The sequence below is a fragment of the Fringilla coelebs genome, assembly GCF_963513975.1.
Source record: "Fringilla coelebs genome assembly, chromosome: 1".
Classification (NCBI taxonomy): domain Eukaryota; kingdom Metazoa; phylum Chordata; class Aves; order Passeriformes; family Fringillidae; genus Fringilla; species Fringilla coelebs.
The window spans coordinates 127971273-128043361 of NC_140028.1; the positions used below are offsets into that span (position 1 = coordinate 127971273).

At 40.5% G+C, this 72089-nt stretch overlaps 1 protein-coding gene across 1 annotated transcript; it reads right to left on the reverse strand.

The window, feature by feature from the left end:
* Positions 1 to 13632: 13632 nt before the first annotated feature.
* SDHAF3 (succinate dehydrogenase complex assembly factor 3) lies at positions 13633 to 42312 on the reverse strand. The gene is made up of 2 exons (XM_084209332.1): positions 42133 to 42312; positions 13633 to 14402 (listed from the first exon to the last, which is right to left on the reverse strand). The coding sequence occupies exons 1-2, from the start codon at positions 42292 to 42294 to the stop codon at positions 14199 to 14201; spliced, it is 366 nt and encodes a 121-aa protein (XP_084065458.1). The 5' UTR covers positions 42295 to 42312; the 3' UTR covers positions 13633 to 14198.
* Positions 42313 to 72089: the final 29777 nt, after the last annotated feature.

Below are 72089 nucleotides of genomic sequence, written 5' to 3' on the forward strand. Positions count from 1 at the left end.
CTGCACCAAAGCACGGCTCTTGCAAAGAGCTTGCTGTGCTCAGCAGCTTCAGCCACCCCTGAATTTCAACAGCCCAGATCCTTCACATCCTTATGTAAATCTCTGCTCAGTCTAGACTGACTTACGCAAAAGCCTGCACTGATTTCTACAAATCCAGCATTTAGTGGCTTGACACACTGATGAAATATCACATTTTTCATTCCAACCTTATAATCAGAAAGTCAGAATTACAGTAAATGGAATCTTTTCTATCCTCTGTTTTAAAAGGTCTAATTATTTTATTATTCAGTGTATGTACACGCAGATAAGTAATAATTATTCAGAGTATTATCCTGCATAATAGAGCCAGTTAATGCTCAGAGATAATAGCACAGAGACAGCTCATTATACCAATTTGTACAAAAATAACATAATTATTTTCTTCTTCTGAACAAACTTGTTCTGGTGTGATAAGAGCAAGTTTCAATCACTTCTTTATTTGCTGAAAGATTAAACGCTATGCAGCCAGTAAAGCGATTATTATTTTCATGATGAATCATCATGTGCAACAAGGAATTAGCCATCCAAAGGATTTGAAGACAAATTTATATAAGGCTACACTAAAATAAGGATGCTCCTGAAATTATTGCACATCCGTTTCTGAACAGCCTTCTTACCGGAAATATCACTTAGGGGTTTGTCCTGCTAACAGCTGAGAAAACCCAGAAGTGTATGGAGAGGCAGAAATGGTGATGTTTCCCAGGCTGCAAGTTTGAAATGCAGAAAACCAGTTCAGCCATTGAGTGTTTGGTTTCACCAAGGCTGAGCTTACACCCCAAAGCAGGACAAGGGAAACACAGAAGGAGGCTTTCCTGCAAAAAGACAGCTTTTTTTCCTGATAACCCAGTGGCCTGGAGTATTGTGGTCTCTGCTGGATCTAGCAGCCTGCTCTCCTCAAAGTGGGTGTGGAAGTTCTGTGACAAAGTACGTGTTTTATTTTTCCAGCCCTTTTTTCTGCATCGCCACTGATGCAAGCCCTCTTCATTCAGTACTTCTTTATCTAATCCCTTACTCCACTTTTACCCTGAAATAAAAAAAAAATCTGGGTAAAAAGGGAGAAAATATAAAACAATGCTTGCCACTCTTGGCTCCTATCTCTCTTAGTCCAGTATCTCCCCCAAAGTCAGCTGTGCCCCAGAGCTGTGTCCTGGGAGCAGGGCATGGCAGGGCTGAGCAGCAGGAAGGGGACTGACCTGCCACCACCTCCTTTTCTTCTGGGATGGGGCTGCCAGGGCCTGAGACAACTTACTTTCAAGTAGGAAAATAAGGGAGGACAAAGGAAGGAGTAGAATAAAATCTCCATGGAAGAGGAAGACTTTATTTCAAGGTTTTCTGTCTTGCATACCTTGGAGTGTGTCCTGCAGTGGAAAAAGAAAATGACCACTATACTGAGCACAATTTCATAACTCACTTCTGCTTCTGATGAAAACTGATTCATGGTGGGTTTCATTCTGCACCAGCATTTATGCATGTGGTCAGGGAATGGGAAGGCTCCCCTTAACCAAATTAAATACTGTTCTTGCCTCTGGACAGACATTATGGATCATTGCAATTTCTATCTCCCAGCAGAGGACCTGAGACTGAATTTGTCTGCAGCTTTGGGTTTTTTCTATTCCAGCTGTGTGAGGGTGAGCAATGAGCAATGCTGCTCCTCAATCACAACCTGTGCTGCTCTGATTGGAAATCAGGCTGGTTCTCAGGCCAAGGTGCTGACAAATCTCCTTCTCTAACACAAGCAGCAGGAGCCTGGCTCCACGGACACAGGTGAACCTTGCCACCTTCTCCCCTGTATCTGGGGCTTACTGGAGGAATGGTGCTTGTCCTTGTTCTAGATTCCAGTTAGTCAGTGACACTGCCAGTTGGAAATCTTATTCCTACAGTGCTGATGGATTTATTTTCTGTGGATTAGAAAAGGGCATTTTTATCATCGCAATTGCATGAGCCAGTGATAAAATTCACTGGAATATAGTGTCTCTATAAATATTTCATAGAGATATGCCAAGTACTATAAATTGTTTCATAGCCTGCTCCCAAGCACCATGGAAGCACAGTGCACACCAAGGGCCAGGAAGGCCTGTGGTCTAAACCCTAGGAGGAACTGTTTATCCCACCTGTTGGGAAGAAAACACACCAAAAAATCTTGCTCAGACAAGGTGTTCTCCAGCACATCATCTCGTAATCTGGGCAGAATGTCAGAAAAAATAGGAAAAAACCCTTCATATTTATGGCAGAGACTGAGTCTAGCAGCCAGCCACACTGCTGGGGCTTGGGAAGCCTTCTTGTCCGTGCTGAATGAGGCTGACCAGGGTGGCACAGGGCAGGGCAGTGGTGCATGCAGCATGAGGCTCAGAGAGCAGCTGTACCAAGAGCTGCTTCACAGCCTCCACAGCCTCTTACATCTGCTCATCCCCACCCCTCACCACACCCTCCTAAAGTGACCTCTGCGGCTGCCCCCCCTCCCCCTGCTCACCAGATGTGCTTTTTATGCAGCAGATGTTGCTGCATACTTGGTACTTGGCACAGGAAGTTAGAATCATTTCTAAAAAAAAAATACAACGAGCAGCCTATTTTGGAGCTTATTGCCAACATTTATTTAAAAGTTCATTTTTTATTTAAAGACGTGGAATTTTAAGGCCATGCTCTCTAAAATGTTGGTGTTCCAGGTGCTATGCAGTGACCTGAGGCTAAAAAACACATCTAAGCAGCCTGTCCACACCAAAGCATCTGAGTGATTTCTAGAAAGGCCCACTTGCAGTCCACAACAGACAGTACAAAGGTTCCCTCCTAATCCCCTCTGTGGTATGTTGAAATTAATTCAGAAAATCCACACAGATCCCTTGGAGTGACAACAGAAGCCCCTGCACATTTGCACAGGGGAGAGTATTGCAGAGGCCAGTGCAGTGGGTCCTGAGCTCCCCAAAGCTTCTGATGTTTCAGTAAAATAGCATCCATTTCTATAATCTTAGCCAGGTTTGCAAACCTCGAGCAGATTTTCTTACCAGCAAAGAGGAAGAGATAAGAGGTCTTTTTCCCAAGCCAGGCTTTCCATTTTCTCAGCTGAAAAGCAAACAGTTCTGGTCAAGAAATGCCTCCTCAGGACTGGAAAAAACACAATCAGAACAAACACAGCTGGGACCAGATTTGGTTTGATGCAATTTTCAGTTTCTTCCATTTTGTTTCCCCCCAAGGGAAGGTAAAGGTTTGCTGTGGGCACACCACCTCAGTCCAGAGATGCTTTGTGTTACAGATTGCAAGGCAAGATGTATTCTATTACCATCTGTATGGCAGTTGTTGGATGTCAAGTGGGCAATTCTCCTTATCTCTCTCCCTGAATGATTGTAATCACTCCTCCCTTGGCAGGGGACATCGGCTGATAAGGGGCTACTGAATGTCACCACATGACTGATAAGAACTGTAACATCCCATTGGGAGATGCTCCGCCCAGAGGGAGGAGCCAAGCATTCCTACCCAGATATAATCTGGAGATTCTGACACACCAGCACAGCTCCTCTCCACTGGACTCCCCAGAGGAACAGCAGCTGCTTCTACTTCCACGGATCTGTGGAGGAAGAATACACCCCTTTCCTACAGGACCCCCTGCTCCAACAGAACCACGCCTGACACTCCAGGAGGACTGCAGCCCCTTTTCCAACTGGACTGCTACCAACACCCTGACCCACAGGGTGTCAGGTTGCGTTCTGACTCTGTCAGTGTTGTTCTAGTGTATTGCATTGTTTTATTTTGTCCTTTTATTTTTTTTTCCTTCCCTTAAAGAACTGTTATTTCCTGCTCCCATGTTTTTTGCCTGAGAGCCCCTTATTTAAAATTCATAGCAATTCGGAGGGGTGGGGAGGGTTTGCATTCTCCATTTCAGAGGAGGTTCCTGTCTCCTTTAGCAGGCACCTGTCTTTCCAAACCAAGAGACTTTGCTAGTGTGTTACACAGGTAAGTGTGGACTTTGCACTCCAAAACTCAGCCTGCTGGGGGCAATGGGCAGCATAATGTCAGGATTTCCCTCAGAGGTTTGCTGAGCTGTGTCAGAAGAGCCCATCCTCACCATGCAGAGTATGGAGGTAGCAGCTCTGTGTCCCCTGAAGCTGGTCACACTGCCTGGGGAGGAGGCAGGAGTGGGGACCATGGGGAATGGATCCCCCCTTTCCATTGGAGGACATTCCCTGGCTTCCACCAGCATGAATACTCCTCTGCACCCCAGAGGATGTGACACCCAGTGTTTACCTGATTTTGAGGGCAGCCAAATGAAAGACAGAGTGTGGTTTAACTCAACCATGGCTGTATATCATGCCTCACATTTCTGAAACATCCATGCTACACCAACAAGCTGTTAAGGATTGCAGCTATTGGAAAACAGCAATTTAATCCCACAGGTAGCATTGATATTTCATGTTTATTGCTTTTCCCCAGCTACCTTTGTGCAGGGAACAAACTTTTGCTCTTATAAATGACTATTCCATCACTAATTGCACAGTGATCAGTTAGCTGTAATAGAAGGGGTTTTGTGATAAAGATTAGACCCAGAAGTGATTATAAATCATACATAAGGTTTATGTAATACATCACAGGTATCTCATTACACATGTTTTTTCAGGAGTAATTAATAACATTATTAATTTTCTAAGCCTTTTTTGTTGTTTTGTGGAGTACAGCCCGGGCATTTTCAAATTTCTCAAGTCTTAGTTACTTATAGGAACTTTTTATACTGGTGTTAAGAACTCTTGCCATCAGTTTTTGTATTTATTCCCAAACTTGAAAAGAAATACCTCCAATTTTTAACTCATCAAGTAGTTCTTATGGTAATAAAGAAATGAATTAAACTGAGCAAAATAAAGAACAGAATCATAGAACCATTAAGGTTGGAAAAGACCTCCAAGATCATCAAGTCCAACCAGGAAAGAACTGTCTTCATCTAGAATCAGTTTCTTAACTTGCACTTAGCATTTGAAGACACTCTTGAATTAAAACAATCCCCCAGATCCTTTTTCCAGTTCTCTAGATGTTTTCTCAGGAGCAAATTTACTTTCCCTTTGAAGCTGATTTTTACATCAACTTTTAAGCTTATCCAGCTTTTGAGATGAGCAGAATCATATTTTGGCCTGTAAACTTGCTAAAAATTGGTTTCAAAATAACTATACATATTGTAGGATGTCAACAACTGGAATAGCTTTTAAAGGGTTGCTCTAGATCCAAGTACTCCTTGGAGTACTTAAGTTTTAGCTTTCATATTTTCCAGATTCTGTACTGCATTAGTATATAACTCTGAACCTCATATAATGTGTTAACAAGTTCTCTTCATAGTTTAGTTAGACAAAACAATCCTTTTCCAGCCCAAGAACCAAAGACACTATTGCAGCTTCAGGCCTAAAATGTATAAACAACAGCAAATTGAGGAGAGCAATCTGGGAGGATGGGACTTCATAACTTGAAGCTGTAATTGGACAATTAACCTCAATATGTGAACAGACTGAAACGTACAAAAGCGTGGAAATGTGATCCATTGTCCATCTTGGGTGTAGGCTTGGCCAGGCTCTTGTACTGCCCAAGGTGTATCCTTTGAAGGCCTTTTTAATAAATACCTACTTTATTCCTTTAACACTGTCTAGCCTCTGTTCTAGGTAGCCTCTCAAGACATCACCCCCTTGGCATTCAGGTCAATATTCCTTGCTTGTTTTTACTTACTATATAGATTTTGGTGAGCTTTTGGTTTGATGTCCCATGAAATTCCTACAACAGTTCAACATAAGGGATCAAACTAGTAAACTCCTACAACATGTCTCCTGCCATCTCATTTCTGGGGTGGTTTTTAAGCACTGAAAGCCATTATCCAGTCTTTTGATAACTGTCAGTCAGCACAGATGTCTGTACACCCTCTGCCTGGCTGCTCTTAATTAGAGGCAATACAGATGTTTAGGAAGAGCCAGGAGAACAGCCAGCTTGCTCTGGGAGCCAGCTGCAGCTTTGCAGAGCTGAACAGTGAAAAAGAAGGGAAAATGGAGAAGCTAAGTCCACCTGATTTACTTGTCCTGCAGCATTTCCACTTGTTAGGCTGCTGTTTCAGAGCTGACACATGCATCACTGTGGAAAAGCACATGGATTCAGTTATGTCCCCAGTCATGACAACCAGAAGAGGCTGATGCTGGATCTGAAAGGTCAGGGATGGGGCCATTTGGCCACTCCCTTTGCTCCTTCAGCACAGGATTTCAGCGCTCATAAACCAAAAGGGGTATTTCTCCACAATGCTCTGAAGCCTGTCTGATCACAGTGTCAGGGATGCATTTTTGTCTCCACTCCAGGGCTTAAATCCTACAACATAAAATACCTTTAGTCTGGCAGACTCCCACTTTTTTGTATGGATATGTTTGGGGTCTTTTAGGGGCAATCTATTATGCTTAGGATGTGTCATTTTTTGAAACTTGAGAGCTGCTTCCAAATACTGGAAATAATTTCCTGCAGCAATGTGATCAGACACACTTCATGCTTTGATCTGCAATAGAGCCTGGTACAGACTTCATGTGCTGTCATCACACCCTTACTGATCATGTGCTCAGAAGGAGCAGGTACATGTCTGCTCCTTACCACTCTGCCATACAGTTGCTACAGCAGATTTTCCTTCAGGTGATGGACTAGCAAGGGAAGACCACATCCACAGCCATTGAGGAGGAGGTAAAGTCCCAGATTCCATATGCCTGTTGTTGAAAGATGCATATTGCAGATAAAATATGGATATATCTTACTGTTGAAGGTGTTATGTTGCTCTCTTAGCATCTGACCATGACCAGGCTCCATGAACTGCAGGACTGGAGCAGTGGCTCTGGATAGGGAACATGGGATCCTCCAAAGAATCTGCAACCAGTGGCTGCTCTTATGTTCATTGTGGTCCTAGCTCCTTTTCTGCAGAAAGAGACTGTCTTGACACACAAAGACTTTTTTCTCCTTGTCCCTGTCATCTTTGTTTTTCTTTGCAATACTGCTGAGAGGTCATTCAAATTGTAATCTTATGTCCCAGAGGTTTTGTCCGTGATATTTTCATGTTCCTTTTCCCCCTTTTTTTTTTTTTTTGGCCTAAGATAAAAGAGAGAGAAAACAGAAAAAGTCACTGCTGCATAAACTCCAATCTCCATAGCAACAATGAAAAATGTTTCCCTTCCTCAGTTTTACAATTCCAATCCTATTGTCTCACCTGAGGCTTGAGACAGCAGCAAGAGATTAAAATATTTTCTAACTTACTCGTTCATTGCAATTTTGAAAGCAGGCTACTGGGGTGAGTAGTGTGGGCCAAATTAGACCCAAAAGCTTTCCTGAGATTTGGGGTGTGAGGCAGGGCTTGGGAAGGCCAAATAGGAAGTACTGGGTTTACCTCTGTAGGACTTGTATGCAGCAAAGCACACTGCTGTAACACAAACTGCCTATGACAAAGGAAGCAATGGAGAAGGGAAAATGTTAACACTAAGCAGTGCTGGTCTTCCTCTGACCATTCCACCACTGTGAGATCAGGAAGGCAACACTGAACTAAATCCCTAGAAAATATGGGGCTGCATTGCTGTATTTGCACCAAAATCAAAGTAATTGCCCCAGGTTACTGCCGTGAACCTGCCAGAGCCATGCAGAGTGCACGAGGCATGCAGGCAATGCTGCACTCCTGAGCACAGGGGAGCTGACTGCTCTCCATGGCTGCCCTCTCCTGCAGAGGACAGACTGGATTTTCCAGGACAAACTGGGGAATTTTGAGGCTGAGGAAGACTGGACCCCACAGTCTGAGTCAGTGTCTGGCACCAAGACCTTGGCAGCGGCTTTGGAGTTCTGTGTGATGGATCACTCGGCAGTGGCCCTCCAGAGGAAAGTATCTTAAAGTAACAAGAGATGCTTGGAAGATTTAAGTTTTAGTAAAGCCAGCTCTTCCTAAACACTTTCCTCCCTAGCTGCCAGTCTCCTGTGCAGGGGCTGCCAGTGAGCAGCAGGCAGGGGCTGCAGATGTGCAGCTGCGTGTGCGCCACACTCCTGTCCGCACCACAGCAACGCGTCTGTCACACATCATTAGGCATCCGAGTTGTTTGTGGAGCAGGTGTTGATTTCCCCTCTCTCAGTCTGAGCTAAGCTCCCCCATGTGAAATCAGCAAACAACAGCATGACTGGTGCTGTGCTGGCCAGTCTCTCTGGTGACCTGTGAGAGGACCTAAGGGATTAGCATGAAACTGTGCCAGGGAGATTTAAGCTGGGTATTAGAAAAATGTTCTTCACCCAGAGGGTGGTTGGGCACTGGAACAGGCTCCCCAGGGAAGCAGTCACAGCACCAAGCCTGACAGAGTTCAAGAAGTGTTTGGACAATGCTCTCAGGCACATGGTGTGATTTTTGGGGCTGTCCTATATGGGCCAGGAGCTGGACTTGATGATCCTTATGAGTCACTTCCAACTGAGGCTATTCTGTGATTCTGTGACTAGAAGGACAAAAGCAGGCTGAAATACAGATGCATCCAAACAAAACTTATTGCACATTAAAATGCCCTTAATTTCTTTTCCAAGCTCATCTTTCAATTGACAATGTTGCTTTGGAATAGCTGAACTGGACAGGAATGGTGTAATTTAACTCAGAATCAAAAAATGAAGCAGAGTAGTTCAGTTTCATCATTTGTAAACAAAAGCCACAAATGAGTTTTCCTTTTTACTGTACCTGAGGGTACATTCAGGGAGCACTGTGCAATACCAAACTGATACTTAGGACAGGTCCATTTTCCCACCACCCAGTAGTATGTGTTCACATTATAAATTGAATAGGATGGAGTTCTCATATCAGTTTTAACTGAGTATTTGATTAACTAGAGATTTTTTTCAGCTTTGAAAAGTTCTTTTCATTTATAATCAAAGGTGACTTCACTGATAACAGCATGATATTTTTAATATGTGCTCAAGTAGTGTGCTCTGGCAGACTTTCTGTGCTACAGATTCTGTACGTTATTCCACCACAGTAAAGCTAAGTGAAATCCTGCCTTTGATACAACCCCAACAGGGAATTTCCATCTTAGATTCCTCTGCATGTTTTATTGGTTTTGCTGTTAATCTTACAGGATAAACACATACCAGTGTTTCAGATTCTGTACTCATGTTTTCTCCAGTCAAAACCAAAAATAGGAATCTTTGGGGAAAAAACTGGTAAATACATTAATTTGTTTAACACAAATTTCACTTCAACCATCAAGGAACGTAATTGGCATAATCCAGAAGGCTCATCAGTGATAGAAGTTGTGTTGCAAGTGACGGTGTTTCAACAAAGTACTTATTAAGGGCTTTACAGTGGTAACAAGCACTTATAACAAGTTGATAAATACTCAATGACTAAAGCTCATTTTATTAAAAAAAAAAGGATTCTTTCTTATTTATACTTCAAGTGTTAGCTTTGAAATGGTTACAGAGATTAAACACTGAACTCCCCAGACACACATATCAGTTGTGCAGGATCACTGTCCCATAAATGAGCTTGTTGAAACACTTGATATTTCCTCATAACACACTGCTACAAGTAGCAAAACAATTTCATTCTTATGCACTGAATTTATGCACCCACTTATAGCTCTCAACTTCAATGAACAAAGAATACTTTGTATATACATATGTAAAGTTGCATCTAAATAAAATTTGGTTATGTGATCTACATGTACCCTACCTGACAGAGCACTGGAAAAGCTGGAAGGACTCAGCACTGTCATTGCTCCCAGAGCAGACCTGTGGCCACTGAAACTGCTGGAAGTGTTCCTACCAAAGCCAGTGGTTTTGCAGCAGATGCATAACCTCCATGAAGAAACACAGATCATTTACAAGTGCAAATGCTATCACTTCTAACACCTTTTATTTTGTGTCAGTCTTTGCAGCCAAATTCCTGATGTGGCTCCAAGGGGAAGACCCCTCCATACACCATTGTCTTAGGTTACAATGTAAGATGTAACCAAAAGTATGTATTCTATTACCATATTCATAAACTGCTAAAATAGATGGGGCAGTATTCTTTATCTTTTCCATGATTCATCCCTGATAGCTCCCTCAGGGAGGCCATCTCTGCTAATGGGCCATCGAGTCTCACTGCATGACTCAGAAAACTACATCATCCTATTGAGAGATGTCCCGCCCAGGGGAGGAACCAGACATTCCTACCTGGATACAAACTGAGGCTTGGAACACCACGGGGGCACTACCACTGGATTCCCAGCGAACAAGAGCTTGATACCCACTCCTGGACCTCAAGAGAGAAAGACCAGGTTGTTCTACAGGATCACTGTTTTGACAAAAACACATCCAGCTCTGCAACAGGACTGTACCCACCATTTAATCAACTGTTACCACCACCCTGACCAACAGGGTATCAGGTTGTATTCTGACTGTCAGCTTAAGCCAGTGTTTCTGGACTATTGCCTTTATTTTAATTTTCCTTTTAAATTGTAGTTCTGCCTGGGAATGTTCCACTGGTTTGTTTTCGAAGTCGTACAACCATTGCTCACTGTGAGGTGGGCACGCTCAGCCTGGTCCAGCAGCAGGACAGCAGTAGGAGATGGGTCAGGCAGTCCTGTTTATCAAACAAGCCCAGCAACACCTGTGCTGCTGCATCTATACCCTCCTGCATCTATACTATCTAACAGGAAGGATTTACCTTGAAACTCTTTCCAAGAGGTCTGAAAATCAACAGTTAAGCAGGATAGCACATAGGGACTTATTTTGCCCTAGAATGTGAGCTGTTTTTCACAGTGATTCAGCTTTCACACAACATCAAAGGTACATAGATCCTTCGTGTCCCACTTGGCTCAATCAGTCTGCTGGAAGATTCAGCCTTCCCTCTGCTATTACTTTGGCTACAGAAAGTAGAAGATAAAATAGATTATGACAGGCAGGGAAAGCCATGTTTCTTTCATTAATTGTCCAATATTTTTACCTAGAAGCCAGTGAAAATTTGGCCACTGACTCATCCATGCATTTTCAGCGTCTCACAAATACGTATTCAAGAAGAAGAAATAAAATGTCCACTAATAATTCAAAACTATTAAAGTCCAAACAGCTAAGGAATAAAACTTCTTCATAAATCCTACCTTCGAGATGTTACATTATTGATTTACTTTTAAGGAATAAATACTAATAAGGAATAAATCCTAATAGCTCTTGCCAGGCAGTCAGTTAAAAACAGCATAAATCCACATCATAGGCATAACAGAACACTGAAAGGACATTTCATTTGTTCCTTTTAAGATGCATAACTTTGCGTATCAAAACTGGTAGTTTTTAATGAGAGAGATTTCTGAAAATTCTTCATTTGTTTATAAGACTTCAACTTGTGCCTTTTTCAGCTACTTAAAACTTCAGTTCACTCCAATTCTTTGTTTTCAACTTAACTGTCACTAACCACACTTGTTAATCAAAGAATTTTATTAATGCATGGCAGTGTTGGCATCATGACACATCTGTGAGGCCACACCACTCACATAAGACCTGCTCAGACCAGAGCACACCTTACTATTAGCACTGCCTGTCTTAAAGCCAGCAATCTCGAAAGATGCTTCATTCCTGTAATGGAATTTTGGCTTTTGTGAGGGTTGTTTAAAACAAGAATACAAATACCGTACCAAATACAAACTACTGCTGGGAATGAAATAAAAAAAATGTTGGATTTGCAAGACAAGGGGCTGTGGATGTAAAGATGTTCACCCTCACCTCCAACTCCCTTTAGTTCTCATTACAAGCTTAAGTTTTTCATACCAAATAGCAATTTTTCATCATTAATTAATTGAGCCTCTAAAACCTAGATGCATACATAAGTAGACAGATGCAAAACAAGTTTTCATTGAACTAGTAAGTTCCATTAAAAGAGTTGATAAAAATAAGGTGCTTTAAACATGTAGTATTTGAAATACAGTATTTGAAATAAATTTGAAGCAACTTGGATATTGATTGGAAAGCAGGCACAGCAGGTCTACTGCCAGTTAAGGACTGGAAACAAATTCTGTTGTCAACACCCAAAAATTAGTTTTGGTATGAAAACCAAATAGATTTAGTGATGGAATTACTGATTACATCTGACGGAAGTGCAACAGAATAAATCTTTATACCCTAAACTCCAGAGTTGGATTAGATTTTTATAGCCTTTAAAGTGTAAAAAGAACAAGACTTTAGGAATGTGTGAATGGCAGTATCAGAGACAATTTTCAAGCTTCCTGTATGCACATGCCATTTGCTTCCCACTTTGATGGTGGGGCATCCTAGGTATGGAGCAGGCCAGGAGGGAGCTGCCATTCTCTCCAACCATGCTCCTGAAGCACCAGAATCAGGACCTGGGAACAGCCCTGCAGCCTGGATGTCATCTCTGCCCTTCATCCTGTTGGCACTGGGTGCCTGAGGCTACAGCATGTTCCTGCTGCACACACAGCAAAGGCAGTGGGTGCCAGAGGAAGATGCAGCTGTCACAGTCATATTTTCTGAAAAATCTCTTTGCCCAGGACTCTTCTCTGGGGAAACTGAGAACCCTCAGAGAAAAATGAAAACAATAATTATCTGATTTGCTTCTCCCATGTTTTGCTGCTTTGGAATGTGTTTGGACATTGTTTACCAACAGGTGATTGTTCCACTGGTTTCTGCTGTGAATTGTTTTGACTTAATGATCAATCACGGTCAGCCTGTGTCAGGACTCTGGAAGGAGTCGTGAGTTTTCATTAGTATCTTTTTAGCCTTCTGTCTGGATCCTTTCTGTATTCTTTAGTATTCTTTAGCATAGTATTCCTTAATATAATATAGATCATAAAATAATAAATTAGCCTTCTAAGAACACGGAGTCAGATTCATCACTCCTTCCTTCATTGGGGGTCTCAGAAACTACAACAATGCAGCAAAGCAACCACACGTTCCTCACCTCACACACTATCCTGCAAGTGAACTTTTAATAGACATGAGCAACCTGCAACCTACAATCCCATCAAAGAATTGGGAAGAGAGGTACAGGAGGAAAGAAAGAGGCTGCTCCCCAGATTGCTCCCCACTCTGTTAGGATCCTGGAGCGCAGCTTTAGCAAACAGTATGTTGTTACAAATTGAGACAGATGGAAATGTGCTTCCTTGTCAAAGCTGTTATTCCCCAAGAGCAAAGAAATTTTGTTGTCTTAAATGTGCTGTGAGTAACAGACAGAGAAAGGTCCAGAAATAGAACAAAACTAATAATATAAAACTAGGTTTGGAAGATGAAATTAAAGCTGTCTTTTGCATAGAAAGGTGTGTGTTTTTCTTAACAGATAAAACCCCCTTTTTTTTTTAGTTCCAAGAGTATATGTTACAACAAACACACATTGTCTTACTCTGGACCTAACCTATTACAAATAAATTACTAATGTTGGTTATACAGTATTATCAACAGGATCATTTCTGTGATCAAGCCATTTACAAATTTTGGTCTGTACAAAATACTGCATATTATGGGATCCCAACTTTTTAAAGAACCTTTGAATTCAAACTACAGCACAACCTATTCAAGAAAGGTTTTTAAATATTTTAGATACTAACATTAATCTGAATTTAGCTTTGAAGAAAACACAGAATTTTCTGCACAAGAGTGATTCAAGGTTAATTTAATAATGATCTTTCATTTTAAAGTCCATTTCACAATAAAGTTCAAGATGAAAACCAACTTCCAATTTCACCAGCAGTATGCTTTTCTAATACTGCTCATTTCTTTCCCTAAAATCAAACCCATTCCAGTACCATTCCTTTGTCTACTGAATCCTCACCAGAAAATAAATGCTAATAGCATATTTTCCATTACGGAAGAGGATGATAAGCAAACAGAAAGATGTTTTGCACTGTAGGTGCCAAGATTACAAATCAACCCCAAAACTAACAACTCCATATTTTAAAAATGTCAATTTACTTCCCCCAAATTCTTTCAGTCTTCAACGTCCATTAGGAGGAAAAAAACAAAAAGGAGAAAAAAATAATGCAATTAACATAATATTTGTGATTATTCCATTTTTCCATTTGTTCTTGCACAGAAAGTCAAACACATCCACTTCAATCAAGTTATAGCATCAGCACTGTCCATTATCTCACAGAAACCACATTCAAGTACAACTGGAAAAAGCAGTTTCAGAATGCTTCCATATGCATTAAAATAATTCTTTTAATCTTTTAGGTTTTGTATTCTGAGTCTTTAGAAATGGTGATTTTTTTATGAGGTTTGGTAGCCTCATCCATCAGTTCCTTCAGCTGCCCAATCTGTTCATCACGGAAGTCATTAAGTTTTTCTTCTGTGAGCTGAATTCCATATACAGCCTTTTCTCTCAAGTTCTGTTTGTCCTCAGTAATTTGTTGCTGGATCAGTGCTGCATAGTTCTAATGAGAAAGAAATATAAAGGTCATAAAACTGACAAAAGCAAAATTCAGTTCAACTTTCTTTAATAGCATTATATTGTAATACCATATTCTTACACAATCTCCTACAACAGTCTATTAATCGACAACAAATGACTAAAAAATTAACACTTTTTATAAGAAAGAAAACTTATTCAAGCATTTCTTGTATCTACAGTAATTTTGTCTAGCTAGTTTAAAATGCATATATTTACAGATTAATGCCTTATCATCTACTACTACTGAAAACAAAACAAAATTTAATTGTAGATCTAATATACGTATTAAAATAATATTTCCTATATAGCAGGATATCAATAGGATACCCTTCATAAACTGATACATCCAGAAAAGCATTATTCCCAATTTTCAGCTAAAAGAAACCTTGGCACCACATACTGAATTGTTAATCCAATTAGCAGCAAAGTAACTAAAGCCACTACTTCAACTGTATGTCCCAATAATTCCAGAGAAGTGGACAAGAAGAAAGAAAGATATTCATGAGCCTGTGATAAATTTCAGAATTACACCATTTACTAACATAAATACATTAGATTGTAATGGACCATGTCAAGCCTCACTGAAGTCAGCAGGATCTTACCAGCCCTGTTACAAAGCTGAATTCATGGCTATTTAAAGAAAACAGACAGCTAAAACAATCTGGGGCAAACAAAAGTAAATTATTATTTGTACAGACTCTGAATCAAACTGATTCTTCAAGGTTCTTCCCAACATCACCTCTCCTGCTTTTAAATTAAACAGGTATTCAGAAACAGTGACACCATGGTTAATTTCTGTGGTAAACCTACACCTTAGTAGTACTACCTCATGGTAGAGCTGCTATAGGGTTTAAAAGAAACTAAATAGTTTTTTTCCCCAATGATTGAACAATCACATTGTAATGATAAGATGAAAAATTGTAGTGGGTTAATTCTTCAGCTTTGCAAATTACAGAATTTCTTATCAAGGCAGATGGACAAACGTGATCTCTGAAGCTACCCAGCAGACCAGTAACACACATCAACCATTCCACCTCATTCTACTTTATTCTATCTTCACATTTCTGCACAGAACAATCCAGTCAGTACTGGCTCTAGACGAGGAAAAAAAAACACCAACCAAAAACACACACAAAACACCTAACAAACCCACATTAAGAAATACCAAAACGACAACCAAAAAACCCACACGAACAAACAAGCAAACCCACACCCCTTTAACTATACCAAACAACATTCACAGCATGTAATTCAGAAACAATACTGAAAGCAAGCAATGCAAAACTCTTCACTTCTTATCAAGAGATCGGACTGAATACACAAACCTGAGAACCCTTCCATGCAGTGTCCTACCAGTGCAGGTTCCACAGTGGGAGGAAAGTCCTCCCCACAGCTAGTAACATCCACCTGGGAGCAGCCTGCAGCTATTGCTGCAGGCATGAGCTCTGGTACCTACAAATAACTCAAGTCAATTTAAGAAACAGTTACAATTTTACAAACAGGTGACTGTTTTCCAAAAATATCAAATTAATTACTGGCAAACAGTCTGCAATTTTTTTTTAATCTAACACCACAGCACCTCATCTCACAGTGCACCAGCATTACAGAACCCAGATTTCGAAGTGGTGGTCCTCAACAAAGCTGCCCTGCCCACTCTCACAGGTGCCCAGCACCCAGCCACATGGTCATGGACTGCACATCCCCTGTTCCTCACACCAGGTGCTCTGCTTCACAGCACTCCAGCGGCTCCCATCTGGACATCACTGCTGGCTCTTTTCCCCCACTCATTTTCTACCTGAACAAATGTTTTGTACATGCCAGAAAGCCTCAGTGGTTGCAGTTTCACATCGATCTGCAATGCGAACAGAAATTCAATACTGGACAGCAGAAACATGCTGGGCTCTGGTTGACTCCTGACAGAAAATGGAGCTTTCTCACCTCATTTTACCAAAAGTCAGTGATGCATCAAATAAAATGTTTCAGCCTTTATAAAAGTGCTGAAAATAAGATGAACTATGTGGCATATCCAATTTTTTCTGCCGGTGTTACCAGATGAGGAACAAAGCCTGGAATATTTAACTGTTTAATGCATTACTGTTCCCTCAGAAATTAATACTATTATTATGTGATTAGTGATTTGTGGAAAGGTACTGCATGATTTGATGGTACATAATTTAAAATTCCACTTCTATCTACAAAATGTGCCATTTTCCTAACAGCACATGAACTTAACGTGCTGAACTCCAAGGTTATGTAACAGGTTTAAAAGCATAATGAAAAAATAAAAAGGGGAGAAGCTAACATTTGCTTTTTCAATAACATAACTTTCATCATAAAATACCATGATCACAGTCCCTCTCAGGTAATAAAGAGCAGTATGGTCATGTAAGGTCTAGTTTTCATTAGAACTTAATAAATACAGAATTTAACTATTTCCCAATGTCATCTTCTTCCTTACCAGCAGAACTGAAACCAATTCTTGCTTAGCTTCCTCAAACAAGGAAAATTACTTCACTTCTGCCTTTCATTTTACGTTATATTTAACTGCATCTTCCAAATATAACAGAACTCCTTTGTCGTCAATCATGACACAAATCCTTAGCAGATTTTTCAAGGGCATCTTATTTCAATTATGGATCACACTGTGCTCACAAAAACAGAGACAGAAGACACAAAATGGAACACAAGTAATCCTGCACCCTCACAGAGCCAGGCTCAAGATACATAAGGATGGCAGAGGGACACAGGAGCTCTCCTCTCTGGTGGCTTTTTAGGTTGGTTGGTTGTTTCTTTGGAAGGAGCTCTTCCTACAATGACCCTCTGCCTGCACCAGCTGTAAACTTTCTGAGCTTTTACATGAAAAAAGCAAGCAAAACCCAAACCACCAGCTGAATGGCAAAAGCCCTTCCCCCTTATATATGCCACCAGAAACAGAGGATCAGAATCAAGTCCAAGTTACAACCCCATCTCCTGACCATTTACCATCAGAAGATGGCTGATTTATTCCATATTAAATCCCAGCCTGCTGCCCATCCATATCACAGACACCCTCCTCACCTTAAAGGAGGCGCAAGGCAACAGTCCAAGGTGCAGACTGGCCATGTCACTGCACTGCCATCAGTGTGTGCAACCACAGGGACACCCCAAAACCCTCTGTATTGCCAGTGTGGAGGCAGATGCCTCTCCCAGAAGGTCAGATGCACTCCTCACACACAGGTCACGGTTGCCTCAGCTCACTGGCATCTACAGAATGCATGCTGAACCCAAGCATCAGGCTCTCCTAAAATCCTCTATGAGCAAATGCTTGAACCTCTAAATTATTTATACAAAAACCAGGTGAGTGTTTGCTATAATCAATAACCTTAAGGGTTTTTTTGTTTAAATTCACTAACTGAAGCAAATACAGAGTTCCCCTCTGCTCTCTGACTGATAGGCATTCATAGAATGCACAAATTCATTAAAAGGGCAAGGGGATGGATGACATTTGAGGTTTAAAATACCAAGCACTAGAAAGAGCATCAGCCTTCTTGTTTTCCAAGTTGAGAAAGGATTAAATAGAAAAATAAAAGCAAAAATCACACAACCAAAAGCCCCACTTCCCTGACTGCCAGATATACAGACTCCTACCATAAAAACACACATTTATCTCATATGCTAATACAAAGTGCTGATAAACATTTATTATTTAATCATAAAATTAAATGAGTTAAGAGCCCATTTGTTCATTTTCACTGGAAAGAACAACAATCATAATTTTTATTTTCTCTGGCATCCTCCTAAACATGTACAATGCTGCATTTTAGACAACTGCTCCAAAAATCTCAGTAAGATATGTCTGTTCACAGACTGTACTAATTACCTGTACAATTCACTTTCTAGTCAGATCTTCTCTTTTTAAAAGGTCTAAAATTTTTATCTTCTTTAAGGAGTTGAAGTATGAAGCTGCAGTATTCATCCATTCCAAAAAGGCTATATCTCCCCTTACAGCCAAATTAATGACAGCACTGATAAAAAACATTACCGTGGCCAGACCAGAAAATGCTACTCTGAGATGTGTTTAACAGGGTAGAGCCAGGCACTAGAAAAATGCTATCAATTTATTTTATTTTATTCAGGGTGACATAAAAAAAAAAAAAATAAGGCCTGACAAGCCACTGTCATTGCTCCCTGGAAGTTAATTTCAAATTGCAGCATTTCAAGTGTTTCTGCTGCTACTCAGAGCAAAATCAAACACATGCTGCGAAGGGGTGGCAGCATGAAGAAACAGCTGTGAATGAACAGCACAGCAAGGAGCACCTTGTTCTTACTGTAGTGCAGAGATATGTTGAACCAATTATTTCATATTCATTCCTACAGAATTCTGCAAATTATTTACTATATTTTTTACTGCAAAGTTGTTTTGATGTTAAACTGAGAATTGGAAAAAGATACAGTATTACAGAAGGGATTTTTAAATGGGCACTACAGCCCATGAAAATCCAGAGTATCTTCTTCATACATTTTACCTGAAGCTGTAGGTATAGTTAGAAGTGCAGTAATAAACCCAGGAAAATTCTACAACATTTTAAGTTCAGCTTAATACATCACTACAGTGAAATTTTCATGCACTCACATACACATTAACCCATAACAATCTATATTCCATGAGATAAGACCATTAAAAATAGCCCTAAACTTTTTTAAATTGCATAAAATACAATTATTGCCAAATTAATTAACTGATGTGAATAAACACCTATGTAAAGTCCCACATCCTCTAACAGGAGCAATGTATTATCAATTTCAAAATTTAAATTTCAAATAACTTTTGGTTTTGTAAAGGTCACACCATTAACACGTGAAAAAAAGAAAAATCAATATACTACAAAGAGTTCTGAGTAAACATTCCCTTGCTTTTGAAAATACCCATCAAATGGTATTTGAATGATGCCAAGTAATGACATATGGCAGCATTAGAAGAGTTTCTTATGTGAATAATTAAAGCAGTAATTGCTGGGAAAAGGGCAACAGAATGAAGAATCAAGACTTTCACTCTGAGGTACCTAGCACAGCAGAAGACCTCTAGAGAATAAAGATGTCCAGCTCCTACTGCAAGTCTTGACAGAAGGTGAAAAGGCAACTTTTTTTTGTGTGACCTCATCATCCACCATATGTGTAACAACACACCAAGCATATACAAGAAAGAAATAGCAACAAGCTACTGTAATTCATAAGAAGCTCTAAAACAAGTTGTGTAAAGTGCAGCTTGGATAAGCTATTTTGTATTTCAGTCCGCTATTAGATGAAAAGATTTGCAGAGATCATTTCAAGTCAAGTCATGCACTTGCAATGGGACTGCCTACACCTAAATATCACGTGCCAAAGTGAAGCTAGAGATGCAGCTTGTCTTTGTGCTGGGCACTGGAGAGAGAAACTTCTGTCTTGAACACGCTGTGTTGACGGGCTACACTGTCCTCTGGAGATGGGGTTCTCATCACTGAGACAGCTACTACGTGTCTCCGTGTCTCTGGCTGTAGATGACTATCTAATAAACTTCCTTGCTTATGCTAAAAGGAAAATGTTCATTAGTTATTTTGTTTTGTGTTTTTTTTAAGTACAAAATGCAACAAAAATATCATTTCTCCTTGAATTACTCTGCAATCCCTGCCCTAAAGTTCGTTTTATCTTTTCCTAATGCTACCGATATCAGGCTTGGCAACATCCTGAAGTGAAACACATGAGAGAAAAAAAAACTATACTTCCTCTTTATCTTTAGAACTAACTTTGAATTATGCATAATTTCATGTCTGGGGATGAAAGACCATGTCTTACAATGCACAGAGGTAAAACAGATTTCTCCAGGACAACATCTCTGTATCATAAAGAACAGGAACAAGAAAACATCAAAGTTTACAAAAAGTTAATCTGAAAGGAAAAGCCATGGGAACTTTAACAATATCAGGTTTTCCCAGGACATTCAAGAAGGATGCTAGTGTGTGACTATCAACCAATTTCAGGGAACTGATCACATTCACACAATGATGCACATACTCTAACTATATAGAACTGTTACCATAAGGGGTTTGGTTGTTTTGTTTATTTTCAGTTGCTTGCTTGTTTGCAGTTTAGGAGCAAAGAATGAAAAAATGTTCAGCTAAAATGGAGCCAGGGAATATAATTATGTAATACTTAGTAATCAGCATGAAGAATTATTATTTGATCAGGAAGGTATAAAATGGACTGCTTTTTCTGAACACAGTTAACTAATATTGTTAAACTCAAAGAAATGACATTTATTTAGAGGAATATGAAAAAAGCTCAAGGACTAAATCAGCTTTGTAGCTTAAATAACATGTTATTTTAATGTCCTTTTTAATGTAAGATTTATGAGATCATAATCTGAGGTTAAAGTGGGAAGTTTATGGCCTGGCCATCAAGGTAAACATATATAAATGCTATTGCATCCAAAATGGAACACAGCACCATTTGTTGAAAAACAAGCTGTGTTTATTTCTTTCTTTCTGGTGCAGAATACTTATGCCACTCTCGTACATTGGGGCAAAATACAGGTCACTAAAAGCTTTTTGCATCATCTGGTAACAACCATAGACTTCAAGTGTTTAGGATTCTCTCCACTTAGGTCAGTAAGCTTCATCTCAGGCCTTACACAGAAAGCCTGATCTTATTCTAGGGAATAAGGAAGTTAAAAAATTTGGAACACACCTGAACATTTAAGCAAAAATAAAATGGTCAATTAAGTTCTGGAAAAAGAGGTCAATCTGAAATGTGGGTGCAGCACATGATATGAAGCAGGAGAAAGAGATGGGAGGTAGAACGAAAGAAGTGGTCAGGCAATTGGGTTCCAATGGCTAAAGAAGATCTTGCCATGGTTCACTATCCTTGGACAGGTTGTATCATTCAAAGTGTGAGTTTCACTGAAAAAAAAATAGTTATTTTATGAGAGACTTAAAAAAATATTCTTCTCTGATGTACATATCTGAACTTAAAAGCCTTTTAAATTGGTATTCGAGACAAAAATACTTGGGAGAGAAATATATTAAAACCTCTATTAGAAAACTTATTAAATTTAACAATTTAAGAACAAACCAGGGACAATTATTCTGTCTGAACCTTCATCTGTAAAAATCAGGATGAAAATACTCTGTAACTAATACCAAACTATGAGATTGCCAACAAATAAGGACAAATAAGCTACAGACCAGAAAAATTAAATTTCAAGAACATTATTTCATATTTGCATACAAATCCTAAGAAAAACCCAACAATTTCAAAGATGGCAATTTCTGGACTCAGTTTTTATTTTACTTTGACTTTTAAGTCATGCATAGCCCAGCAGCTCTCTGGCTAATAAAAAAGTGATGTTTTATCTGGCAAACATTATGCTGTATTCTCACAGAATACCCAAGGATTTATTGCATGCTGTTAATTTAAAACAAGGCAAGGGAAAAGACTGGAAGTCACAGTATCAGTTTGGTTTCAGGAATTTAACTTCTAATGCATCAGTTACACTGTAATATTTCTATTTAAACATTAAGCTAGGAAATCTTGGGAAAGTGTTTCACTGCAGATAATTCCCAGACAAATATCAACACTAAGTACAGGCATTTTACCTAAAAAAAAAAACCACTAAAGACTGTTTTATCAACATAAGCACCCAACTATAATTAAAGCTCAAAATGCAAACATCACTTACAGACTTCTGTATCAATTCTTTAAGTAGAGGACAAGCATCTTAAATCTGCAGTTATTTCTTTCAGAAGTATTATTTATAGATTTTTAAGGAAGATGATGATTTCACATCTAGATATTCACAAAAGGAAAATAAAGCCTGTTTCCAAGACAACCACATTAGTTGCCAGACTGCTAGATGCTAAAATGCAGAAGATTATATATCAGAGATGATTTCAAAGACTTCCATGAATGTTCTTCTACTCAATTTATACCTAATGATGCATTTAAAGTGCACATATATATCTAAAATAAATTTGGTATTCTTATTTTTCCATTGCACTCATTTCTACATGCTCATTAGAAACAAAACCTTAAACTAATACAGCAACAAAGAAAACCTCAAGTATAAACAAAAAATTAATCCACTAATAGGCATCTTGCATTGATTTCCATCACACATCTTGTATTTATTTCACCACAAATAACCCTTCTGCTGAGGGTGCACTGGATTTTTTACTTAAATGGACCTGTAGAAGAAATATGTGCTTGAATGAATTAAGTAAAAAGTCATGGGCAATATTTTAAAACATACAAGAAGATCATTAGTGTAGAAGTCAGATTCACCCCTTGGGACAAACAGACAGAAACTTCCCCAGTTTTAAATGAACATAGTCAATGTTACCTGTTCCAATACAATACATATGACACTAATTTAGCAAAGCACATTTGGTGTCTGAAAACACTGAATCAGAGGCTGATTTCTTTGGCCAGTATTACCATGGTCCCTCCAGCAACAGGAGACAGAGACAAACCCTACCCCAGCACTTGTGGAGGCATTTAAAACAGACAAACAAGGAGTCATGGAAGTTTATCTACCTGCTTCTTCAACAAGACACAAACATTCTGAGGTGTGCTATTCCCAGAGCACTACTTAGGAGACTGGCCATCAATAAAAGAAAGCCTACACACAGGCAGACTCATGATTTAAAAAATGAAAAAAATACTGCCAGTGGGAAACACAGGTGAATTCTTATGAGGGTGTTACTTATGTAGTATGACATTTAGTCTAGAACTTCTGACAGTCCTACTCTGTAAAAATAAACCAGTATATTTAGCCACAATCATCTGGTTGCAATTCAGTCCTTCTTACTTTTAAACAGCAGCAATAGGACATCTCTATGAAAAGAAATGCAAATTGATGCAATTGACATCTTCCTTATAACAACACCACACTGGTTTATATTTGTAAATTCACTCTATGGAAAGAAAGCTTGTTACTGCAATTAACATCCATTTCACAGTACTTAATAAAAGGCAAAAAAGGTTAACTTATTACTCTCTGTGCAAATTTTTACAGTTCTTGTTGCTGCAGCAAAATATGCTAAATGGCATTCAAGTTTCAGACCAGACAAATGCTTTGTACACACATACACCTACCTTTGTCAAATGAAATTAATAACATACATTGTTTAGAAACTCTTCCATATCCTCCAAGCAATAGAATAAATCACAACATTTCTTTCACCATTAGCTTGATTGCTCTCAAAATTCCAACCTAAAGTTCCTTAATGTATGTAGCCTGAGAGTCCTCTGGTGTAACTGCAGACAAAGACATTCAGACAAACCGGAAGTTCCCATTCTAAACCTGGGCTCATTATTTCAAGAGTTTCTTAGGGTAAAAAACTCTAAAGCCTACAAATTTACGTATCTTACCAAGGGTTTTAACTAATTTTTATATAATTTCTGAATTACTTCAGAACTGGCCACAGAAGTTAACTGAAAAAAACAAACGTGTTATCAGTACAGTCAAGAGCTGCTAAAAGGAAGCATGAATCCTTACTGACTACATGAGAACCTTCCAATCTGAGACACCAAAAACTTCTGTAATCATTTGCAAGTCACTATCCATTTATCCAACAGCTCTGACATTTAATAAGATTTTTATAGTGTCTGTCACAATACAGCAAGTGATGGCCACACCATCAAAGACTGGAGGGATTAAGCAGAAAATGAAAAAGGGAAATTCAGTCATCTGCTAAACAAGTTTCAAAATTCAATAAAGTACTATAGAGACAGTTAATGTGAAAGTACTTCTGAAAAAAATCCATCAAATACTCTGTACTGTTCTTGGGGAGATCAAATACATATGAAACTCAAGCCTCAACATGTTCTCCTGTAATCTCTATAAAACAAATACTTCAACAGCAACTCACCTATATCTTGTTCTATTTTTTTTTCTTTTTTCCTGCTATTGCCAGAGGTTTTCCAGCTATTAAAGGGGGTTTGCTTTCAATTAGCAAATAAAAGGGAAAATAGGATAAGGGGAAAATTAAGGAATGGAAATCAAGTATGTCAAATAACTTAGAGCTGTATGTACTTCAGTTTCAAGTGAACACTCACTTAACAAAGCTCTAAGGTTTCACAACAAAAATCCAGACTGCCTATATTCCTAAAAATTCTCACCCACCTCAAACCTCTTGCCTTTTTCTCTGTGCAAAAACAGGCTGTCTAATCCCAAGCAAACAGGTATATGTTGAACTGGCATAGAAGTTAATTTACCTCAATACTTTAAAAACCTTGTGAAAATACCAGAGCCATGAAAATATCAGAGCAACCTTTCAGAAATAGGGATGCACCACATTCAGATTGGTCAGGCGGGCACAGTTCTGTGCTCTGGCACCCTTGCAGGTGATTCTACAGCCACAGTCTTCACTTAGAGATAAAGCATTAACATTTGGAGCAGAAGCAGCCTGCCTGTGGCAAACAGCACAAATGGGCAGTGTCACATACTAGGTGTATTGTATGTCCAAAACTCCCATGATAAACTACCTCTGCTCTAAGTGGTACCAGTTAATCCTTTTGGTATGGTGCACACACATCTGCTCAGCTGCCCTCTGCACACTAATACAATGATACTCCTATCATTAGCATCAATGTCAAACCGCTGCACTGTTTGCTTACACTGGATTAAGAGCCAAGTTCTTTTCCTACTGTATATGATCAGGAAGGGTTTTAAATTGGCTATATAATAAGTTTAGAAAAATCTCTGCCTGCCATCCACTGATGATGCAATAAATATGGTTCCTACAAGTCAGAGAATACCAAAGCTATTCAAGAGGTTTAATTTGTGCTTCAGGACTTTTCAACACTAAGGAATTATCTCAGGTTAGATTTGCATGGCTTTAAAATTACTCTGGACTTATTTCAAACAATGCAATGCTATTTAAGTAATAAAAACTTGAATTATTTTTCAGTTCTTTATACGCCTTAATGGATTTTACTTGCCAGCAACACAAATACGGAAAATAAAGTCTTGTGTACATCTGCCCACAACCAGAGCAGAACATCATGGATCACACTGAACATGAGGTCTTTGTGAGCAGGGGTTTATTTCAGTCTTAAAGGGGTGGATGAGTATTATTAGCATCATTTGCTGTGCTGCAGAATGTTTTGTGTACGTTTGAAAAAAAAGTAATTTGTGAAGGCACCAGTTGAGAGGGGAGCCTAGACCAGTCTCACTTCATCTGTTTAGCCCTTCCCCTCACCTGTATCATGAGATGCAGCAGGGGAGCACAGCACACATTTGCTGCAGGTCACAGCTCTGAGCACTGGCCATGCACAGGAAGGCATCAGGTTGCCTCTGCCATCCCAGCACGTGCATCATTGCTATCATAGAAGACACAGGTAAACCAGAATAAACACTTCTTCCAAAAGCCACTTGTGGGCTTGGGAAATATCCCCATGGGCTAGACATTAAAAGCTCCCCATGGACGTCTGACCTACAGGCACGAGCACTGCAGCAAAGTCAGCCTGGCATGCACCTGCTGCTACAGTGAAGGGCTAGCCTTGCCTAGTGACCACTGCCCTAGAAAACTGGAACAAAATGTAACATCTCTGTGTCAAAGCATAATGCTTTAACATGAATTTTTAATGCCTCAATAGGGGAAAACACTGAAACAATACAGCATTGGGGAAAAGTGATGGGATCGTTTGTATTCTACTATATTCGTGAGAAAAATAAAGCAGATTTCCTCATTCATCTTCACTAAACTCTTTGCTATATCCACTACAGCAGTGAATTTACAAATAACAACTTTGCAAAACATCTTCCTTTACAGAACCCTTTTGGTAATGCTTTACTTCATCAGGTAGGTAGAGAATTTCCCTGGGAAAGTTCTGCAACAGCCGCTGTCAAAATGATCATACCTATTTGAAATGTTTTTCAGAATTTATCTTCCCTCAACAATGCTCCTACAAGCTACCTAATCACAAATGAAAACAAAAAAGTTCCATTACTCAGGAAAAAGGAAATCTTTGGCAGGTAACTTGCTAAGTACTCAGGGATAGGTGCATCACTGTACCAAAAGCTGAATCGAAAAATGGGATATGCTAAATAGTACAAGGGACCATGAGAATTTCATCTCACATAACAGAACTGAACATCTGAAGGTGAAGAAAAAAAGGACAAAGCCAAATAAATTCAAAGTGAATTTCAAATTCACAATTAAATCCACTGCACACTGCTGCATGCTTCCTGCTAGACTACTAAATAAATTCAAGTGAAACTGTTAGATATAAATCTAATGCCATGAAAGATGGGAACTAAATTTTTTAGATGTCACGGCATTAATATTCAAAAAAAATACACAAACTCATAGACTTCATTTATTCTTATACTTTCTACTGTGCATTAAATGCACATTAATCCTCATTTCAACAACATATCCAATTTATATGGCTGACTTGTGTCTCTGTATAAAAACAGATATATTAAACTAAAGCATACTAAACATGCTGTGGAAGCATAAATACACTGCTAACATCACACCTACACAATTACATTTCTATATAAACTTAACTAATTATTAGGCAAAACCCAACATAGTATCATTTAAAATTTTTCAGGTTTTCAATCCATACTACTCTTGGATTGAAATCAAGCAATTAAAAGTGCCACAGAGGACACCAACGTGTGTCAGTGATCATGTACCTTCAGAGTGCTCAGTCAGCACTTGTACTTCAGTACCATTCACCTGTGAATGCATCTTAGGTTACCAACTGACTTTTAGAATTGCAGTTAGTTTTGCTTGAACATAAGAAATTTTAGGAACCTTCTCAGCTAACATTTGAAAATTATACTTTAGGTCAAATCTTTTCTTCACATCTTCTACCAGCAAAATCCAAAAGGGTTTGTGTAAAGGACTGGATGAGGTCACAACCAACCTGATCTAAAATGGCCCTTCCAGTAAAGGTCGTCCAGGCTACATCTGCTTTATTACTCCACTCATTAAAAACCCAAGATTAGTGCCAGTTGTATTTTAATGACTACTCCCAAGGTAAAAATATTTAAATTACAAATCTCAGGTTATTGTTAAGATCTGACATTATGTTTTGAGGACTATCAGATTTCAAATGTTTCAGTACTGAAGATATCATACTATATCAAACAGTTCTCTTCTTCCCCCAAGGCAATTGTTTCAAAATAATTGAATCAAGTACACAGTTCACTAAGACAGACAAGTTCACACACTTAAAAGATCAGTAATATAATACTGACATTATTCAATAATTAGCTGATTTATTCAAACTCTTTTTGTATACAAGATATTACTAGCACACACACAAGCTAGTTTCCATCCTATTCTTTCATAACCAACACAAAACTTTATTAACAGCTATTTCTCAGAAAAGAAACAGACAATATTTATAATTTCCCTCACTATACCAAAGTCACTGAAGCTTTACTTGTTCAATATGCAAGTGAAAAAAATAACAAAACCTCTTTTCTACTGGAAACACAATACACACTTATGCAACAGCACTCAAAAAAATCTGATCCAAATTTACTGTTACATCTTAACAGTTCAGCAAATGAGGGTCAGTGACAACAAAACCTAATTAGAAACTTTAATACACAAATTGGCATTACTCAAGGGTTTATTTTCTGCCTACTTGCCCTTGAGGTATTGTATATGACAGTAGCTCTAGTTTTTCAAAGGAACTCAGGAGTTCCTCTATACCCATCATCACCCAAATAAGTTAACAGCCTGTTAACTTGCTCATGCAGCTTGTTCTTCATGCAGCTTTTCCTTCACCCATACAACACCCTGCTAGAGGCACCACACAAAACCATCTTCCCAAACTCAGTCTCATCTCTGTGGCCCATGAGAGTGTAAACCTGGCCCATGACATTTCAGAAACAGGCCAGTAAAAGGGAATGATGAAATAGTGTGTGCTTACCTGTCTTATCAACACAAAGCACAACCATGAACAACAGCTGGACTATGTTCTCCAGAGGCTTCTGAAATAGCAGCGAATGCTCTCTTTAAATTGAATCACAAATGAAATTTTCTTAAAATATTAGTATTCAAATAATATTTGAATGGCACTGAATATTACAGATCTGGGATGCAGAATAATGGGCCACGTGTCTGGCAATCCCTTCTGGTTAGAAAGACAGCAAAGGTGGTTTTTTCACTTTCTTTTCCTTCCAGGAACATGCTTTCCACCAGAGCTGAACATTCAGAAATGCTACTGTGCAGACCCAGTGCCCACCTCTGTCATGCAATTTCATTATGGCCTAGAGAGTCTCCTCTTATTTCACCAGACCAGCAGCAGAATAGCACCAGAGAGCTCAGAGCTTGTTTCTTAGACAGCTCAATCTCCACATGGATCTCAGATATGACAACTCTTGATTTGGAGAACGGCAGATAAATCCAACAGCTGTTGAGAATCTGCTAATGTGTGACAGAGAGAATTCAGAACAAAAGCAGCACTTGCACTTGACAGCCGAGGAGTCAGCGCTCTGTCTGCAGTAACAGCTTATAGCAGCGCCAGGGAATGCTTTGAGAAGGTACCACAACTCAAGCACTCACCCTGGGAGCTTGGTGCCATAGTCCCTGGCACAGGTTTTGATCAAGGATAATCATCTTTATGTGAAACAACTCCCAAGTTCAGCCAGTGAGCTGGCACAGATCAGGGACTGCTCCCAGCAGGCAGTTTGGATATGAACACCCTGCTTTGGAGCACAGGAGTCTAACAGCATGGAAATGGGCTCTTCCACTGCCAGCTGCAAAGCAGCCCAAGCACATCAGTTCAGCAGTACAGACCCACCTTTAGTTTGACAATGATGTGGCCAAACAGTCCCCAGAAAACTCTGCAAGACGCGTTATCACTGTTCCCGAGCCAAAAGCTTATTTCATACACTGCTTGCTTTTGTCTTGTCCTCTGTGCTGTGTAGTTTTCGTACTGGGATAACTTCTTCCAAAACCCCATCACCGGGAAGGCTCCAAAGGCTCTGAATAGCAGAGTACAACATTTGGAATGTTGTCAAGCAGAATTAATACAAAGGTTTGCAGAATTAATACAAAGGTTTGCTTGCATGCAAACAGGAAATGCTTCGGTTCTCTAACTGCAAAATTCCAACTATTTTCTCTCAACCAAACACTCTGATACATGAAATGGCTCTACCTTCATACTTCAGTAAAAGAGCTGAAAGGAACTTCAACTTCACCCACAGCTACTGTCCACTGAGGAGACTGTCCAGCGCACTTGCCATTTCAGAAGAACCCACTGAAATCACCCTGTGATTTCAATATGCTTTGCTTCAAGTCAAAGCCATTAAACACTCAATGAAGTAGATGGTGCCAAACCCCTGAAATACATCATGCATGTATACTGCACAGCTGTAGAGATATGAATACAGAAAAAAAAAATTTCCAAAAGGTTGGAAATAGTTAACATCTAGAAAACTAAGTCTGTGAAACACTTAAGTCTGTTAACACTGGATAACTGACATTAATCAATGCTCCAGAAAACATCCTTAGGAGAAGCAAGTTTGTTGTAACATCAAACAAAGTCAGAAACACTTTTTCCTGAAAGTGATGGGAATAAAACAAAATGCAGATTACACAATTTCCAAGGAAGAGCTGACGAAACCCAAACTACAGAACACAAACGAGAAATTAAAGGAGAACTCTCCCAGGAAACATGTGGGGATGCAATAAAACTGGCACTGATGGCTTTTTTCACAGTTTTTTCTCCAGGGCTCAAATGGCATCCCCAGATCTTCACAGGTTTCCGACCAGCCACAAGAAAGTAGTCTGCATTATTTTTAAAGTTGAGGAGGCATAATATGTGTGTGTATACACACACACACACACACACACACACACACACACATATATAGAACATATCTTCTCTCACCAGGAATATAAATCAAAACCCTTTAGAATGAAAGAACACACAGAGGTGGTTCTGTGTGAAAAGTCAAAAACTTGTCTGCTATATCAGGAGTATTTCCATTACTGGCAGACATGTGGAAGGGGTTGAGGCTGGAAAGGTGACACCCATCATCTCAATCCAGGGTCTGGTGGTACACCATATTTACCAATTATCAAAATAGTCTTCTACTGCAGATGTCTACAGAGGCCAAAACAGGCCTTGCCCATATCCAAAACACCAGCTGCTAAAAACACTGGCTGTTGGAAGTTTAGAGATAGCAGCATGTCATTGTTCATGTCCCAGGACACATAATCACAGGATAATGTCTTTTCCAAATTTAGAAATTACAAACAGAATATTCTTACCAGGATTTCCTTGTCTATCTTCACTTCTCAGTTCCTTCTTACACTTATAACTGGGCCATCTGTTTTTCCTTATGCTTAAAGGTTTTACAAGGACTTGGCCTACTGCAAGCCATTGAGACTTCAGCTTCCAAGTCCTTCTTGTTACATCTTTTCAGCAATTCCAACACAGACACCTTAACAACTTCTGTAATGAAGCTCCCTGAGTCCTAAGGGATTTCTGGGTCATCCTCTGCTCAACTAAAATCCTTTGAAGAACAAAGGCACCTTACCTCACACACCACCATTTTTGCGGCCTTGGGGTTTAATGCATCAGCAAGAAACAAACCTTTAAACAGCTCCATTGTAAAATATAAATATTTAATTGTTTATAGCATATTTATAGCAATATAAATATTTAATTGTTTTATATCTAAAAGCAAGGGTCTACCACAATTATTTTCTTCTATTTGGTGAAGTCTGGGAAACACTCAGCTGCTGAGGAGTGGCATCTGCTGGCAGACAAGGACTCCACAAAAATCAGATTCACCAGTAAAACAAATAAGAAAATTTTTTTAAAAGACAAATCAGAGTTGACATTATTCACAAAGCAACTCTCACCTCCCTCTTGATAGGATGATGATGTTTTTCTCAACAGTGGAAATCCCTTCAGTTACACTGATGGTACTGAACTGCCCATGAACCAGAATAACATTGCTAGTGCTACCAATGAAATTTCTTTTCACTCCTCAATCAGCAGCTACTGAAGAACAAAAGACATGTTTGCTATTTAATTAAAACCCTTCACATCATGTATCTCTTAAATAAATTCTTAAAATGACTCACTGTAATAATGGATGTTAAATAGCTCACTAGGGTACTTCGGTGAACAATAAACTGAATTTAAAAGGCCCAGAAAACAATAGAATATCATGATTTCCTGAACACCTTAAAATTAATTCTCAGCATAAAATCAAGTTTAAACTATTGCAAATAAAGTACATAGACAGAACAAGTAATTGAACATGAACCAGAATATCCTTAATTTTAGAGCAGCCTACTTGTATCCCTGCCAAAAGCTGACCTACACCTTCCACAAGGTTTTATTATTGGAACTGTGGCAACCTGCAACTTTTTGGCTTAAAATATCATGGCGGATGACTGACATATGCCATATTCATTTTGAAAGGGGCAGAAAAAAGAGAAAGAGATTGAGTTTAAATATTTCACTGGCATCCACGAATAAAAGCAGGAATAAATAATATTTTATACTATATTTTCATTTTTAAAGAAAACTTCCTACTCTAAACAGTACTATTCAATACCAACATACTTTGTAACAGCATCTAAAATGTGACATTAGTAATAATAAAACTTTTTATTTGGTGGAAAAAACATTTGCATTTGGGCTATTACAATGCACTTACAAAAATATAATCACTGTAAAACTCAATAGATCCATTATGAAAAAAAAAAATTAAAAGTTTTGTATCTACATAATGAGGCTCCATCTGCTCTGGGCTTACTCCCCTAGAGACTACCACAGCTGATCTGAATTTTATAATCAAAGAATATGCCAAGTTGGAAGGGACCCACAAGGACCAGTCCAACTCCTGGCCCTGCCCAGCAGCATCCACAAGAGTCACACCCTGTGACACAAGAGTGTTGTTTACCAATGCAAATCCAAAACAGAAAGCACATTATGACAATATTATGATTAAACCAGGTGGAAAGCCCAGTAAAGTTTTCTAATTGAAAAGCCTTCTCAAAATCTGCAGCAGTAAGTTAACAATATATATTTCAATAAATAATTTAACAATAATTGAATCTGTAGGAATTCTAGTTTGTATTAGAAAATTCAGCAGCCTCTTTTTTCTAGCATAGGAACAAAGCTTCTCTAGCTAAGTATTTGCTGCCATCATGTGTACATTTTAAAAACTGCAAACTTGTGAACAACACTTTTCCTTCATCAGGTCAAAAAATCAACCATTAGGGTACACACAAGGGCATTACAGACTTCAGTCAGAAGGTGATGAAGTCTCAAGGATTGCTAATGTAACATTAATTCTTATCTCAATACAGACTGCCTATTAGAATTCAAATTCTACAACAAAGACCACATGCTTTCACTATGCAATCATAAGAAGCAAGAAACTGGTTATAAATAAATGGTATTTGATGACACACAAAAAAATAAACCAGTTTCTCTGGCTTATTCCATGCAAATACCAAGACTTCCAACACCACCCAACACCTTCAGCCATGACATCTCCAAAGAGGCAATGGCAATGGGGACTTAAACCCTTCCACCACATTTCTTCTTGTTCAGAAAGGGGGAAAAAAAAAAGTTTCAGTCATCTAATGTTCATTTCGTCTAAATTACTGAATGGAATAGTTCAGCAAGAAGGAAAAAATACTATAAAGTTACATAAAACTAGTTTATCAAGTTTACACCATTCAGTAATTCCCACAGAGAAAGGGAAGATGCATCTACATTGTGTCTCTTGTTAGCTAGTCTTGAAATATGGGTGCAAGATCAATTTAGAAGGTATTTTACAGATTTACCTAGGAGGTAAAAAGAGGAAAAAAGTGCATCATGCTCTCTTTCATTTTAGACTGCTCTCTCACTAATAGCCCTGAAACAAAAAAACCCAGGACATTAACAGGACTCAACCCCCCAACATTTCAATAAGCCTAAAACCCAACACTCAGTAACTATGCTCCTAGTAGAATTTCTAACTGGTTTATTAGAAATACCTCATTACTATACATTACTTCTGGAAATTACCTTTAAAAGCTAGAAGTTCAAACATTTTATCAGATACTATGATTAAATATATTTTCTAAATTATATCCTTCAAAAATGCAGTTTGAAAGTAGCACCTTTGAGACACAGCAACAAAATATATTTCAGCAGAAATTTTCTGCTTGCTGGATTCCCAGGAGTGAGCTGCAAAACAGCAGGATATCACCAAGAAGATGTATGGTTCTAAGTACAGCCAGCTTCGGCCTCAAAACAGCCAAAGCTCTCAGCATTACAAAAGACAGCTAAAGCAACATGAATGGTGATAAAGATGACACTAAATACAAGATTATGAGGTCAGAATCTGAGGTTCAACTTCTTGCAAAAAACAATATTCAATTAAATTACATTAATATCAGTGAATTGTGTAAAAAATATCCTTTCATTCTTCAATGGGTACACATTAGTATGCCCTAAATATATATATTAAAAATCTGGGCCTTTAAAATACTCCAATATGCATAACTCTATTTGTGCAACCTCACATTACACTGAAAGAAGAAGAAAAAAAAAATCCAGTTTCTAAACAATTATTCTGCTGCGCTTCAGATGCGATTTTAACTTGCAGAAAATATAAATTTTCTGTCTACACAGGACAGAAAGGCACATCTATACAGTATATGCAATTACAGCACTCATAATATTATTGCAGTAATTACAAAATATGCTACTTGACAGCACTTGTAGAAAGTTGGCAGTGTTTACAGTGTTGATAGTGGAAATGCATTGACAAGGCGGTAAAAAACCTACCATGCTTACAAAACACTACATGCTGACAATATTCACACAAGTACCAAACAAATGCTAGAAGGAAGGTGCCAATAAAATGCAAACAAGCTGAAATCCTCCAAAGTTTGCAACTGCGATTCATACTCAGTTTGTTTGTTTGACCCATGTAGTGTTTAAGATATTGCATTGTCTTAAAATGCAACAAAGTTCAGACATCGTACTTTGTGTTGCACAGCAGAATGAGTTTAAGGACATGAACAGTACTCTTGAGTTGCTGAAGATTGTACAGCAAGAGCTGTGAGAAAAAGCTGTGAGAAAGAACTGCAGAAACTGAGGATGATACATAAAGAAGGACCTGCAGAAACTGTGTCCCCCTCCCAAAGAACAGAACAGCCTGCTCTGATAAGTAATTGTGCAAAAGAAAAAATATACATTATGGCCTGCTAGGTACTAGATCACACATAGACGGAAAAACTGGAAATTTTTAGGCAGATGCTAAAGCAATATAAATATTTGTGCCTTTTGTCAGTAAACATCATTGCAGCACCACACTGTTTGGTCCATCTTTCAATCACTGTTAACCCTCATCTCAAAATGTAATCCGGTAGGTTTTCTAAATTCTACTGCAGAATACTTTAAATACTAAAAATAGGGCTAAAACACTGGGGCAAAAGAATCAGAATACTCATCTGTTCCTGTTTCTCTTTTTTTCCTGTTCTGTTTACATATAAGAGAAAGCAAGAAACTGAACAAAACTCATACTTGCACAGATACAACTTGCAGAAAACCTTTTAAGAAACCCATTTGCTTTCAACAACCTGTGTCAAGTTAAACTTTTTGAAAGGGCTTTCATGGAATAATGAAAAAGAGGAATCAGCCTAATTCACAGCAAATAAGGTAAACATTCATTCAAAGAGTACTTGGATATCTGAATGCACAAAATAACAGACTGCTGGTCACTGCAGCTCTGACTTTAAAAAACTGGCGGTCCTGAGAATCATGTGCTATTACATGTATAATTTATACATAATAAAGGCTTTTGATTCCCTAAGTTTCACAGAAACACACAAGTACAATGGTATGTTAGGAACATGGCTATGCACATGCTGTCTCATATGGCTAAGAGAGAATTTTATACAACCACTAGATGGAAACCTAAATTACCTTTTAAACTGACAACTCCGTAAATGCTCCATTACTGGTTTTGCTTCTATTGTGTCTGGCTCTTTTCTTATTTGAGAGACCTATTCTCACACTGCCTGTCACTAACCTGTACTCATTAGGAAGGTGCAGGTGTCTGCTCATGGAGCAGACATTCACAAAACTTCTACAGTATCTTCAACCCTGAGAAATATGCCCTGCCAGTGCTATTCAATGCAAGGAGCAAACTGTTAACACTCATTAGAGATGCATCCCACTTCTACAGCAATTTAAACTTCTCTATCTAAGTTGTAACTAATAAAATGGCTACATTCTGCCAAGAAATGTCAGTTCAGGGATTAAATTCATGCCACATTTTAAATATCCAAGGCATCCTACAAAACTATCTGAAATTTATAAACCTATCTGCACATCATATATTTATACTTGCATTGTACCTGAGGTGACTGGCAGAAGCAACTGACTGACATTACTGTTGGATGTCACCCCTAGGACTTGGATATTATTTCCTGTTGTGTCAAAACAGTTGTAAATAGAAACTTCAACTAGCAGATAAGCAGTTATCAAAAGAGCCATCTACAGACTAGCTCCATGCAATCACTGATATGAAAGCATACTGATAATTGGCATAGTAACATGACAGAAGAAGCATTGAGAATACTGATGCTACAATTTATAAAATTTTGAATTTAGAAAATACAGTAAAGGCCTAAAACCAGCATGTACACAGGGGGAAAAAAAAAACCAAACCAATTGAGCAAGAAATCACTGGCCTCAGCAGTGGCCAGGTGAACCTGAAGGACAATGATGCTGCTTTCCAGGTGAGAAGTAACAAACTCCACTTCCTGCATCATGCACAAGGCAGTGGGTATCCACCAGGCTAGCCCAAGTCTCATCACTTCAGAAAACTCCCAGACTGAGTTCTCTGTGGAAGACACCAGCTCCTGCTTCTAAACCCAAAACTGAAAGAGCACTGAAATGATGGAAGTGATGGCATAGTATGAAAGAGTTTCATTTGCATGAAACTTCACAACAGGGATTCACAACAAAAGGTTAACCTTTGTAATTGCACATAAATACTAATTCAGGACACTCACCAAATCATGGGTGCACCCGGGCAAAATTTCGTCAGAGGCAGACTTCAAATCCTACAACCAAGCAGCCCACCAGGAATGCCAGGTCAGAGCAGCAGCCTGATTTCCTGCAGCCTTTTATGCCCAAATCCCACATGCTCTTCAGTTCATCAGCCACAACTCCCTGGCTCTCAGAAAAGTGCAAAATTCCTTCCCACCTTTTGAACAATATAAAAGAAAATAGAGGAAATTGACTCCAATTTAGTTCTTACAGATTAATAACTAGTGAACGCCCTAAGGGGGGGATAAAAACATAGGACTCAGTAAGAATTTACTCTTAATAAGAGGATTCCCATCCAAATAGCCATAAAAATCACTAAAAGCAAATTTCAATGCATCCAGTAATGTTAAAATGAAATACTACTCTAAAATCCTATTTCACAACTTTAATAAAAGCCATAAAATGACAAAAAACCTAAAGACGTATTTTACTTCCAAAAAATATATTTCTTTGTCAGGGCAAAGAAAACATCTCTAATATAATGTACTTCACTGAAACTGAGAGCAGAATTCAGAATGCTAGCAGCTGTTTTGTACTTATACTACCTACATTATTTGCTGAAAGACAGCACAAAGGGCAACCCACACATCCCATTCCCATTTCAGTCTGACTCCAGTACTGGCCACAATTTCCTCTTCCACCCCCTTTGACTATTTGCTCTTCAAATTCTCCATTCAACATTTTTTCAACATATTTTTGAGTGGTAGTAGTTTAAAAATAAATCAAGAAGGGGAGGGAAGTTTATATTTGCCCAGAAAATTAAGAAGCAAAAAGTTCTGTAAGTGTATCTGCTCATGAACAGAAAAAGACATCAAAACAACTATATTTTCTCAGATATGACAGCATCCCACAATCATCCCAGCAAAGTAAATACTGCAAGTGACGCAGGCAACTGAAAATAAATTTGATGAATAACCATTATCTGTACTGCATCAGATACATTGATTGAAAAATTTAGTCATTCCTGAGAGGCTATGTGACAGTTCATTTGAAAGCCTGTAAAAAGATTTTCAGGGTCAAGAGTGGCCAAAGAATTTCAAAGGTAATTTGTTCAATCTATTAAATTGAGAAAATGTTGTGTAATTCTGCAGAATGATTCTGCTTGTCTTAGAGACAGTCCAGGCCCTCTCATCTACAGGGTCAGGCTTTTTAAAAAAGCCAAGTACAAAATGGTCATTTTCAAAATTAATGCTTAAAGGCGAAACAAATTGTTACTAAATTATTTAGCTGAATATTGTACCTATTGCAATCTGAAATGAAGTAATCAATACTATCTTAATATTACTTATGTTATGTAAGCATTCTCATCAGCTACCATGATTTAAAAGACTGCTGAACTAATTGACTTCTCATACCTGTCAATATTAATTCAATACCATTCCAAGGTAATAATCAGTATCAATCTAATTATATCACCAGTCTCCTGTAAACAAGTACCAATTATTTTAATTAAAATATTAAATATTTAGAAAATAGATAGGAACATACATTCATAATTTATATACTTAATTTGAATCTACCTGAACAAGCATAATTCCTGAACAACAATATTTTCCAGCAGGTTTCCAGACATAAACTAGGAATCCAATACCAGTGACAGGAAAACCACAATATTTATATTCTTCTACTTTTACATGAGCACATACGGACTTGCAGTTTGCTATTGGTCGTACCCACTTAAAAACTCTTCCAAGAATATTTAATGGATAGTTTCCCTATTTTATAAATGCAAATAGGTCAGCTTAGGTTTCCTATCAAAACTTCATTAGCCATCTACATGGCTGGCTCTAACATAAAATCCCTCAATTCCTGTGCATTCTAAACAAAACGAGGTCCCTTCTCATCTCCTTTACAGGAAAACACCATGAACAACTCACATACTACAGCAATATCATTTCAGAGCTTTTCACCTCTTTTTTCCCCTCCTTTATTTTTAAAGCTGATCTTAAAAATCTCCCTACAGGTTTTTCACAGTGTTTCACAAGAAATGAAGGAAATTTGTTCCATTTATGAGACACAATCACAGAATCATTCCGACTGCCAAAGACCTCTAAGGTCATGGAGTCCAACCTTTGATCAAACACAACCTGTCACCTAAAACATGGCACTAAGTGCCACATCCAGTCATCTCCTGAACACTTCCAGGGACAGTGACTCCACCACCTTCCTCAGCAGTCTGTTTCTTAACAACCACTTTTGCTAAGGAACTCCTTCTGATGTCCAACCTGAACCTTCCTGTGGCACAACTTGAGGCTATGTTCTCTCACCATGTCACCAGCTGCCTGGCACAAGAGGCTGACTCCCACCTGGCTACAACCTTGAATTAATATTCTCAGCTCCCTTGAATCAACATAATTTGAATTCCAAGGGGGGCAGGGGCATCATGCAAGGCAACCATAATGGGATTAAAATGTCAGGCCTGTTTTCTAAATGTTCAGCTAATATTAATCAAATTGGAGGACAAGAAAGCACATCACAGTCTATGAACTAGTATATTCAGGCACACTCAGAAGGTCTGACTACCCAAAGAGAGCCTGAAGAGTTTTAGCAATAGTCAAGTAGTTTCGTGTTAAAATATGACATCCTTGGAAATTTTCATTCAAAAAGCATTTCAGATAACTTACTAAGATTACACTTCACATTGAAATCCTCATTCAAAGTCAAGAAACATCACTGCAATCATCATATCCATAATCTTCACCCTCTGATGAATATACATCAAGATATATTACTTTAACATAAAATAAAGAATACTAATTTTCTGTAACATGAGACATCATGCCACTCTGTACCAGATGCCCTGCCCTGCATTCAGCAGAAGGCATGAGGAAAGAACATTTCCAGATGGAAGGTGAATATTGACAACACCAAAGTGCACACAGCAAGGTATATGCTTAGCGTAATGAACAAGCAAACTGGGAAGAAAAAAGTTGGAAACACAACACTACACCAAAATACTGTTATCAGAGCTGTAAGCACACATTTTTCCAAAAAAAAAAAAAAAAACAAAAAAAACTTCACAGGAAGTTTAAACAACCAGTTTGTATTAATGTTGTAGTGATTTGTTTAGGTGGCTTTTTTTGTTTGGTTTGACTGGTTTTTGTTTCGTTTAATAAAATTAGAGGCAAGAAGAACAGTTTTGGTTCATGTACATGAACAGCAGCATTATCTCAGCTTCACTTGTGGCTAACTGGGTGACTCGTAGGGAAGAACGTCAGCGCTTCACAGCTATGCAAAATTACTAATCATTTATTATATATATTTATATATAATATGTATATAATATCTATTATACATACAATCATTATTAAGCAATTATTCCTGCAAGACCTGTTTTGGAGCTTCCAGCCTATTTCAAAAGAGTGTCCTGCTGCCCAGGAAGGGTGCAAAGAATAAAATACAAGAGAAACAAGTGGTGCATAATAGAACTGCTCATCACCGGCTGACTGATACCCTGCCCACACCTGAGCAGTGATCAGCCCCTCATGGCCAACTTCCCCCAGTTTATATACGGAACACACTACAGGTTGTGTGGTATGGAATATCCACTCGGCCACTTTGGGTCAGCTGTCCTGGCCATTCTCTCTCCCAGCTTCTTGTGCATCTCCTTACTGGCAGAGCATGGGCATCTGAAAAATACTTGATTTTTGAGTAAGCACACTTAAGAACAGCTAAAACAGTACACTACCAACATTATTCTCATACTAAATCCAAAATACAGCACTGAACAAGCTACTACAAAGAAAATTAACTCTATCTTAGCCAAAACTAGGACAGAAGACTGACTCCAACATGAATTAATTAGCAGATAATTGGAGCCCAGAGTTACCTAATCCCAGTTTGTCCACAGTCCACTTTCCTCATTATCTCATTCAAGTCTTCATGGGGCTGGGAACCACAGCATAACATAAGACGCAAAGCAAGTCTCACAGGCCAAAAATGTAGAATTTCACACTCGAAATAAATTATTATTTGGGTGAGAAAAAGACCCCAGAACAAAACAAAAATTAAAGATGATAAGAGACACGTTAACTAGGTGCTAATATCTCTCAGCATCTTGTTAGAAGACAGACATATTTGCAAAGTTCTTTATATTCACACACTCAAAACAGTTATTAAATTAGTTTCCTTTCCCTGAACATATCATAGCTAATAGCACCAAATGTCAGGTTTCAAAATTCAACTCGTTACTTGTAGTCTAATTTTTGTCACCATTTTCCCTATAATCTACCTTTAAAAAGATTTCAGAACTGAGAAACATTTTCACTATTTGTATACTTCACTTTAAAAATGGCTAAAGATATTTCAATGTAAACATTTCCTTCATTTTCTAAAACTATTTTAAGGAAGATTTTAGCACTGGAAATAGTAACCTGTAACTTGTCTCTTTAGCTCATGTTAAAATTGAAAGCAGTGATGCGGAAACATTTCAGCAGTATTAAGTAAACGGCAATTGAAAATTACAATAGCATCAGGCATTTGAGAGGTTGATATAAATTTCTCTGATTTGAGGATCTATCAGTTGGCAAGAGGCAATTAAAATATACTTATTCCTTTCCTCTGCAGAGAACACCAGGCAGTCTTCTCCCTGCTTATTCCTGATGCCTCAGTTACTGTAAGCAGTAAGATTTCAGCTACTGCAGGTAGAAGGGATGAGGCAGTTCTCCCCTGCTACCCTTCTTCTGGTAAACTGGGAGGCAATGGATGCTACCTTTGCTAACCACCTTCCACTGCAAAGCAGAACAGAATTTCCTTCCATAGAAAGGAAAATCATTTTGAGATTCAAAATTACGACCAAGCCAGCAGTTCAAGGAGCATGAAAATTAATGGGAAGCTTGTTTATACATCTGTCTCTTGCAGCTTTAACTGAAGCTTCTCCTCTGTGAAGTGTCTATACATTTGCCATGTGGACTTCTTGGGGACCTATTAATATGCTGATATCTACTGGGGTCCAAACATGTGGGGAAAGCACCTTATGGGGCTCCTTCCTCTGCTGCTTGTGAAACTCACTACAGCCTCACCACTTGGGAGTGGTCTGCTTTTCTCTCCTCGGTGAAACCTGGCAGGAAGTTCAGGGGAAAGGGTGTTATGCAGAGAAGCAATGTTCACATAACTTGTTTCCTTAGGAAACACTGAAAAAATGTTGCTCCGGAATCAAATGCAAGTTCACAGGGAAGCTATTTACACCTATACTTAGCTAATTATAATTATACAATTAGTTATGTATGTAGTTATAAATATTTATATATACTTATACAATGCATTATTATAGATCATACAGATAATTGTGCGTATATTTTTATTTATATACTTATACATAGCTAATTATGTAACTGAGGTCACTCTGTTACATATACCCGTGTGTGCTCACATACATTCGAGGCATGGCACTGAGAACCATAAAAGATAACATGCCTAGAGACAAGAAGTTACGAGGCATTCTGCAGCTCTGCAAGGAGCTCGCCTTTCACGGGAACATGCCCGAGCAGAGAGAATCAGCTGGGCTGGAAAAGACCTCTGAGATCACCGAGCCCAACATCGGAGCGGCTGCGACCGCCCGGCGCCCCTGACCTTGCCGGGGCCTGCCCCGCGCCCGCCGGGCCCCGCCGCTCCCGGCCGCGTCCCTGCCCCGCGGGGCGGCGGGCACTTGCCTCCCATTCCCGCAGGAAGCGCTGGGCCTCGGCGGGCCCGGCCGCCCTGTGCCTCCGGAACTCCTCCTTCACGTAGCGGTCGCCCAGGTCGCGCAGGGCGGGCGGCAGCGCGCGGTGCAGCTGCAGGATGCGGCGGTACAGGCGCCGCGCTCCGCCCGCCATGGCGGCGCCCTGGGGGGCCGGGCCGGGCCGCGCCTCCTCCGCCGCGGCAGCGCTCAGCGCCCCGTGTGGGGCGGCGCTGCCCGCAAACTGCGGCCTGCGTGTCGCCCGCGGCGTTTGGAACGGTACCGAGCAATGGGGCTGCAAATAGTACTTGGAAGAATGCGTGGAGAATGTTGTTTCTCAAAGACCGGTGCGGGTGGCAGAGATCGCGGTATATACATAGATAAAGGAAACAGTTCGTTTTTGGCTCCAGGTTCACCACCAGAAGAATGAAATGTGCACTTTGTACCAGATTAGAATGTGGCACAAATTAATTAGGCCACTAAGCCCAAGCTTCATACGCTTAAATTTGATTTACTTGCATTTTCACTGTGAGACAAGAGGAGCCATCGCAAGAAGCCTCACTGCCCCCCCGGGCCTTTGTGCCACCACGTTGTCACTGCCGAGCTCCTGCCTTCTCCCACTTAGAGCTCAAACTCCAACTCCTTAGCTCTCCATAAAGCTTTCTCAGCAGCTTAACATCACATCCAACTCACCCGTGTGGAAAAACCCTCAAATGTCAGCAGTCATGGGTATAATGGTAAAAGCAGAGTCAGGCAGTGGCAGCAGTGGCCAAAGTCCTGCCTCAGTGCGGGTGAGTGTTAAGCTCCTTCCCCCCAGTGAAATTACTCATGATTCAAAGCAAAAAGGAAACATTTCTGTAGGGCCAGGGGGCATTAAACTTTACTAAAATACTAGGAAATTACAAAAATATACTGCCTCATAGAAAGCCCAAGTCATATATACAGAGTAAAGAGCAAAGTACAGGCTGTTTTACTGACTACTATTTCTTTATGTTTATTTATTGTCCTGAGCACTTCACTGATGGAAAACTGAAGTTCCCAGTGACACAAAGTTACCGAAATAGAAGCAAATGCTTATGGGTTCAACTATTCTCAGCTACAGTCTCCTGTCCTTTCCCTGCCGGTGATGCTGTCAGAGTGAGCCTCAGGCCCTGGCAGAGGTGGCCTGATCCTCAAATTGATTGTACAGTTTCATATTTCCAAACTGTACTCTCTGCAGACATTTCTTTGAGGGAAGATTTCTGGACCTAAAGCATTTTGTCTACCATGTGTTTTTCAATAAGTTCACAGTTTAAAAGGATTGAGGTTAGAAAAACAATTTGCTGTATCACTTATTTGCAGTGATGCAATTCCTCTGAACCATCTCAGGGTGCATTCATTTAGAGAATTTATTTAAATATTTTATTATATCTTGAGCACCATACTCATAATGCACACTGAGAGCTTTTTTTGCTACATCCACCCTGTGTGGTTTTTAGGAGTCCTTCTTCCATGGCCTGCTTAAGCCCTCTGCTGGGCATTCACTTTGCCTCTCAGATACTCACCAGGCTCAAATACCAACTTAGGCAGATCTGTGACCTTTAACATTTCTTACATCTCATCTTTCTGTCCACAGAGACCAAAAGCCATTTTTGCCCATCCTGTGGGGCAGGTGGTTCCTGCCCAGGAGGATTCCTGCAGCATCTCTGCACCTCCAGGCTGCTTCAGCTGCAGCTCTTGAGCCTCATCCTTGAGCCTTCCCTAGGTGCTGTGAGAGGAGTGAGGATTTACCAGTCAATTCCCCCTGGAGCAGAAGATAAAGCTGTAAGTTCATCAAGATGCTGATAACAGTCTAAGTTGCCAGTCTTTGTCTAATTACAATTTTTATATGCCTGAGTCCTTGGAGGTCTCTGCACTATCAGGCAATGTGGTGGAGCAGCAGAGGCAATTGAGTGCCATATTCTTTGTGTACAGGCACAAAAGGACTCACCATCAGAACTCATTAACACATGATACAATATTAGAAGTATTCTTTCCATATAATGACTTCTCAGTCATCAGTACTCAAAATGTCTGTGCCACACTTTGAATCCAGTTACAGTTTAGTTAACACACAAGTGCAACTCCTTTGCTTCCCTCTTGCTGGTGCCTGCCTCTGCTTCCAGGCAGCCCTGCTTCTGTGCAGGGCACTGGGGCATCTGTCCTGCTGCTCCTGGTGCTCCACAGCCCACGAGCACTTCTTAGCCTGCACCAAAGAAAGAGGCACCTCAGGAGAGTGTTCATCCCACTCCTTTTTAGGCAGGTGGAGGTAATTAAGCACTACTTCCTTTCAAGTGTCAATAGAAGGCTGTACTGTGGTACATGTGATTTAGACAACCCATAATGGATTATTCTGTATCTGACTGAGTGAGCTTTAGAGCACTGGGTCACTGTTTGTTTTGCTAGAATTGGTGTGGATCCTACAAAGATACCAGAGTGTCTTTGTGCCGTGCTCCATCATGGTGCCTTTGGGTCTGGGGAGGCAGTGTCAGCCCTGCAATAGGTCAGCACAAAGGCAGGTGGAGTGGCTTAGCCAATATATGAAATCTCTATTTGCACGACTAGTGACTGTGTGAGTAGCATCTCAGCCTTTTCCCAAGGATATACAAGAAATCTGGGGTAAAGCATGGATGCAAAGCGGTTTCTTAGCCATCCTTCTGAGCTTTTGACCTTGGGAATCTGTCAGAATGGCCATGTTGTTTGCTACAGTCCTAATTCCAAATACAGAAAGACTGGAGGAACACTTTCATGTTTATTTTTTCCTTTTATCAGTAATATGTTGACTAAAGAAGATGAAGCTGAAGTATTTATTGAGCTGGTATAATTGCTGTAATTTTTTAAATTATTAAGAGCATCCTGAGAAGTTCTTTTTGTGAATCAAAATAAATGATTAAATATAGAATGCAATGAAGTGGTATTTCTTTCCAGAACTGTTGGTACTCCTGATTAAGCTAAATTGTATTGTCATATTTAAAATAAACCCCCCAGAATAATATGCAATCTTTTCTGTAAATTGTGGATTAATGCTTAAGTACAGTCTAATTTCCTGCTATTAAAAAGTATAGTCTTGTTCCATGTTTCCTTTTTTTTGCATTGTGCAGATCACAATAAAATTGCATCTTTCACTTCAGAATTATTATGTTTTTAATAAACTCTCTAAGTATTTGAATATATTCAAGACAGTTTCTTTTTGCATGCTATTCCAGACCAAGACAGATTCAAAAACCAAGCGAAAGATCTGTTATGACAGCACAAGTTGTCTACTAAACATTCTGTGGCACCTTCCAATGTGCCTCATAAACTAAAAAGACACTGAATTACCCCTGCTCTGTAGGAAACATAAACAGAAAATTAATACTTTCATAAATGACTTAGAAAAAGCCATGGGTGCTTAGAGATTCTGAGGATGCTTCTGCCTCTGTCAAAGTGGAGTAGAGTTTTATCCTTGATTCAACAGAAGCAAAATCAGTCTTAGCACAGGACTGTCTTCTTCAAAACCCACCCAAAAGTTGGACGTGCAACCTACTATACGTGGATGCTGCTAAAACTGGACTAGCTCTTTCCCCAGGGCTTGGGGAAGTAGAGCTGATGAAGATACCAGTCGTGTTTGCTGTTGCCTGCAGAGGCCACTGCCTGTCCGTGTCTGGCCCAGCGTTCTTCACACAGCCTGTGCTTGGTATGCTCCAGCCTGGTCAGCAGAGCATGGTAGGGAGAGCAGGACAGATGATTTTCTTCCAAACGCTCCATTTCAGTGAGGAAAAAAAGATGCCATAATAAATGTAATTTGGTGCAGCTCATCAGGATGGCTTCAGGTACTCACGCATGCATCTGATAGTAGGATGAAAACAAATAGAACACGTTTCTGATGAAATAAATACGGCACGTGACAATTTTGGAAGGGAGAGGCAGTCAGCTGGTTTTGGACTACAGTCAATTACATGCTTGGCATGCTGGTACCTTTTGGACATTAAAAGGAAGTTCTGCTTTGGTTCAGCTTATGCTTGAGCTGCTCATTCATTGCAGGATTTCTTGTACTTTCATCTGAAGCACATGATCCATATCATCCAAAACAAATTTTTGACAGTTCCTGAGGAAGCTCTGCTTGCCTCTTGCAGACATGAAAGACGCCAAGTGTGCTAAAATATTCAAAGTATTTAGCTACCAAACTCTATCAAGTTTCTGCTTGAATATGTGAGAGCAGAGCTTTGCAGCAAGCCAAGTGTAGGCAACATCAGCCTGGAGGAGTGCCAGGCTTGCACATGGACCCTCCTGCTCACCATCTCCCCACCTTCATCTCCTCTCCCTAGTCCAGCGCTGGATTTCAAAGCACACAGGCAGCAGCATGTCTCAGGGAAGTGTTGTGAAAGAAAAAGAGAAGATTGCGATTAACCTTGTGAGGGTTTTCTTTAATCTCATTTCAGAAGCATCTAGTATTCAGTGGAAATTTTCTAAAAAGTTCTGCTCAGTGAACTGATTCAAAATTAAAATTTTGGGTAGAATGATTAAAGAGCATCAAAACGCAATGTAAGGGCATGCAAGATGGTTTTAGGGGGAAAATCCTACACCATCTTTTATAGATGGTGCCAAGTCAGACTGCGAACTGGAAGTCTTTTTCATCCTTAAGCTATTGTTGTTTTCAACATTCAAAGAAAACATCCAAAAGATTGCCTATATTGCAAAATGTTTCTTCTACTTTTGAAAACTCAAACAGAATTTGAAAATGTCATTTATTTGGAATTGCTGTGTGTCTTCTTGTGAACAATCTTTTTGGTAAATACAGTACTAGTTCATTTGGTTAATCTGCCACATGTGCTGTTCTGTTTAACTGCATTCAAATTCTGTAAGAGATACAACATTCTGCTCTTAATTCACATAGTAAATGAATTAAGAGCAGAATGTTGATGCTGAAATAAATACAATTTGAAAGCACACCTTTTGTTATTTCAGATATAATATGGAGTGTGCACCATTACCTCTTCATAGGTAAGGCTTTGTTTTCCTGTTCTACTTAGTAAGTAATTGTAAAACTTAAGGTCATGCAAAGATGCTTCCACAAATCCATTGAAATAACACAAAAAGAGCGCAGCAATTTTTACATTGATGCTTTTAACAGAGGGGAGAAACAGAACAAGTGAGTAGATGATCAGATTTTAAAAACTAATATTCTTAAAAGCTGCAGAAAATATGTGACTGCAAAAGCATAGCCCAGCCTCAAGGCATCAGGAGGGGAGCAAAAGCGAGCCCCTGCTGAACAGTGGCGTCCATGGGTCCTGGAAGCTCCAGATGATATGCTGTCAGGCCCTGAAGCCTAAACTCAGGGAATAAAGCTAGCTAGGCTGCATCACTTCCAAACTTTTAGCCCAGCTTCACATTAACCCAAGAGGAATTTAAAGTGCAATGTAAACATGTTTAAATGAAGTTAGAAGAAAGCTTGTTGTCCCGTCTCCTGTTTTCATTAAATATGTTTTATATGAAAAGCATTGCTTAAAAATGCAAGCTGTGAGGTTTCTCTGGCAGCATTGCAGCTCTAAGTAAACAGACCATAGTATTATTTAGGTTGCTTTCTTCCCTAATTAAGTTTTTTTAAGTTTCCTCTGCTGTCTGTGTGGCTGCTTCAGTTTTGGCATTAGTACTGAGCCAAAGGGGACTGGGAAGAAAACTGTGCTTTCTCTTTCTTGCTCCCTCCCTCCACCAAGTAACCACAGATCAATTGGAAATCCCTTCTTGCTTTTTTAAGATCTATAGATAGCAGACTACATATCACAAATAAAGCATGAGCCCTGTGGCTTTTACTGGTCTGGGAGCCCACACCTTCCCACTGGGAGAGAAACAAAGCCATTGACTGCACTGACCCTGGGAGGTGCAGCTCCAAGTGTCCAGCCAGTGCTGCACACTTCAGAGCAGAAAGCAGGGCAAACCCACAAAACTCGAAGCCAAACATAACTTTTGACAGCCTTTGAGAGTAGTTGGATTTCTCCTTTTACCATGCTCAGTGGTTACATGTTGTCAGGTTCAAGGCTTTGCTATAACATTGTTATTGTTTCACAAATCCAGATCATTGTCTGCTGTTTAAAATGAAGCATGCATAATCCAACATCATTCATTATTTTGGCATAAACAATATGATATCAGCAAAGCACATGTTCCATCTCAGGTCTCTAGTGCTTTAAAAGCCTTCTGAATGCATCCAGTCTGTCCAGGACAATTTTCCGTGCAGGCCAAGTTCTGGAATACTTAACTGGCCTCACGTTAAAACACTTGGCATCACCTTTGATGTGCAGCCTTGGATAGGCATCTCTTGTCTCTATCCAGTTTCTGATGTTGTAATCAATCAGGAAAACAAATCCAACATGAAACTGTGTAGCTCTGAAACTGTTTGTGCTCTTTTGTTGTGTTCCCTGCCCTGAAACTCAGCACCACACTGCAAACTGGGGGTGTATCTGGATGGCTACTCATCCAAGGTTTATTATTCACTGGATCTGGTAATATTTGTAATTACATTTCTTGACAGTCAGGATTTTCCTATGTGGTTTCTTGATATAACATCTTGGTGTTAATGGTTGGGATTCAGAATAGAACTATAGGATACCACATGAAAAAAAAAACATATTTAAAAGTATTTAAATAAATACTCAAGGTTCCTTAAACCCTTTTTATCCAACACCACTATCACTGTTAATCAGTTCCTCCCTCTGCCCCCTCCCCAAACCACCTGAAGGCAGGATCAGTGGTGATCAAAAGACATGTAGCATTTCTTAGTATTGAAATGATCACCTCTGTGAGATATGGTTTTTAATAGTGAGTTTATTGCTGTTGCTTTGTGAATAATGGCTTTTCACTTCTCCTAAACCAAAACAAAAGTTATTTGCAAGGTGCCACAGGAATAATTTTTAGACTGAAAACAAGTAAGTTAGTGATCACAAACTGCTTGTTGCTTTGTGGAAGTGGCATTTGGTTTTTGACTTCTTTGAGATTTGCTTTTAAACTGAGATGTCAAAAGATGATAACTTGTTCTTTTATGCTATGGAGCAGTAGCAACTCCAAGTGCTATAGAAGGCACAGACTAAATGTAGGGAAAAAATTTCAACTGTTTCAGTCTAATGGGTTGGACAGCAGGATGGTCTCAATCTCTTGGAAGGAAAAAAGTTGGAGACTTTTCACTGATGGGATATAGCAATTACAAAGTGTCCTAGCATTGTTTATTCTCCAGTTTTATTTTCCCACCATATAGAAGTTATAATTTTTTATATTCATTAGTAGGGTATAAAGATAATGTACATTTAAAAATCCTTGACAATGAATCTTGAAAGCAAATTGTTTAATGGTGCAGCAGCCTACTCCTGGAGTTTATGGTGAAAACAACATTCTGTAGGACAGATGATTTTTCTGTGAGCTCTAAAATTCATATGATTGCTGTGTCATCTTAAAAACTTGGAGAATCCCATCCAGGTCTAGGGTACAGTGTCTATTTAAAATATCAGGCTGTGATATCAAAAGATGTGCTTGAGGAGATCAGGACTTCAGAAATTCTTCAAAAGGACAAGAATTGTTCCCCTTCTGTTGTTCAGCTTCATATATCAAAACTATACTCTTCTCAGCTTCCAGAGGGCTTTGCTGGGACTCATTTACAGTCTTCCTGCACTCTGCTTTCAAAGTTATGCCCTGGGAGCAAAACTTCTCATTAAAGACCTGGATTTCAAAGTGCTCTGAAATCCACAGGCATCTCCAACATGTTTTGAAAATTGTTACACCTCACCAGAGCCAGAGGCATCATTATCCATGCAGGTCTGAAGTCAATTGGTCTAACAGGTCTTCAGATAATACCCCTTCTTTTCAACCTTCCCAGGAGAGCTGCATTTTATATGCTTGGAAATCTACTGGGATATGATGATGGTTTTGAAAACTTAGTCGTGACAATAACTGGAACATTTCACAGTGTAAATTTGGAGTAATTCCTCCCTCCCTGTGGAACTGCTAAGCAAATTTTGGTTCTTGATTTTTTAAATCTTTTTTTTTTTTGGTAAACAATTCAGAAAAATCTGAGGGTATGAAACCCATGAAATATTTGTATATTGCAGACTGACCCTAAGCTTAATTCTTCAGCTAACCAAACTGACTATTGAAATTTGGTAAACAGCAAGTTGAGAAATATTTACCACTAGTGATGGTTTAGAAAAAGTAAACCAAAATCAAAAATTTCTGATACTAGAACATGGATCATTTCTCTTGCTGTCAGTAAATACTTTCAATTCCTTCTCTAGTATTGTCTGTTTGATACATGTGCTGCTATACAAGCAAAGGAATAGATATGCCACACAAGTAGTGTGAGCTATATGTGCATATACCTGGTTTTATATAAATGTATATACATATACTTGCACCCACATGCCCCTCCAAACTCACATATGTATGTCCATGAACATGAATATACACACACAAGTGCACACAAAACTTTGTTACTGTAACTTTCTGAAATGACAAAACCATTTTTCCTGGCTTACTCTGTAATCAGATTTTTAAGGCTTTTAATATGTGTCCTTTTTTTTTCTTTCTGGTAGCTCTTCTCAGTACTTTCCACAATATAAACTGTGTCCTGTGCATGTATACTTGACACTCACTGATTGCTTTGCACACCTGACTATCAAAATGTGCCTCCAGGTGCACTGAGATTGTCTGAGAGTACCGCATCACCATTCAACATATGGGAAATTTGAGAAAATGAGTCACCATGCCAACCTAACCTTCAGTAAGACAGTGTCAGAGATGGTACAACAACTTAAGGCTTTCCTGTGTCTCAATTCAGCATTTCAGCCAATAGTTGATATTGTCTTTGAGGTTTGGACAACTTTATATTATTCCACACTCTTATCAATGTGTCAGTTTTTATTTAAAACTTTTTGGACAATACATCATTGTCATCATCATCAGATATAGTACCCATACAAATCAATCTAAAGTCTATGATGATTTTAGTAAATGCTTTCTATATATCCTGTAGAGGCTCTCTCAACAACAGGAACATGCAGCTACTGAGATCTGAAGCCTTAACCCTAAAATGAACTGAAAGGTGTTCCCACAGCAAAGGTGGAAATGCCCTAGCAGCAAAAGACTTGAAAGGTACTGATTGTCTCTAGCTGACATTCAGTAACAGAAATATATCTTCAGGCAAGATTAAAACATTCATTAAAGAGTGAAAATAAAACATCATTACAAAAAAAATGAGGTTTCCCTCTTACTCTTTAGTAGTTACAAAACATTCTTCTGGTTCTTTAATTGCTGCTTGCAAAGGCTCTGTACTGAGTCATTTAGCTTCTGAAAGTAACAACACTGTCCTAGCCGTCTTATTGGCATCTACTCCTATGCCACCCACATTGAGCTCCAAATCTGGATGCAAGGATTGCTGAGCTGTGAAGACTGTATTTGTGTAATTCTGCCAGCAACCACCCATATAACCTCAGAAGAATCAAAGAGAACTAAAGATATGCTGAAACATTCAAAAGTCATATGAACACCAACTACGAGGAGATGCTTACAAGCTTAAGGGTATTTTATATACATCCTGTTCCATTTTCTGGTTGGTCTTTTCAGGGTGGAGAAGGATGGGAAGTGGTCAAAGACAACTCTTTGTATTTGGTCATTTAGCAAAGTGGAAGTTTTTTATTCTATCCATCTCATCTCCAGATGGTGGTAAGCCAAATCTCAGCATTGTGCCACACTGCAGGACCAGAGAAAGGCAGCTGAATGTTGCCACAGGATGAAAAAAATGTATTTTAAAGAAGATGAGGGCTAAAAACTGCTAAGAATTATTAGCACGGTTATGTTGTTTAGCCATTCTACAGTTGGCACACTGTCTAGTAATCATCCCTTCCTCACTGGGTGTCTCCTTGCTGAAGAAAATGAAGAGATTTACCCAGGACAACAAGGGATCAAGGCAAGATGAGAGTAGCTTCAACATCAGCATCTTCACCTGCCTCTCTTGGCTTCACCCCTCACCCAGGATGTTCCTGTGTCCAGTTTTGCCTGTCCTAGAGGAATTTTATCTTTAGGCTTGGCAATGAGGCTCTAAGGCTGGAAACAGTGTTCTTCACATCTAGAGTCTGGATTAAGTGTCCCAAGGATGGTACTGGCTCTGTACTCCCAAAAAGCAGGATCTTCCAGGATGTCTCAAAGTGAGCACACAAAATGAATAATGCAGTTCACTCCTGAAGTGTATCCTGCAGATGGAGACTGCAGTTCTGTGTATGCAAAGTTCTCTGGTTCATCTCTACATATGTATATGGAGAAGGTACATATTTATGCATCCACATATGCAAACAGATCTCTGTATTGAAGACAGGAATGAAGAAGATTATGTAAAAGGCTCCTCCTAACTTTGTTTAACTGGAAATAGCAGTGATCTGGCACACCTGAGGACAAATGTTCTTCCAACTGTGTTTTTTAACCAGACTGCTTAACCCTCCCACCTTTATTTTCTGAGATTTCATAAATATTTTTCAAGTATTTAGCTGTCCCTCTATATTTTCTCACTCTTCCAAATTAAACAAAATTAGTTGATTTGTTTCATGTTTAAGTAATGAATTTCTCGTAATTTTTACTCCCTAACTCCCATACACGAGTATAAGGCTGCATTGTCTGGGATGATGGGCTGAGTGGAAGACGTTTATTTGTAATAAGGATTCAAGAAAATCCCCTGTATCCACTGGAAATTATAAACATAGAATTGTCTCCAGGAGTCTTTGATTTGTTAAAAGAATTGTGTTTAAAGTTGCTATCTTTAGGTCCCAGTTTGGGATCACAGTATCTCTTTAAACAAATAACAGGCAGTGCAATGCTCTTTGGAGGGGGAGTGAAGGTTACCAATGAACATCTTCTTGGCTGGCCAAGACAGTCAGCAGATTTTTGGGGTTTGGAAGGAAGAAAAAAAAACCAAAAGCTCACCCTTTGTTATCTAAACAAATCTTTTTTAATATTTCTATGTAAGTATGCTCATAGGAAGTGTAAATGAAAGTCAAATGAGGGAAGACAATAATTAGGGGGACTCCACAGAATCCTAGTAATTGTTCTGGTAATAATTATTCCCTAGTAATTATTCTGGTAATAATTATTACCCAGAATTATTGTAGAATGCACCCATGGACACATGGTGCACCCACTTGCCAACATGAAAGGCAGAGGGTTTATATCAGCACTGAACAGGGACATGAGTATCACAGTGACTGTTTTCAGGCTGCAGCCCAGTTACTGCAGTGTGAAAACCACTAACATACATGACCACTTGCAAAAGTCATGGATGGTGTGGTGACAGAGCACAGCAGCCCAGAAATCTACATCTGATTTATTTTTTACTCATTGTTAGGTGTCACTATGTTTAACATGACAATTCACATCCCATCAGAGCTCTGTTTATAAAAGTTACACATATCAGAAAAATGTGGAAGATATTTTCTTGTTCTTGGTTCTGTTTTCTTCTATCAATAGAATGACGCCTTTCAGAACCGAAGTCCAGGATGACATACGCAAACAAGCAGCTTCACAGATATACACATTCCTGTCTTGTCCTGCGTCCTGAATGCTGCCAGTCAGGAATCAAATGCCAATTCTGACGCTCTGAAATTATTTGAGGAGGGAAATCCAGCCCACAGATATCCTATTGCTATACAATGTACAGAAGGAATCATCTGGTGTGTATAGTCTGGTAAGAACTTCCTAGAATATTTTGATTGTCAGACCATTTTTATCACAGATTTCTCTTTTATTGCTATGAGGAGGACCCTTTTAGACCTTTATAATCACAGACTGAACCATTTTTTGCTTGTTTGTGTTATGCCATCTCCCTTCTCCCCTTTTCTTTTCTTCCTTACAACAGCACTGTCAAAGGCCCATTGTTGAGCAGTAGGGTTGTGACATTAGGGTCAGATCCTTTTGCTCACATTCCCTCATCTCCTCTGTAAGGGATAAAATCTAAGTGAGGGAATGACATGCAAGATTGTACAGAGCTTTGGAGCACTCCCATTATACAAGATGCTGCTCCAGTTCAAGCACATTCTTGACTCCTGCTAAACCCAACGTGAAATGGTACTAAAGTCTCCATGGATTGCCATGACAGCATTTAATGCATTGCTCATATTTGCTACTCTTACTTTCATGCACAATATTCATTAATTTTAGACAGCCTCGATTTTCTTGTTACCACCTAGAAGCCTTTACAGCCATGGACAGGATCTAGCCTATGCTGTATTCCTTAGTTCTGGATTGATTTGCTTCCATGAATGGAAGCCGAAGCCTTCTTTTCCACACCATTCCTCTTCTGGATGCTGCACTGATATACTGGCAGTATAGCATTTCAAACCCAGTGCCACTTACTGAGTAAATTGCACAACCTATCCATTTTAGAAAGCAAGCATGATGATTTTCAGAGGTGCTGGTTCTGCTGAACTGCATCATCTTGTTGAGGCAACACAACTAAAAATTATAGGAGCAGAGTTGATAGAATACAAGGGATTTCAAAATCATACACATTTTGCACATAAGAAGTGTGAGCTGGTAGAAAATTCATTCTCAATTCATTGCTATTTTTAGCATTCACAGTTTCAGAAACAAGACAAGTTTTTGTTGCCTCCTTTATTTTTAATAGCACTATTTGCAAGAGAAATACGATACCACTGGAGCACCGTGCCTTTGGGGTTGATTAGGTAGAGTCTTCTGCACAAGATTTACAGAGATTGCATCATGTTAAAAGAAAAAATGCATTAATATCAGTGCTGTGCAGAACTGTGTCATTTTAGGCTATCAGAAAGTCCTGCTTACATGTATCCCTTTTTTAAGAGAGGAGGTACTTGTGCATTCTGGATCTTGTTTGTGATTTTTAGCTGGCTACATCCAGTTGCTTTAACTTTTAAACTCTGACAGCCACTACTGGGAACAACAGAGAAAATTTGCACCATCAGAGAAATTTGTGTTGTTTGTTTGTTTGTTTTTCAACTAACAATAAAGAAGTGGTACCTAAATAAAATGCCTTATATTTTCTGTTTTTCAATCTCTGTTGTATTTCTTGAGATATCTGTGGGTGTTGTTCTGATTTGTCATCCTGCCTCTCAGAAGAATGTCTTGCCCTTTCCTTGCAGAGTTGACTCTGGGCTGTTTTGCTCCAGCAGACACTCTGACAGCCATCTTCATCTACCAGTAGATGTCATTGTGTTTCCACTGCAGAAGCACATCAAACATATTCATCTGGCTGCAAATGCCTGTCTGGCCCTGCAAACAATACTGTTGAGTATTTAGGATTTTCTCTACCCTGCAGCAAAATATTTGTTAAAAATTCTTAGCAAGAAAAGAGTGAAAATTAGGTTCCAAGCATTTGATAGCTGTGACTAACTGGCCAGAATACCCTTGGCTTCAGCTAATGCAGTGCCAATGGTGTTATACAAACACAGCTTACTCAATAGGACACAAATCATTGTTAATAAACTATTACAAAAGATGCCAACAGAAGAAGATAGAAATAATGTCTCATGGATTAGCCAGCTTCTTTAGGCAACCAGCTCATTCTGCTGTGAGGTCATCTGTCCTTCAATACTCAGACAGGACTGAGAATTTATACTTCAGAACTTTTTAGACCTTCAGAGTGTAATGAAAAGAGGCTGTAGTCTGCTATTTTTCAGTTATTTTATTCTGGACTATGTTAACAGGTTCCAAATTTGCGTGATATAATATTTATGATGTAATTAGAAAGTTCCATTTGAAGTCAAAAGTTGGTAGCAATAGAGAAGGAAACACTTGGCAGTGGTAGAAGAGGTAGGGTTTTCCAAAAAGTCTGACATATTTTTTATCAGTAAAAACTCGAGAAAAATCATTTAATCATCATCTTGCAACATCCATGCTGGAAATGGCATGGAGGGCCAAATTCCCTGCTGGCAGCAACCAGTGAGGCCCTGCTGGCTCTAACAACACAGGAGACCCTTGACAGATTCAGCAGAGATCTGGTGTTTTGCAGTATGTTTTGAGTCCCAGGGGCCAGTGTGAAACTGAGTGAAGTCAACGGAAATCTTTTGCTTTTTGGCAACAGGCTATGGATGAAGCCATGAATCAGGTTTTCTGCAGGCTGGCGCAGCACATCTGTCTTGGGGTGAGGCAGCTGAAAGGCATAGGCTTGGATTTGAAAGGACAAACTTCATTTCACAAGTCTCTATTCAGTCTTCACTAGCTCAGGAATAACCTGAGATGGCACAAGAGAAACTCTGTTCCTCCCTTAGAGTGGCTCATCCTCTTGCTTGATCGTGGAAACATCTAAAACTCTTCCTGGACTGGGAGACTTCTGAACAGGTAGGTGCCTGGTTTGAGTTGAGAGGGTCCTTTAAAGATCGTCACATCCAACCCCCTGCCATAGGCAGGGACATCTTTCACTAAATCATGTTGCTCAATGCCCCATCCAGCTTGACCTTCCACTTCCAGTGGAGGACAGCGTGGCTGGACAGTGGCCAGTAAGAAAGGGACCTGGCCTTTCTGGGTACTGGTTGACACGACTGAACAAGAGCCAGCAGTGTGCCTCGGTGGCCAAGAAGGCCAGTGGCATCCTGGTCTGTGTCAGGAATAGTGTGGCCAGCAGGAGCAGGGAGATCATTCTTCCCCTGTACTCGGCACTGGTGAGGCCACACCTTGAGTGCTGTGTCCAGTTCTGGGCCCTTCCGTTTGGGAAGAACATTGAGACGCTTGAGCACATCCAGAGGAGAGTAGAAGGCTGGTGAGGGGCTTGGAGCACAAGCCCTGTGAAGAACAGCTGAGGAAGCTGGAAAAAAGGAGGCTCAGGGTGACCTTCTCACTTTCTACAACTCCCTGAAAGGTGGTTATAGTTATCTGGGGGTGAGTCTCTTCTCCCAGGCAACCACTGACAGAACGAGAAGACACAGCCTTAAGATGCACCAGGGGAAGCTTAGTTAGACATCAAGAAAAAACTCTTCACTGAAAGAGGGATTGGGCACTGGAATCATCTGCTGAGGGAGGTGGTGGAGTCACCATCCCTGGACATGTTTATAAAAAGACTGGACAAAGCACTCATGGTTTAGTTGATGAGATGGTATTGGTCATAGGTTGGACTTGATGATCTCAAAGGTCTTTTCCAACCTAGTTCATTCTGTGGTTCTGTGGGTCACCCACTATTATGGATGGGAACTGTGGCTGTTTCCAAGCTTGGATATGAGGTGTATGGTATACATACAGAGGTCCGGTAAATAAAGACCCCTTGGAGCTCTTGAACCAAACTCTTGAGCTTGGATGAACAACCAGAAGTCCACAGGTACTACAGCAGTGTCCTCTGGGCTGTACAGTGACAGAACATTTTTAAGGATCACAGCAGCCTCACCTGCTGTCTTACAGATAAATTCACCTGCACTTAGAGCTAGCCAGGATGCAGAACTAGGCTTTATCAATATTCCAAAGTAGTTCCTTGCAAAAAAAAAAAAGAACAAAACACCAAAAAAGTGTTGTGACAAAACATCAGCTTAATAATTCATGGGCCAGGCTACAGGTGGCATACACATTTCCTACACACCACTCCACATTCATGACATACATGCTGTGGCTGCTCGCTTTCCAAAGCACATGGAGGAAACTTTGTACTACTCACCTGAGAGCAGTGTCAGGCTGCTGAGCTCCCAGTGCCGTGCCTCCAGACTTTCACATTTACCTGGGATTTCTCATTTAGAACTGCCCCCTGGTAATTTTTTTGATGCACGTCAGCTGATCCATAAATATCAAATAAAAAAAATGCAGCACTGTCTTAAATAGTTGTATTCCCAGCTCACTACTTCCTCGTCTGATTCCTCTCAGTCCTGTTCCTTATCCCATGCAGCCAGGGCTTGCTGGAACATTTATCTGAGGATTTAGCTGACTAAAAACACACCATAAATTTTTTCTTCTGTCAAGTGCACATTTTTTCCCATGCAACCAACTATATAATTGCATTGTCAAGGTGTAAAGGAGAAGAAAAATGTAAATAATAAAATGTAAAGGAGAGGAAAATAGATCTCTGTTTTCCTATCTGCCTGTGAATATCCTCACAGAGGTGGAGACAGTGGTGAGATGGATGTGGGAGTCCAAATTGCTGACTTTCATCTGGACTCTAGTAAGTGTCCTCTGTCTCATTTTTCCATCTAAAACAGTGGAGGTAATGCAATTCACTGTCTCATTTCACCTTAGGAAAAACATTATCAAGGTTGTTATGGCATTTACATACTAGAGAAACTAGACCATTCCCATTCCTACAAAAGACCACGAAGAAATGACTGATTCTACTTGTTGTTCCAAATGCACTAGTGAAGAAGATCACTAATTTAAAAATGGCAGTAAAAATACTGACCTATCTCACTTCCTAAGTATGCCTTAGATATCCTCCCCAACACAAATGTTCCAATTTATTATTAAAAAGTCGTAATTGATGATGTAATTACAGCCTGTGTTAGAACACACTTCCAAAAGGAAGATGAATTATGACTTTCTGAATACCGTACATTTTGATAAATCTAAATTTTGCTGTATTTTATTCTGCTGCTATTTAAATATTCTCTAACTTTCAGTGTAATTGTACATGAGTTTGCATATCTTTTCTTGTTTAGAGCAAATCCAAGTCTGGGAACGCTCAGGTGCAGGTGGAGGTTTTGCAGCAGGGTTCAGGCTTTAAGGAAACAACCCTTAGATCCCAGATAGCCAGATCCCCGTCTGAGCATCCATTCTGAGGCCCTCTGCCAGTCACACTCCCGAGACCAGAGACTGGGACTGCTGGGACCAGAGGTCCTTCAGAGAAGGCAGCTCCAGTGTGCCAACGGGAGCCCCACTTGACTCTCTCCACGCTGCACTCACACAGTCAGGCCAGGTTCCCTTACCAGTTTGGCTCTTGTTTTCCCACAGCAGAATCTCAGATGTCTAGTGCCATTTATTCACAGCACAGTAACATAGAAACTGCCAGAGCTGGTGTGTCTGAGGAGGACCCTCAACAAAGGAGTCTTCACTTGTCTTCATCTCCTTTGTTATCCAAAAGGTCAGCAGTTCCTGGCTCCTGAACTGTCTCTCAGTGTCCATTCACCTTGACTCTTCGTGGCCTTTGCTATCCCAAAGGGTCCTTTTCAATGCATCCTTGAGATGCATTTCAATCTGCATTTCAATCTGCATCTTGTAAGCCCAGCTACCTGGGGCTTGATGAGAGCTGTTTCTCAACTCAGGGAACCAGGGTCACTGGCCATGGCACAAGGGAGATGCCTGATCCTGGGGTGGCTGCACTGCTGGCCTACATGAATGTTACTTCAAGAACACCTCTGCCACCGTGGATTCCCTCTAATCACAGAGGGCTCAGAGAGGCATCTGTCTTAGACTTGCCACTTGGGCTTCCTTTGCCCACCCTAGCTCGGGCAGCCGTGAATCTCTAAGACACAGCACTAAGAGACATAAGAAGAGATGCGTTGGAGGTTAGGGGTTCTTACTTTTTTGCTTGTTTTCTGTCATGGCATTTTTCTCCTGTTTCCTTTTTTTTTCACCTCTTTGGATAGAACTAGACTCTCCTAAGTTTAATTTTTTTAATTGAAGCAGTGATGCTAACTCACAGAATCATAGAAACATAGAAGGGTTTAGATTGGAAGGGACCTTTAAGATCACCTAGTTCCAACTGCCCTGCCACGGGCAGAGACACCTTTCATTTCTCCAGCCTCCCTCTGCAGTTGGTACCACCATGGTCCCAACAAAATCCCATTACACTTTAGGAAGCTGGTCTAACACTGACAGGTTCCTTTGGTTCCTCCTGCTGTCTGTAGTGGGAATTGAGATACCTGGGCATCTTGCTGCCCAGCTCAGGCACCTGACTTCCAAGGAACCAAAATGATGAACTGGCTCCTGACTCCTGGTGAGTGCAGTGCCCACTTTTGCTAGCTGTAACAGCAGTCTGTGAACCTACCAGGCTCTGCATCCTTCAGTTGCAAGGTAGCTTTACCTATAACGTGAATCTCTTGACCAGTTGTAAGAGAAAATATGAAATTTTGCAGCACCTGAAAATTTAAGCAAGAAAACCTGCTCATGCTCATGTATAATAATTAATCTTTAGCAAGGTTATTTGTGATCATGTTAATGACCTATTTATTCTAACTGTTCTTAGTGTAGCACCATCACAAAAGTCTCTTGGTGTGCTCAGTGTGGAAAGCTGAGATGCTGTAACGATGTCGAAATGAAATGCTGTCAGCGCAAATCTGTAAAATGACATAACGGTGTCAGAAATGAAAGGGAATCATGTGAGTGCGTCTTCCAGCACCACACAAAAATTTGTGAGAGGAAAGGGTGCCACAACTGGGGGACCATGTTTGTTATGACAGAAATGCTCAAGGATCTTAAAAGGGAAACCGTGTTTGCCAGCCACATCACTTTTAAATCCAGCAGATTTATGAAGAAGTTGTGCTAATTTTCTCTATAAATATCTCAGTGAGCAGAAGCGGCTTTGTGTTGCAGAAAGTGGTTTTTAACCAGTTATAACTCCAGGTTTCTTCTGAAAGGGGACAGAAAGGTTCATTGCATTGTTTGTGTAAGTAAACAGTCATTTTTCTTTTGAAAGAAAAAGAAAAACAAAATTCTTCTTATCCAGTTATGCTCCTTAAGGAAATTTGCATCCCATGACTCAAATACCATCCTAAAGAAAGGCATTGCCGGTAGGACAAATCTATCCCTATATCTATTTTTTAATGGTTACAAGTGCTTAGAAATTCACACCTTCCTTTCAGGAAGGATCAGTGTTTTGCAGCTGTTCACCTCCTTACCCTGTAACATCACATGCAGCAATAAAACCTGAGGCAGAAGAAGGAGGGATGCAGAGCCAGTTTCCAAATTGGTCAAGTTCAGCAACTGCCTGGGCATTGGTCTGCCCATGGGAGGTGGTGGGTGGTTGCCTTTGCTTTGCTTGCTGTTTTTTCCTCTTTTCTTCACCAATGAAACTGCTTTTATACCACCTTGGGAGTTCTCTTGCTCTTTTTGCTCTTCCTATTTCTTCTGGGTGGGGGAAGTGAGTGAGCAGCAGTATGGGTACTGAGATGCTGGGCAAGGCCAGCCCACCAGGGGTGTGACCTGAATGAGTTAAACACACACCTCCCAAGTTTAAGGAATAGCTTGCATTTACCTTATTAAGTTTGTGACACAGACTCTGAGAGCTAAGCTCTCTCATAACCAAAACTATTTCTAAAAATAGGACTATCTCAAAGTCCTATTTAAAGCCAGGTGCTATGAAGAATGCTGCAAGAGCAAGCAGCCAGCTTCATCTACTGCAGCAGAGACATAAAATTTCCCTGGGTTGCTCTCATCCATGCCTTATTCAATGACTAAACTAGAGCCCATGACCAGAAGCTGAGAATTTGCAGAAGCTGGGTGAACCTGACTTGGCTTCTGGGGAAGGCCATGGTTAAGCTTCCCTGGCACCAGTGGGAGCAGCCTGGCTCCAAAACACTTTTGACATGATTTGCTGACAGTAGTGAATTTGCCATGACATTTGCTTAGACTGTGGTGTCTGAGGTTTAATTATCTTCATTATTAAGAAGAGTTGTGTCACTGCTGTTTGGAGTATTCTGACTTCAGATTCTCCTGAAACCAAACTACATTGTCCCTGTGATTGACTTACCTGTCCATAGTGCCTGGAGTGGCACTCATGCTAGAGGATGGGTTTAACTAAGAGTTTGAAGAGTCAAACATTAAACTCATGGAATATGTGCACACAGAACAAAACCACCCTTACTTGCTGGTTCTTGGTGATTGTCCTGGATTATATGCCCATACCGTGCTAAATATTCAGACTGTATTATAGGTGGTCTGGAAAGTGTTCCTGACAGGTTATATTAGCTTACATTAGCATCCACCTGTATCCTAAAAACTTGAGTGTAATCATATTCTTGGTAGAAGTTTAGGGTTCCATCCCCACTGCTGTCCTATAATGTTTCTCCTAGGAGAGAATGATCCCATCTTGAGACACATCCAATTCTTCCTCGTGTCAGCAATGGAAGCTGAAGGTACTGGCCTGGCCTCGACTTGAAACCTGGATTTTATGTGGCTAAAATAAGACAAGTTGCAAAGACCATGTTAATGAAGATTACTGACCAGATTATGCCCAAAGTCTATGGGCAGAACCTTCAAACAAGACAAAGCAGATTGCCTAAAATTTCAGCTGCTGAGAAGAACTTTTAGAATCACAGAAACATAGAATAGTTTAGGTTGGAAGTGCCTTAAAGATCATTTAGTTCCAGCCCCCTGCTATGGGCAGGGACAGCTTTCACTAGACCAGGTTGCTCAAAGCTGCCTCCAACCTGGCCTTGAACACTTCCATGGATGGGGCAGCCACAGCTTCTCTGGGCAACCTGTTCAGTGTCTCACCACCCTCACAGTAAAGAATTCCTTCCACATTTCTAACCTGAATGTCCCTTCTTTCGGTGTGAGCCATTCCTCCTTGTCCTGTCACTACAGTTCCTGACAAAGAGTCCCTCTCTGGCTTCCCTGGATGCCCCTTCAGATGCTGGGAGGTTGCTGTGAGGTCTCTGCACAGCCTTCTCTTTTCCAGGCTGAACAGCCCCAACTTTCTCAGCCTGTCTTCACGGGGAGGAGCTCCTGTCCCCTTATCAACATTGTGACCCACCTTTCCTAAGTGCCTGTCTGCTCTCAGGGCTTCATTGGCCAGTGCTTGATTTAAACAACAAAGTAGGTTCCAATCACTTGTTTTCAGCCCAGGTGGGTTTTTTTTAATAATAACTGTAAATTTGATTAGTCAGAAATATTCCATCACTGGATTTTTGAGGTTTTTATCTTTAGCTGCCCATATTAAGGAAAAAAAAAAACAAACCAAAATAGTATGGAAGCCAGAAAAGTCCATGTTGATGTTTGACAACACATTTTCATTCTGAGATTACAAAATTTCTTTCATTTCCGTTATACAAAACAAACAAAAGAACTGAAAGAAACACTTGAAGTAGAAATAAAATATTTCATTTCAGTCAGGAAAAATGTATGTTTTACATCACCCACACATTTTGTCAGAATTTCTGATTCCTATGGCATTTGGAATAATTATTGAATGATGATTCAAAGTAAGTTTTTAAAAGATCCATAAAACTTCCTGGTGAAATAAAATCCTACCTAAAAATGTCTGAACTTTTTGAAAAGGGGCTGCATCATATCAGCAATGGTTGAAAATCATAAAGCAATAATGATCATTTCAAGGGAAAGATACTTTTCTGAAGTGGATTTGCAACTTATTTCTTCTACAGAAATGACAGTAAAAAAATTTCATTTTCATTTCTCAACAGATATTCAAGCAGATGAAAACTCTCCAGAAAATCTCTGAAGGTGCTGCTGATTTCAACAAAAAACAGACATTTTCAATTTTGACAATATTTTCATTATACTAGGAATAGTTCATTAGGCTATCATTTATGTAAAATATGCTCCCCAAAGTAGTAAAGAAAGTGGAAAATCATGATTCACATTATGGTAAAAAGAGGATCTGTTTTAAAATTTTTCTATTAAAATTTTGATTTCTTCAAGAATGCTTGAATATTCTTTTTTTTACTCACCTGTATGAGCAGAATTTTCACTCAAAGAAATTCTCCAACATCTTATGTACATTCATATATTTTAAAAGTATGTCTATTGCTGTGTCAAATGTGTCTCACTGGAAAAAGCTATTGACTTTTCCATTCTATTTCTTTAATTTTCCACTACTCTTGTGTGTTGGAATACTCCAGGTAGGTGCTGTGTATGCTTCTGATTATGCTGTGTTACACAGCAGGGAAACCTCTTATCTCAGACTGGTTGCCTGGCTGAGGAAAAAAAAACACATTTAAGGTTGTAAACACAGCTGTGGAAGAAATATTTTCTATTTCCTTGCTGTTTGTTTTAATGTACTAAAAAGACATAATTACAGAAGTTTGCAAAAATGCCAAAGTGTAAAACACAATAGTAGGTTGGTCTGTGTGTTTCTATTATATGTCTATATGTCTTCAGATGTAGGTTTAAACAGTCCAAGAAAATCTTTAGAAATGTCTTCTCTACTTTACACTCTGATTTGCCCTCATAAATAAAGTACGGAATTTTCAGAAAAAAAATAATTTAAAAGTAATCTCATAGCTACACTGGTATTAAGAAGTGTTCAAATCTTGTTCTTGCCATTTTTCCTGCCAGCTTGAAGATTTGTGTTTCTATTGTTTCCTTTTTGACTCTGTGCAAATACTTTAAAGATAGGAAATTTGCAGATCTGTGGAAAAAAAAAGAATAGAGGTTTTGTAAATCTAACCACTGCAACTTCATTTGAAGAAAATGAAATCTGAACTCTGAAAGAGGACAATGCCTTTTTTTTTTCAGCTTGCAAAGAAGTAGAGTAATGCAATCCCTTTTATTTCCTATTTAAATAAAGGCAGAAGCGTTTTCATCTGTGGCGTGTAAAGTCTGCTTTGCAAGGAATAAATTCAGAGCACACACATTGAAAGTATTTGCCAAGAGCACTGGGTTTATATTGGTTGAGTAAACAGCACTATAATATTACAATTATAAAAACAAAATGTGCAGAAAAATGTGATTCTCACTCTTTTGTTAACACTCTATTAGTTCCTGAGGTCCTAGTGAGAAAAGATTAAATGTGAAGCCCTCAGCAAAGAGCTTTGCTCCATTCAAGCTGCAACACCACCAATTACTTCACCGAAAAAAGAACTAGGTTTGATAGAGAACCTCAGTCCAAATCCTGGTCATGAACACCTGAAGCCATCTCCCCTGAAATCCTATGCAAAATAACACAAATGACATCCTGGTCACTTCAGTCTATGGAAGATTTCACCTTTTGTATCACAGTGTAAAAGCAAACAAAGGGCTGCATACAGTTCTTCTGACTCTGGCTGGAAAGACTCACACTGGCACCAGTGCGCATTTGGATGACACTGTACCATCCTTTCACCCCACCCACAACTATTATTTCATTGCCCAGAATTGTTGTAATATGACTGCTTCCCTTCATAATCTCTGCATTTTATCTAGCTTCTTTTCCAAAGCCAGAGAGGATAATTGTCATCTGTTGTATAACACAGCAGAAAGGCTGAGGACAGGCTTAAGGGCAATGGCTTTCTCAATCTGTTCCTTCTCTAGACTGCAACTTCGCTGAGGCAGAGAGCAACAGCAAGGATGACAAGGTTTTCTGAGCTGTCTAAATTCAGTAACAGGTACCAGATGAAGAAAAGATTTTGTCCAACCCATCACAGTGGAGTCCTTCAGCAAAATGGGAGGGGGAGAGGACAGCTGAGAGCCAAGCACGAGTGCTGCAATGAATAGGGTAAGGCAGAACCTGCAGCTCTGTGGCTCCAGGTTTTGAACCAGGAGAGGGCACGTGGGCACACAAAGCTTCCATCTCCTCCCACTGAAGCCAATGGAGACCCTTTCTGTTGGTTCAGCAGGACGTGGATCATGGTGGTGGTTTGGGTCAGGTGGGTTCCCCGTGGAGGTCAGGGGAAAAGGAAGATATGGCCATGCACACGGTGTTGCAAAGAGCTGTAGGGTTAACTGATGTTCTTTCACGTGATGACAAGTCCCAAAGCCAAGCATCATCACACACACACACACTATTTCTAATACAGAATAATTCTGAAATCAACATGATGTGATGTTGTTTGGCAGCATGGAAGGAAAGAGCGGAACTTTTTGTGAAACTGACAAAAAGATTTGAAGGCCAGAAGGGAACGCAGCAATCATTTGCTCTGGTTTCCTGTACAGCATAAGCCATACAACCTTGTTTGGTCATGCCTCCATCATTCTTTCTTCTTCTGCTTGATCCAAAGATCTCACTTGGAAAAGGAGGCATCTTCATGAAAAAGTATGAGTCATGCAGAAATAACCATAACCTTTTGGACTTCTCTTCAAAAATTAATTTATGCTTTTTGAAAGAAAGAAAAATTGTAAAACAGGTCTTATTTCTAATCCAAATGTATTTTCACTTAAATACCTTTAACGAAAATTCTTTTCCTTCTGTAGGTATCCAACCAGGTGATACTTTTCCTCAAAATATGTGCCTGCATATTCAAAATCTGTCTCTGAAGAAAACCACCTTGTTTCTCACCAAGACATTTTCTTAAAAATACAAGAACTGGCAGGTTTGCAGAAGCCCAAATTATACAGCCCCAAGAGCTATTTTTCAGTCCCTGACTAGAGAACATTGTGATAAAGAAATCTTAGCTGAAGAAGAAAATAACCTCCATTTTTCCAATAAATTAAGATCTTCACAGGAATGTAAAATGAATCTTAAAGCAGAGCATCTTGATGTTTCTTGCAACAGGCCCCCTTTCAAGGACAAAGATGTAATTCAAAGATGAAAAAAATGAATACCAGAAAAACTCTTTTTCTCTATGCTTATAAATATGGTGGTGACCTTACAGAGCCCCTTGAAGAGACAGCACTGACAACACAGCCAGTGACATCCAACTTCCCTGCAGGGCTGCTGGCAGCTGCAGACTGGATTGTGAAAGATGAAAGAGAAGAAGGTCCTCCTGTACTGCATAGGGAACTTTTAGGAGACCAAGTTTGAATTATGGTAGTGTATGTTTCAGTGGAGAACATAAAACCTAAGGCAGGAGATGGGATGAAATGAAATAAAATTCCTGGAATTACATGGGGAAAGCCAAGCATATATTCACTTGAGAAGTATTATTAAAAAGGCAAAGCTATAGCACTGAACACAACACGGGTTTTATGACAGATATGTGTTATTAAGTGATTTCCTAGATATATTCTACTGCTAGCTAGAGTATGTACTGTTGGTGAGTACATATTGATAAAATTAATAGGTAAGGCCAGGCAGACCATGTAAGGAATAAATAATAGGGACAGAACCATATGACAAGACATGTGCATTTGCCATTTTAATCTCTAACCTGCACGGTGTCCTTGTCCCTTGTTCAATGTCCCTTCTCATATTCACTGCTCCCTCCATTTAATTCCTGCTGTTAATTTCTCCATGGATTTGTATATGGTCTAACACTGCCTGACTTGAGCTGATTGCACAAACATTAGCTAAGCAGGAGTTTTCAAGATTTTTTCCTAAGGCTGCCATCATCTGCAAATCCTTCAAGGTATAAATTATAAAAGTTTGGCCGACCTCTGTAGGAAAACAATGTATTAGATGATTATAAAAAGAGCAAAAGGAAAATTGCAAGCTTAATTCCTGAAATTTGTACGTTAGCTCCACAAGAGCTTCCCTGAGCCCCTCAGCCAGCAGCCCTGCCCTGCCCTGCCCTGCTGAAAGCACACCAAAGGGCCTGAAGAGCTGTGCCTCGAATTCTTTGAGCGGTCATCTTTTAACAGGGATGTCAGAGGTCTAGGAAAGCATTCCTGTGGCATTGGGATGCAAAGGGATTTATCTCACATCTGAAGTCCTGCAGAGAGGCAGCAATGCAGCTCCTATCTGAGAGCCGACAAGTGAGTTACAGCTGAAGGAGATGTGACAGGCGAGAGAGAATAAGCAGAGTGAATGCCTGTGCTGGAGATGAATCAACCCTCTTCCTCGAGGAGCAACTGCCTTTGGCTACCCAGAGCTAAAAGCTACAGTAATAAATTTTAAGGCCTGAAAAGATCATTACAGTCATCCAGCCCAGCTGCCCACTCGTCCAGGCTGCTGAATTTCCTGAAGTCATTCATGCCTGCCCCTCCTGCTGCCACAGCTGAGGTCCTTTCCTCCTCTGCTCCTGGTTGGAGGCCCTTCCCAGTATGTCACTGCCATCACCGTCTGCCGTGCCAGATGTCTGCAGTGCCCTCCCTGTGGCACCACCTCTGGGCAGCAAGAGCAGCTAGAGCAAATATTTTCCCTGTAGTGTTTCTGCAAAGAGAGATTTTACCTTCAGCTCTCTCCAGCGGTGCTGGCTCTCATGCTCTGCATCAGAGCAGCAGCTCCAGCAGCAGCTTGGCCCATGCAGCTCCAGATCCATGCTCAAATATAAGTTATGGAAACTTCGGGCAACTGTGCAGGGAACATTGATTCTGCAGCTCTCACTGCTGACCCAAACTGCAGATCTGGAGAGAGCTTCACCTGGTTTGTGTCTTGGCTTTCTTCGAAACCACTGGGTCTCACATCAGTTGAAGCACCTACAGTTCTTGGAATAACAATATGCAGCTACCTGAGGAGCGGGCAGGTAGGAGAACAACTCCATTGGGAGAAGTTGGGTTTTCTGATTCTGGTTCTCTGCTGGCCTCCATGATCTTAGAAAGAGGCCAGTGTTACATTGCAATGGAAGCAAACGAGCTGGGGAAAAAAAGACCAGGACAGACTTTTCCTGAAACATCCTGCCCAGCCCAGGGCACATCTCCATATTTGTTGAGATGGCTCACACCCATGTGGAGCCCACGAATGGAAGAATAATGTGAGTTCCCCATCTGCCCCATGAGCTTATGTGGGCAGAGCTCTACAAGGTAAAGGAATGGTCGAGTTCACTGAATATTTCTTTTTCTGGAGGAGCAGGCCATGACTCAGCTGGGACTGCGAGGCAATGCCCTGCCTTGGGAAGGCTGTGATGCATCAAGAAACAGCAAAGCAACCCCTCAGCAACCCTGGAAGGCATGCCCTGAGAAAGGAGGGAAGGGGGGATGCAGGCAGGAATCTCTTAACATCATCTTGTCCCCGGCATCTGGCTCAGCCTGCTACAGCCGACCTTGACAGGAAGCCCAAGCTCCCCTCTTCACTCATGCTGGTGCAATTTGGGGGAAATAAGTGCAAGTGTACTCTTCTCCTGTCAGCTCCTCGGCAACTGAAAGAGACAGTCACAGGTTGCCCTGAAAAGCAAATTCTAATTCCTGAGATTGTATGTCATGGTTTTTATGTGCTGTGCAATTTACAGGCTGGACAAGCGAGGCCAGCAGAACCTAGTCTGTGGCCAAGCCTGGCAGTGAATCCATCAGCCATGGAAATGCCAAAGTGACAGGTTCACTTCATTAACTGGAGGCCCAGTGATTCTTGGGCACACATAAGAAACTGGAAGAGCAAAGGCTGTTCCAGAGATGGGAAATGACCTTTTGGATGGATGACCCTTTTGGACAGACGACTAAAACAATGCCTGCACCAGCGTTTGAGGGACCACACAGGCTTTGATCCCAAGTTCACATGTGCATCCTTCCATCAAGACAAATGGTGACCTTCACAGGAACACAAACATCCTTTCCTTTAGGAGTGACTTCAGTTCCCCAAAGCAGAGCATGTCGTGCCTACATGGAGACATGCCCATTTTCCTCTCCCTGAACCAGCTGTACCCAAAGCCAAAAGTTCTTCAAAAAGCTGGTGAAATGTGAGCAAAAAGTCTTAGATGCAAGTCAAACCTTCTTGAGTTTTCTGTCAGGTTTATTTCTCCTTCCCTGCTTGCAATTGCTGCTCTCCAAAATCCTTTCCTGCATTTCTCCCTTTCTCACTGTTTTGTGAACATTCTTCTAGGCAGTTCACCAACCCTTTCCAGACTCCCTGATAGCTTTTGCCCTGATAGCTTTTGCCCATACTGAAAATTTCAAGACTTTTTACTTTGCAGCAGAATTTTTTTTTTTTTTTTGCCTTAGGTGAGAATACAAGGACTTTCAGTCCCTTTGCCTCTTCATTCTGAAAGCGCTCCCCTAGGTAAACAAGTCCTAAGCATGAGACGAGGAAAGTCCTCAGTTGTTGAAGTTGTTGAATGGCAATCACCATTTTCTGATGCTGTAAAACAAGAGTTAATCTGTGTTTCCACTGCGGAGGGCTGTTTGGGGCTTTTTTTTTTAAGGAAGGGAAAAAATTTCCTTTCATTCTTTGCCAGCAATTTCCATGCAAATAAAGTTTCCCAGCAAAAACTCGGTGCCCAAGAGAGAATATTTTATCCAGAAAGTGAAAGATTTTCTGTGAACAATTGCAAGATGTTATCCAAAAGTCTGAGAGGCTCATCCGAAATATTTCTCTCGTTGGCTGGAAACAAAGCGCCGCGGAGCGGGAGGGGAACGGAGAGCCCTCCGTGAACCCGGGCGGAGGGTTCAGCCGGTGGGAATAGTCCCGAGCAGGAGCGGGGCAGGGCGGGGCGGCCGGCGGGCACCGGCCGGGACACAGCGCCCGGCCCGCCGTGGGGCTCGGTCGGGGCCCCAGCGCCGCCCCCGCGGCAGCTCCCAGGCGCGGGCGGGAACAATCGCCGCGTTGTCCTGCCGCGGCCGCCGGCCCGGCGGCTCCCGCGCCCCGGTCCCCGTGCCCTGAGGGGACAGCGCTGGCGGGGCCGCCCGGCTCCGCGCCCGCCGCCGCCGCTCAGTCTGGCCCCGGCGGGGGCGGCGGCGGCGGCGGGGCGGCAGGGGCGGAGGCGCGCAGGTAGCGCGGCTGCGCTGCGGCCCCGCGGCCACGGCGGGGCGCTCTTGCCACGGGCACGGCCCGCGCGCGCCTCCGCACAGCGGCGGGACACACGGACGCGGCGGCGGGACACACGGACACGGCGGCGGGACACACGGACACGGCGCCCACCTCCCCGAGGGTCAGCGGGGCTCGGGTCCGAACGGGCCGCGGGGGCCCCGGGCAGCCGCTCAGGCGACGCGGCGGGCATGTGCCGGTAAACAATGACCATATTGTGAAATGGAAAACAGACTCCGGCTCCCTCCGAACCGCCCGCTCCCACCGGATGTGTTAAATAAAAACCGCTGGGGGAAAACAGCAGAAAGGCAAGAAAATCGGGTTCGGGCTGGGAAGGACGGGGGGCAGGAAACCCGCAAACAGGCGGATTTGTGTGCTCTCAGCCCGGTAATCCTCGCACGGACTGCAACGGCGGCGGATGCCTTCAGAAAAAAAATCAACTGGGGGGGTTTGCGGTTGGAACTCTTGGGCTTCTGACTTTCCCATCTTAATATCGAAGCTGGTTTTTTGTTGGTTTTTTTTTTTTTTTTTTTGTCCCCTGCCCTGCTACTGAATAAAACAAGGGGAAACTTTCTCTGCTGCAGAGATGCAGATTTCCCCGGTGAGTTGTACAAGCAGCCTGTCGGGACGGCTTGGCCGGGACCCGCCGCGGCTCCAGAGCTGCCGAGGCTGGGTGCGAGTCCGGCGCCCAGCTCCTCTCCCGTTCTCTCCCCTAAAACGGCACCTTCCTGCCCGAACGTGTTGAAGTGCAGTGCCCTGGAATTTATGACACAAATGGGCTTTCCTCCCCCTCTCCCCATCTTCGTCCGCTTAAAACCTCTACCATCCCTTCCAGCTGGATGCAAACTGGGAGCTTTAATAAACTTACTCTCCCCTTCCCCAGTCATAAACCTGTGTCCCTCTCTGATTCCTCTCTTTGCAAAAAAAAAAAAAAAAAGGGGGGGGGGGGGAGAAAAGGGAAAAAATAGAGGGGGGAGAGATATTTCCAATGGATTTAAGTAAGTGAATCATGTAATGAAATGCTTAGGGATTTGTTTAATGTGATTTTATATGAGCTGTGGACATTTCCAAAGCAAACAATAAGTTCAAGTACAACATGCACGGTTGTGTTACAAGTGTTACTCAGCTGGCTGGGAGATCTTCGGTGAGCAAACAGGCTAAATCTGGAGAGTAAACAACTTCAGAAAAATCTACAACTCCAGGTCACTGAAAACAGCCTTTTATTTGTTTTCCTTAGTGTCTAGTAAAATTTGATCCTTTTTTTTTCTTGCAACACTGCTGTAAAATCAGCAGGGACGGGCACCACCAGCCCGTGGCTCTCCCCGGCCCGGACATGAAGTGCACTCCTGGGACCTGGGTGCGTGGATGGGTGCGGGAGCAGGGGTGCAGGTGAGGGCGGGTGCTGCTGGCCGGAGTGCTGTGGGGACGATTCCCCCGCGCAGCGCCGGCCGCTGCTATGGGGCTGTCGCACGGAAAGCAGGCTCTTGCGACAGCCTCCGAGTGGAAGAGCCCCACGACGGCCTCACAGTGGTCCTGCCCACGCGTGAGGGTGATTT

Bases quoted from the DNA above. Each gene is read 5' to 3' on its own strand.
- SDHAF3 (XM_084209332.1), bottom strand. From the start codon at position 42,294: ATGGCGGGCGGAGCGCGGCGCCTGTACCGCCGCATCCTGCAGCTGCAC. The intron at 14,403-42,132 runs GCAAGTGCCCGC...CTTTCTCATTAG, and splicing joins GCTTCCTGCGGGAATGGGAG to AACTATGCAGCACTGATCCA.